Source organism: Vanellus vanellus (genome assembly GCF_965231255.1).
Source record: "Vanellus vanellus genome assembly, chromosome: 21".
NCBI lineage: Eukaryota > Metazoa > Chordata > Aves > Charadriiformes > Charadriidae > Vanellus > Vanellus vanellus.
Genome location: NC_138926.1, coordinates 2,359,487 through 2,431,575, shown reverse-complemented (window position 1 = coordinate 2,431,575; position 72,089 = coordinate 2,359,487). Strand labels below are relative to the sequence as shown.

Sequence of the window (72,089 nt, the reverse complement as noted above, 5' to 3'; positions counted from 1 at the left end):
ACCTATTAACAAAGACACAACACACAATTAATCATTGCCTGGTGCTAATGCAAACATCATTCGCACTAACAATAGGGAGCACAACCAGACTCTAAACCACAGCAAGCAATTTAAAGCAACCACTCTCAGCGCATAACCTACTACTGGTCCCCACAGCACAGGGCATGGACGAATCCTGCCTCAAGAAGGGCACCGCTGCTGAGTACCCTACAGACAAACTAATTAGGCCTCCTCTGAGGCTTAAGACCTCAGAAAGAAGCCAGCTTTCTTTCTGCATACTAAAATAAAGGCAGCATGCAAGTTCCTTCCAGATTTCCTTACCTCCTTTCTCCTCCACAGCTGGTGCTCTTTTTCCTCAAGGAAGCAAGGTAGAAGACAGCACTAAACTCTCCCTCGAAAGCACGCAGCAAGCTGAGCAGCAGAGAAGTCAAGAAGCAGCACACCACATACACCAGTAGACTTCAACACCACAGAACTCCAGCAAAATTAAATTCAGCCCATATTTTTCATCACAGAAAAGGACAACTAAAACAACCCAACTACCTCTACACCATCCCCTGCACTCCCAGCGGCAATCAACAGCTTAAGAGCATCCTCCTAAGCACTTAAGAGGGTAACAAGGTCCACCTGTGAGCAAAGCCAGATTGCTCCTACTCGTCTCTTACTGGTCACTCTATGTTGGGGGGGGAGGGGGGGGTTAGAGCTGAAATCCACCAAAAATAATTCAGTGGGGTTTTTGAGGACTTAAAAAAATACCAACTTAATTCCCAGCACCTCAAAAATAAGTGAGCTTCTACACGTTTCCTGTTTGCCCACAAAAATATGTGTTGAGAATTCATGTTTTCTCTCTTCTTCTATTTTTTCCCTTTTGCAGGATGCCAGGGGAGGAAACAAGCATGTTTTACTTTCGAGTTCTTGTTCAAGAACGTAATGAAAACTTGGAAATTATTTTTTCATGAAAATGTCCACTTAGGAAAAAGGCAATTCTCTTCTCTTTCAGGACAAAATGGTTTCATTAAAAAAGAATAAAAAGGTAAAATCGTCCTTTGTAATGAGAAGCCGGAGTCTTTGCTTAATTTATTGAGTAGCAACCCCACCCATACAAACATACTTCCTTTGTTATTCTCCCCAGTGTCCACGCTTGCAGCAGGCAACATTTCTGACAGTACTTTTGAGTTACCAGCAGTACTTTGGTTAGGAAAAGAAAAAAAATAGCTGTCTGGCACGTAATCTGTATTCCTGATTTACGGTCAGACTTTCAAGACTTAGCCCAGGTCAAAACTCAGCTCTGTCTTTCTGCCTTTATGCAGCGAAGGATGCTGAACTGGGGTCCTGCCGATTGCGCTTCCAGCGGAGCTGTGCCAAAGAGGAATTTGGCGTGGGGAATGTATTTAGCATGTTTCTGTTCTCATGGTAGCTCTGCAGAAGGTAGCCACTATCAGGCCAAGTTTTTTTGTCTAGGCGGATGCTAGGAGACGGTGAGTAAACCATTCACAGTCACATAACTAACAGAATTCCTATGACAAGCTCGTGCCATTACAGCTCGGTCACATTGCCTCCAGACTACGGGATTTGAAAGTGCCAGGATGCTTTACTGTACCCGTTGGCCCCGCAAACAAACTGCAGTATTTATGGGAGAGATGAAGGATGGGAAGGGTCAGGTTAAACATCGGGAAGTGGCTAGTGAATCAGTTCTCGAGCCACAACGGGTGACACATCCAGGGGGGCAAGTGCTGGCTGCCCCTGCTTTTCTCCAGCCGTGAAATCGGTGAGACTAGATCCCTGAAACACCATTGCCATGTAAGTCCTCGCAGTAATAGCCACAGAGGTGGCCTGGGATTGGCAACACAGGGGAGGTAAAGCTGAATGTTAATAAGCAGGCCCTGGAAACAATCCCTCTCTGCAATCTACAGCTCTAGTTCATTACTTCTTTAGCTTCAATTAAAGTCCTTACTTAATGTGGTTGGGCACAAAGCCATTTTACCAGGGTTCTGTCACTAGCGTTGTATTTATAACCGTGATATCAATATGCTCCACCCAAGACTGAAATCCCTTTCTATTTTGAGCCGTGCAAGAAGAGAAGGACAGAGTTCCTGTCCCAAAGAATTTACAATTTAAACAGGCTGCAAGACAGGGAGAAAGGGAGTCCATGGAGCCCAGCATTATACTAGCATCGGAGTCAGGTGGACATAAGAATATGGTCTGCTAATCAAATGCACGTTTGCTCTCTCGGTTGCTGACCAAAAAAAAAGCATTTCCATAAATTTGCAAGTCCAGAACATCGTTCAGAGCCACGTCCCTAAAGCGCTAAAGTCAGGGGCATCTGTAAGCTTTTAATCAGCCGTTCCCTTACCCCTTTGGTTTGTCAGCGCAGAGCTGACAGCGTGATAGTCCTTGCAATGTGCTGCTCTGTCAGCTTCAGAAATGCTGATCTCCCTCACTAGTGATTGAAGTTCTCCCAGCACCTCATTACCAACCCTCCCAGTTGTCTGCCCCACATCAAAGGGGTTTCCTGAGGCTTTGGCAACAATCTCCCCGTTTCCAAGGGAAAGCTGTTGCAAGCTTTATTTTTGTATGAAATGATTTAAGAGAGCTGAAATAGGATTTGCCCATAGATGGAAGAAGCTCCAATTTTGCATCCCACCATGCACAGTAGAAGATGATCCCTACAGTCAACGGGGAAGAGAAGGGGTGGACAAGTCAGCTCTTTCAGCCTAAAGAACTGCCTCTCGGAGGATGCTGCATCAGGATGGTGATGCAGCCACAGGTTCTATCAACACTTCAGAGGTGTGTGGAAACGTAGGGGAGCTCTACTCCTGCTTGCAAAGATGGAAGCGCTGCTGCTGGTGTAAAGCTATGGCCGTTCTTGCTTCGGTGTGGACTGATCAGACGACTATTCGCCCAGGATTTCGAGTGAGATGGAAGTGCGTGCTGCTGCACCTCCTCAGAGCCTGAGCTTGCTGGAAATACCTTCCTTGGCCTCACACACAGACACGGCAATCCCTCCTTCGATGGCGAGACAATCAGAGCCTTACAAAGCAGGTTGAGATGGGGAAAGCTAAGTGCCCAGGCCCAAACTGGACTTCGGGGTGCTTGTGAAACAGTACCAAGCGTGAACGTGCACAGACCTGTCTGCACTGTGACAGCCTTTCATCATTGCTATTCATCTTTGAGCACAAATTTTGAAGGAAAGAAGCGAGCCCTTATTTCCCAGCACCGAAAATGCCTTTAGGCATCACATCCGGAGCGATTTCCCTCACTGGAAGATTTTGGCGTCTAATGTGCCCCTTGTAATAGTCACTCTGGTGCACTGGTGAGGGAGCAGAGGGAAAACGTGCACCAGCACGTGTGCGTGACGGGGTCTGCCTGCGTGCACAAGCAGCTCTGAACACGCTCATCCCCCAAATAGCGTGGCAACAGGAAACTGTGCCCTTCACACTGTGCATTAATGGTCATTCCACACAGCATGTCGCTGCGCAAAACCCAGGAGGGCTGCACACTGCATCTGTCTAACTCCTAGTGAGCGTTGCTTCAGGCAGCTGTTCAAGGGAGATAATTAAAGATCGTCTCCAAATCCATAAATCAAAGAGAGAAAGACCTTGAAAAGGGGGACAAAAGGAAGAAAAAAGGACTTAAATACATGCCCTGTGCTGTAAAATACTCAGATAGGTTCTTTCCAGGCACAATTGCGTTTCAGAAACAGCGTGCTGAGACTCTGCAAGTTACTCGGGAATCCAGGTGGGGGGAGGCGTTTAATCTCTGGGCGTTTGTGTGGCTTTGAGTGCTTTGCTCTGCTGTTATATCGTAGCCCTTCTTTCCTGCATGGCCTGCCAGGGAAAAAAGCAGACGATGGTAGTTCCCCAAGGAAAAGCTGTCGAGCTGAGGGGACGTGACTGGCTATGAAAAAATACCAAGGGAGAGCAGCAGGGAGATTTTTCTCCACAGTCCAGATACGCAAGGAGAAAGCTTAACCAATAACGAAGCTCCATTAATGCCTCCCTTATGAGCATTAGCGTTTTATCAGCATCAGTAAAGTCACAGACTAGTCAAGAGGGAGATACCTCATTTCATAGCAAAGCAGAAACCGAGGCACAAGAGGGCGAAGGCCCAAATATATGAAGATGTTTCCCAACAAACATCACAAGTGGACACCTACCTGCTACGAAGCCGTACTATATGAGGGACCTGGACAGGCTGGAGAGGTGGGTCCATGCAAACCTCATGAAGTTCAACAAGGCCAAGTGCAGGGTCCTGTACCTGGGTGGGGGCAATCCCGTGCACAAATCCAGGCTGGGCGGAGAATGGATGGAGAGCAGATGGTAGAGGGGGAAAGGCTTTAAACTGGAAGAGGGTAGACTTAGATGAGATATCAAGAACTTCTTTCCTGTGAGGGTGGTGAGCCCCTGGGGCAGGTTGCCCCGAGCAGCTGTGGCTGCCCCATCCCTGGAGGTGTTCAAGGCCAGGTTGGACGGGGCTGGGAGCAACCTGGGCTGGAGGGAGGTGTCCCTGCCCAGGGCAGGGGGGTGGAACGAGATGGTCTTTAAGGTCCCTTCCAACCTAAACCATTCTGTGATTCTATGACTCTATATTGTTTTAAGTGGCATCTTTCTGGCTGCAGCACAGGCCTGTGGCCTCTCTGCTACTTTTCAACCCCATGCACCAACTGCTTGCTTGGTGGATCACGGCTCAGACTGACAAGCTGCATCAGGCAGGGGGAAACCCCTGATTTTGCAGGAATCTCAGATTAAATTAGGGTGGCCTGGGCTCCAAACAGTCCTGGAATTAATCACATTTAAAATGGGGAGACACAGAGGTGTCTTTGAGTCCTCCAGATGGACGAATGCTTTTGCAAGCTTTAGACCAAATTGTCTCCCAAAGTCAGTTGGAGCTGCTCGGGCAAGGACACAGTGAGAGTGCGAGAAAGGTCCGTGCAGCCCTCAGCACCGCTATGAGGCTCTGGAGAGCAGACAGTGAAACAGATCGACCCAGGAACATGCTCTGCCAGAAGGTTTGGAGAACACTGTCCTTGCCTGCTTCTGAGAATGATGTTCTTACTTTTTTCTTTCCTCCAGACCTCTTAACCTGCTCTCTCACACTGCAGAGCTGGGGAGCTTTTCATTAACTATTTCCTACTCTGGTTTCCATGGAAAACAGAAAGTCACATGTACCATCTCCCAAGAGATGACAAAAGTGCCTCTGGTCTAACAATCCTACTCGCCCTTAACAAATGAGGCCAGAAAGAAAAATTATCAAGATGCAAAACAGGGATTTCAAGTCCATCTGCTCAAGTGACATAAAATCTCAGCCTTTTAAAATAATAAAGTGCTAAAAAAAATTCTGTGTGTTAAGACAGGTCCACGCTGAGGTATATTTTAACAAAAAAGGGCAAAAAGAGGCATTAAGACTGTATATTACTAGAACGCTTTTGGGAAGGATAATATATCATGATTTAAAGCATTTGATCTCACTTTTCCTATGTGCGAGCCCTAGAATGACGCACTTCTCTTATTTCCATTATTTCTAAGGTTTGGGCCAAGGTCCCTGCTGTGACACTAGTACCTGTCTTTTCTAATGGTTAATCTCGTTTCCCCCAGAGGCTTCTGCTGGCTCTCGTATAGCATACGATCCACCAGAATGACACTTGAGAGCATCTGAAGTCCTGGAAGTTGGATGCTCAGTGCCTAAAAATGGGGCGCGGTGGCTCAGAAGTAGGATTCCTGTTTTGCATTCTTAACAGTACTCTTTAATTGAAGACTGTGATTTTCAGCATCTTTGCACCTTAGCTTCCCCATTTATGAGAAACACGTGAATGCGTCCAACTGCTCGCTCAAAGATGGCAGGGAAGGGAAATTCAGACATAAGTAATGTTTGGAAACAACCATGTGTTTCTTTTCTGTGTAGACACCCATACAAGGCTTCATAATTCTGCTTTGGCTAAAATCAGCTCTCTTTTTAGTGGTTTCAGCCGAGCAACATTTGCCCCATGACATGTAAAGTACAGAGGGTAGCAGAGGTTCAAGTTCCAAGAATGAGGATGAATGCAGAAAAGACACCAAGTTCTGAGCAGCTGCAGGTTAGATGAGGCCGTTTTAAAAATAAAAGATCCTGCTATGCTGTGCATCAGGCAGAATGGCGCGTGGGTCTTTTTTGGGGACAGATTCTGTGGAGTCTATCTGGAACTAAAGTAGAATTCTTAATGAAACAGAAATGCAGCGCTCTAAATTTAGAGGCACTATTAATGCTTTTAAAAAGCTTGTGCATCTATAGCCATGGAGTGCCTGAAATTTCATTCACAGCGTTTGCTCCCATCAGGCCAAATCTGCAACCCACTGAAGCCAGAGGCAAAAATCCCCTTGATTTCAAGAGACCCAGTGCTCGGCTCACTTTTCCTGTTCCTCTCCATTTTCGGTTGCCCATTGGGTAGATTGTTATGTGTCCCTACATGAGACAGTCTGCAGTTGTTGATACTGGTAATTGTGTTTTACGCTGTAGCCTTTCTGGCAGCAGAGAGGAAAGGTGAGAGCTTGCACAGGAGCTGGTTGAGTGAGACAGCAAAATAAACAGCAGGCCAAATAACTGAAATCCAAAGGAGATATCTATCTTTTCAATATCAGATCAGTTAGTCTAATACTCTTTGTTTGTGTTGCAAAACAGGCTTCTCTATTGCACTCCAGCTACGTTTACATCAGATGTGCCATATATCAAATAATAATACAGACAGGAACTGTGACTTGTCTGGTAAATTGCTTTCTGCTTGTAATATGCTGATCTCTATGGGATGTGAATGTATGAGATCTGTGGATTGAAGGCAGTATTGCTGCTGTAGTACGACGGTTATACATGAGGGATGTTCATAACAAACCCATACTGCAATTTATTGTTTGGTCAAAAAAACCCACCCTTGATTTATAAATATTTCACCTGAGAAGAACCAAGCACACAGACAAGCTTTCCGATGCCAAAGGATGGTCAAAGAGGATTGTCTGGATGGATGCTAGGGGCTCAAGAGCTGCAGCTCCTCCACAATAAAGCTCAGCAAAATCAAACAGGAATAGAGGTCATGCTTTTTTGCGGAAGCATTAATAGTCGATAATCCATTTATTCTCTATTCCAATTAAGCACATTATGTGTTGAGCAGAGGTTAAAAACTGGTATTGGCTGTTCTGTATAGAATCAGCATTTCTTTCAGTGTTAAAGAACAAACTCACCTGTCCTGCCAAATTCTCCTTCCTCATAAGGTCAACGAACTCAGACTGAGGCATTAATAAAACAAAACCCCAACTCCTGTCAATCACTGCTGGGCTTATCTGTTAGGGACACCTCTTTCTGCCAACAGCCTAGTTCTATTTTTACTGAGCAAATGCTTTCACACCTCAGCTTCCATGTGCATGCCCACTTCATGCGTTGTTCACACCTAGTTTACTCTTAACACCTCTCAAGGACCTTGCAGATAGGCGTGTAAGGATTCCTCCTTTGGACAGCCATGTGCTCTGATAGGAAGGGGGAAAACAAATAGGAACCAGAGTTGCTGTCAGCACTTTGGGCTATGGAGGGGGGACAGGAGAGAAAAGGGGCAAAGGAGTGTATCCACTCCTTCTCAACTGCTCTCCAGTTTCTCCCTTCTGTTTGTGAAGAGTTTGGAGTTAAAGCCATATAAGAAGAACATCCTCTAAGCATCTTTTGGGCTTTTTCATCAAAGCTCTAACTCTCCTGCAATGTTCCATGTGCAATAACAGTGGGAGCACAACCTTCCAGGAAGGGGTCAGTGTGACCACTGATACATGACCAACCATCTGAGGAAGTTTAAGGCTCACTGTCTCAAACTAGTAATGAAATTACTGAACAAACTCTCCTGCATTGCCAGATATGCTGAAGATTCACTGTGTAATCACCAAGAGCAGAGGGGGCCGGGCTGTGTCAGGTCATCCTAGAGTCTTTAGGATTGCCATACAGGACATCACATCACTCCTCTCCTTCACCAGTTGCTATGACTTCAGTAAGATGTGTTCAAAGCGTGACTACTAACCCAAGTGTACTCTTGGAAATATTCCCAAAGCATCCATCTCAGTGACAATTAGGGAAGAAATATGAATCCCCTTGATATCAGTTTAGAGTTTTTCCAGTAACTTCCTACTTAATCTTTGGAACGTGCGCTATTTAAAGGAAGAAGTCCACAAATTTAATTGGGATGGAAATAAATGTATACGCCAAATATAATTTGACTTTAAAGAATGATCCTAGTATTTAAAACCTATCACTTTTCCCCTCCCACCTCAGTTATTAATAGCATAGGCGCAAAAGAAATCAGACGTTTTCCCTGGGATGAACCAAGCTAATGGAGGGTTGGCCAACCCGGACCCTGTGTGTTGGGCTCTTGAAGGGTATCTGGACGCCTGCATATCAGAACACTGCGTACAAATGCTTTGCTGAATCCAGCCTGGCTGTGATGTACCACTGCTAAGAATAAATGTTTCCTAAAAATAAACCTGTACTTTCCTGGCTTCCCTCCTTTCTTTGTTTTCTTTCTCTCTTTTCTTCTATCTAGCTATCTTCTTTTCTGCGCTTTACGCAGATTCAATATTCAGAAAGACCTCTCCTTTTCAGCATTATCAGGCTAGGGGCCTCCCAGCACATAAGACTGCCTACAGTAAAGTTAAGTTCACTTACTAAAATTACTGATACAAGAATAAAACATTTATGAGCCAGGCCTCAGCTTCACAAGCATTCCACAAAGACTATCATTTCATCCTTGTAGCAATCAGTAGGCTATGTACAAATTGAATCACTGAATTGATTGGGATCAGGAAAAGGATGATTCTTTATGTCAGAATTAACAACAGCATTAATTTAGAACCTATTTTCAATTGAAAAACAAATAAAAAATCCAATGGCACAGAGACTACAGGATACTCGCAGGTAGATGACGGACAACTACCATAACAGCATAAAGTTCAGCAGCATAAAGTGCTTTCCTTATTGTTACTTCAAGTCAGACGCCTCTACATCCCTCACTCTCCCTGAAAAGAATAGTAAGATTGGATCAAAAGGCATGAGAAATTTAGAAGACTATTGTTTCTTGAACTCCCCCTTCCCATTCTTCCTAAGGGAAAGTAACGAACCAAGCCCACACCTGTCAAAAACAAGGGTTACTAATTCTTTTCTCTGTCATGGAGAGTGGGGTCAAAATTTTCAGCTGTGACTGACGGGTCATTTTGGAAATCCAATTTGGCATGCCTCAAGAGAACCCGATTTTCATAAGGCATCAGAGCAGTCTTTCCTAGTTCACTAGAGCATGAATCGCACTCATAATTATTGAGTCCATTTTGTATTCAGATTCTACCCTCCCTCACGCAGAGCGACATCAGCTTGAGTGTTCTCATCTCTTTTTTTTTTTTCCCCACAATTCAACTCTCTCACATTAGCAGTGATGGGGGGGAACCCTCTCTGAAATGTATTATTTCATTGAATGTTTCCAACCAGGCTACATTTTTCATGGTCTTTATTTGGATCAATCATGTTAAAAGCTGATGTTGCATTATTTAATCTTTGACAGGCATAGAATTAAGATGCAGGTTTGTTCACTTGCAGAAAATGTCAGACTAGAATAAGATGATCGCTTTTGGGATTCAACCTAACTACTAAGATAGCTGCTTTTTCAAGCAGAAAATGTTAATATTCTTGCCATATTTTTTTCCCTGGGTTCTAGTGGCACGAGAATGCGATTTATTAGAACCTGGAGTAAGTTTGTGGAAAAATTGTCCCGTTCTTTTCTTCATCATTCATATTCGGTACAGAATTGTACTATACCAGGTTTGGTACTAACATAATAGAAAGCACCCTAGATAGTGTACACTGCACAGGAATTTTAAGGACTAATGCCTGGGGGCAAGTCAGATTGTCTGCTGCAGACTACCGTCTTGTCTGGCTTCAGACAGTTCTATAAAGCTACGCTGATTTACAATAGCCCAGACATTCCCTCCTGCCACTTAAGTTTTCCACATACAAAGCCCGGCGCTCTTAAAGCTCAGTTACCAAAACAATGCATACTCCAGGAGAGCCCAGGATATCAACGAAACTTTCCTCCTCCTGATACACTCACCTGGGTCATGCAGTCCACTCCGCTGTAAGTATTAGGCCATATCCTCAAATACCATTTAAACATCTCGATAATGATAAAAGCAACTATCTATCTCATGGCCCCGCAGCGTGCCGAATTTCCACTTTACTGGATGAAATACCCAGCCAGTGAAACTCATTACCTCATGCATTGCATAGCAGATTATTAACCTGTCCAAGAAGCACAACACCCCTCAAAGAGAGGGACCTGTGATGGGAATGACAACAGCTCTTCAAGGGTCCCATCACTTCATTTTTAATTGGGCCTGAGCAACCTGGCTGCTGCTTACCTATTCTCACAGAGAGGTGGGGGTTGGAAGGGACCTCTGGAGATCATCCGGTCCAACCTTCCTGCCAGAGCAGGGTCACCTACAGCAGGTTGGACAGGACGGTGTCCAGGCAGGTTTGGAATAACTCCAGAGAAGGACACTCCACAGCTCTCTGGGCAGCCTGTGCCAGTGCTCTGCCACCCTCACAGGAAAGAAGTTTTCCCCCATGTTGAGACAGAATTTCCCCTGTTCCAGTTTGTGCCTGGTGCCCCTTGTCCTGTCGCTGGGCACCACTGGAAAGAGTCTGGCCCCATCCTCTTGCCACCCGACCTTTAGATATTGATCAGCATTGATGAGATCCCCTCTCAGCCTTCTCTTCTCCAGGCTGAACAGCCCCGGGGCTCTCAGCCTTCCCTCAGCAGAGAGATGCTCCGGTCCCTGATCATCTTTGTAGCCTCTGCTGGACTCTCTCCCGCAGTTCCCTGTCCTTCTTGAGCTGGGGGACCCAGAACTGGACACAGCGCTCCAGATGTGGCCTCCCCAGGGCAGAGCAGAAGGGGAGGATGACCTCCCTCCACCTGCGACCACGCTCTCTATTCTCCTGAAGATGCATTTTATAAGGACCGATGTGCACTGGTAACGAGCGGGTTAACAAGCAGCTATACAAATTTTTCTCTTCTGTAGCTGAGTTACCCCACAATCAAAGCAACAGCCTGTTTTTCAGCATGGATCTTATCTTCCTACTCAAGAGGTCACAGATTGCCAGCCTTGTTTTAATGAGCTGTGTCCTGTGAATTTCACAGTCACTTCAAGTCTAATAAGGGAACCCACAGGGGTAGTGTTTTCAATTTGCTCCTCTTTCCTGGAGAGTTTGTACCATACATCACACGTAGCAGCTCACAGCTGGTGAAAAAGAAAAGAATTAGCTGGTATTCCCTATACAGGGCTTTTATAATTCAATATTTATTAAGATTGGGGTCCTCTCATTTGAAAGGCCAAACAGTTTGTTTTACTATGTGTGGGATATATTATGTTAATATAGTGAACAACTGCTTCCAAGAACTAATTTAGGGACAGTGTTGAAAAGTCCTGCGCACTATAGAAATATTATGAACAACTAAGAATCCTTAATACTTTGTCTAACCAAGCCTCGTGCATACAAATTAAACATAATTGGAATCCCTGCTCCCACCATCAGAACTAAGGGCTACTTTACAACTGAAATGACACCTAAACGTCTAATTTTAATTTCAAATTCACTCTATAAAAGCACAGCCTGATTGTTTTCCTCCCTTCTAAGGAAGTCTTATGAAAAATGAGCAAATCTAAGCTTTACTTAAATGTATATGAATGAACGCAGCTAGCAGCTGAAGATCATTGCAAAACAGTGCTCCTTGAATATTCATTAATTCTCCCAGACATCTCGTACTCCCTTGTACACACAGTAGCAAAATTCTATTGCTCAGTAAATAACACCACTGTCCCATGAGAAATTCAGAGATCTGCTTCAACTTTTCACCTAAAAGCGATGTGCAATATGCCATTATTTTGGAATATAGAATATATCGATCTTCATGTTCATAGAGGAAATTTTTATTTGCGATGCTTTCTCTTGGCATTTGGAGATTAATTGGCTGCATTGAACAGAATTAACATCTTTCATTTTAGTGAGATTTGGCATTAGCTTATGCTTCTCTACCATCCACTAGTGTCAGAAATTACCTATATATATATTTCCAATAAATGTTTGTAGAAATATGCTTGTATACAGATTAATATAGAGTATAAATTCAGTGTAAGACACTTCACAGTGAAACGTGCACAGTGAGTCACCAAAAAGATGGAGAGAATTTTACCTTTTTTGAGGCAAGGATTTGTTAATTAGCCAGTAAAGCACAGGAGACAACACATGATTTAAGAGTGAAAGGCTTCTGTTAATTGGTAGGAACCTCCCAAATAAAGAGGAGACAATGGAAGTGTTTTTTCATCTGTCTCTCACAAATATTCCTAAGTGTTTTGGATGTGGTAGTGGATAGTTCCTTACTTGCTTCTCTGCTTAAACTGTTTGAGTTAATGCAATTTTTCAGTTAAATGAGTAACAACAAGAGATTCCTCATCAAAGGGTGTGGCAAATATGTTAAGCACGGCTGGAAAACTTCAACGCGTGTCTCTCCATCATACCCAAAGGTTAATCACGCGCTCCCCCTTTTTGCACAAAATGGAAAGAGTGCCAGCCACACAAGAAGTAGGAGGTACAGAAGGGTTTTCCAGGACCAGTGGATACCTTCTGCTGTGCCCCAAGATACTGAGGAACACGCTTGGACCCTGCAGGTCAATAACGAGGCTCATTTTCATGTATCCACTCTATAATGCCCATCAGCTCGAAGAGACATTACTAACCTTAAACCCGGTTTTAATTTTCTATGTCCTGCTGGAAAATCTCACAATGTCAAGAAAGAAGAGTCTCCCTCATGTTTCTGGAATGACAGTTTCTATTGTCTAGAGAGCAGGAGAAGAACCCATTGCGGAAAACAAAGAAAAACAGCTTTGCCTATGCTATAGTTAATAAAAATTAAATGTCAAACAGGACAAGAAGAACTGATGTGGTAACATACAGAGGACAGGATCCAGGAGAGACTCTGAGTAATGAAAAGGTCAGGGGAGCCTATAAATAAAACCTGACATAGACAAGATCTAGGGAGGCAGAAAGCTCATCAGAAGAGTACAACTGCTCCGGCAATTTAATGAATGTGTTTTATGTAAACGGAACTATTACTATTCCAGATACAGAAACTGTCCTTACTCTGAACACCACATACAGCCCATGTCAACCACCAAAACAAGGCGTAAGCTGATCACATTCCGTGTGCGGACTGCACAGTGCAGGGACACCGCTCGGTCGCGGGGATGAAGAGTGATTTCCCCTTCTGTCAGGCTGCCCCATGGAAACTCGTGGCTTTCTTGGGGATTTGGTTTGCAGACCCCACCTGCTCCACGTAAAAGCATGTGGGTCTGCAGGGTTTGATGGTCAGAAATGTCCCATCTTAGAGTTTGCAGGATTGCATGGTCTGATGTTCGGCTTCACTTTCCTCTGTTCAAGTCTCCCCCTCCAATTCGGTCCCCCCTTTCTGGCCACAGTTTTTCCCAGACAAGCCTGGTTCTTATCCACAGCAGTGACCACGCTGCTCAGAGGGAAATCACAGGGGGGGTGACCTACCCTTCTTTTAAGCACTATATGATGCCCTGTGACAGTGTCCCACTTCACTGTTTGTTGCACAAACCCAGAATCAGAAACACCTCCTGCCTTGATGAAATTGCAGCCATAAAGCCCCAACTCAAAAAATCAACCAGCTTAAAATTCAGGCCATGTTCATGGGCCTTCCTGAACCGGAGCCTAAACAGATACGACAAACAAAGCAACATGTGTAAGCACTGACTCGGGCAGAATTGTACGGGGGGTCAGTGGAAGGCAGGGATGAAACGCAAGCTCTGAGTCACAGCCCATTGCCTTAGCCATCAATTATGCCGCCTTCTTCAATATTGTATATAACGAAGCGCAGCACTTTGTTGGGGGCTAGCTGTTCATTTACACCAGCTAGGACCAGTTATTCATTCAGTTCATTATGATGATTGTGGAGTAGGTGTGCTGCGGGAATAACTGCAAGACTCAGCCCCGCTGTGCAGACACAACAGAGGCAGTCCCGCACCCGGCAGCTTGCGGTCTCGCCACGAGAAGGCTGAAAGCAGATCGGTAGGAAAAAAAAAAAAACAACCAGGCAGGGGAAGCACAGGGCACAAGACAGCTATGATTCAATAAAACCTGACATTGTGAAATCAAATGTGAAAAAAAGGTCTTTTCTCTGCTGTTGAAAGATACTCGGAGAGTTGTTCCGACTGCCCCACAGGATCTGGGGTCCTGGTCCTACTCCCTCTCCCTTTCCAATTGCTGTTTCAGCCACGCGGTCTGTCTCTTTATTCAGCTTGGCAGCGGAGAGGAGTTTCGTTCTGGGAAGGACAAACCCCTCATGGCCTTCCTTCAAGGGTCCATCAGGCGATGACTCTCTCTGCCTGCACCTGGCATCTGTCTCTCCTCTTTCTATTCTGGGATGAAGAGAAACAGCTGAGCTCTGCTACCGTATGCGAGGGAGGCAGATGGGGCGTGAATTCAGTAGTGATTGTACTACTCATTTGTTTGGCATAAAAATGACGGACACATGATAGAACAACCCGGAATAAACATGGGGGGGGGGGCAATGAATACTGAATAGCTTTTACCGTCATTAATTTTCCTGTTACTGTGAGTTTTTCTTCTCATTCAGTGATAAATCTGCATAAACATGGAGGGTTATAGTTGTCATCCTGCTCCTCGTCAGGTATTTTATCTGACAGGCTGCTCGATTTCTATGATTTCCTACAGTGCATTTCTCAGACTTTTGGGCAATGGGAACAGACATTTCAGTTTCACTGCTTAGTTAGCTGCACACCAGGATATGTATGCACTGCTGGGTATTTGGGTAACAAAGGTAGAAGCGTTTGCTTCTTCTCTGGGATAGAAACACAGATTCACAGAATTTTCTATTAACCTTTGGCTTTATCTGCATTTAGTTTTGTGAGCTCTAAATCCATGCAGGGCTTGAGAACCACAGTAAAATTAAAAAAAAAAAAAAAAAAAAAAAGAACCTATTAACCTATTTTAAGATTAGGTTTTTCTCACAGGAACCCCAAAAGCTTTCACTGAGGAGGACAATGGGTTCGGTGGTTTCTCAACCTAGCCCAAAGCTGCTGTTTGTGCCTACTACAAAAATGCAATTTCATCCAATCTGATGAAAAGTCCCTTAAGGGAAAATATATTAAAGAGCGACGGGTCAAAAATATGATGCATTTGCACTCAGAAAATGCAGGCTAGTGTTGCTGAATTTGCACATTGTAACTGCAAAAAGCGTGCAATCCTTAAAATATTCCTGCAACGGTCTTACGCCGAATGAGGAGCTTTATGAATATTTCAATTGCAAGATGAGGCTTGAAAGAATAGAGTTGTTTCAATTTTGAATCACCCTTCCTTAAATAACTCGCCCTATTTGGTATTAAATTAGCCTCAGTACAATCCAACAGCCCTTCCACATGCCCTGGGTAATGATGGGACCTCAGGAGCTGGAACCACCTCACTGTCCCTCCTGCTATTGCTTTGAATAGACCAACCGTGGCTTCATTCAGGAGGCGCTGAGCTCTTGCCATCCTCTTTGGCAAACAAAACCCTATTTGGATGGCTCAGCCAAAGCGTTTCCCCTCCTTCTTGCCCACTGTTATTTACAGTATTTGAGTGTTAATTTAAAGGCTCAGCTTTTTGCTGTGGAGTGCTGCTACACCTGCCCCCCTCTCTGTAGCAGAAGCAGCAATAGTGGCTCTCTGTCAGACGTGCACAAAGCCAGGCTTGTTCTTGCAGGGTCGGAGATACCTGGAGAGTAGGAAGTAATATTATCCTGCACTGATCATCTCATTTCTACTCCCAGGTAAGGAAAGCTCCGTGGTTTTCTTCTCTGTCCCTATTTAGAGATGGACTATCATTCAAACACTTTGGGAATAAAAGCAAAGCTTTACCACCTTTTTACCACTTCATCTCCTGGTTCTGATCTCACTAAACCAACCAAAATATAGCATTAGTTCTGAGGAGTTACTCCTGATTTTACTGGAGTTAATTAAAACAGGCTATTTTTTCACTCATTCAGCTCACCTCACTGAGCTAAATTCCGTATTTGCTCACACCAGTGACCTTCAGTGCTTGCCGAACCACTGGCATCACTGAAGTCACTCGGGAATTGTGGTCGTATCAGCCCGTGAAACACAGACTTCACTGGGACTTCAGTGAGGTTTCATGCTTCTTGGGAAAGTAGTTGCACGTTCGTGCTACCTGGTTCTAGGTTAAGCAGGATGCCTAGACAGTCCTGTAAGGCAAAACCCAAAAACTTCCTCCAGCAAAACTGCAGAATTAGGCTTTACTTTCAGCACTTATCAGTACTTTCAGTGGTTATCGCTGTTTCACTAGCCTTGAAATGGAAACTGCTGCCACTTTTATGCGCAGACCGAAAGCTTGCCTAGTTTCCCTGTAACTTAATTAAGTATCCTCTCCATCATCCACCAAACTGCTGCTTAACGCATTCTGGCACCATGCCTCTCATATATTGCCGCAGATACGGCTGGCAATGCACGGAGCTTATCATGGGGTATTAATTACTTGAGCATAAATAACATTCCCTCTTATCACAGCTTCATGATCCACTATTTCTGATGGAAATATATTCATAATAACATGTGAGAGAAAACAACGAAGGGGTAAAATCAAGTCTAAAAAATGAGTGACAGGTCTGGAAATGAGTGAAAGTTAAAGCTAGGCAAATTAAAATGGAAAGTAAAGGTACAGTTCTAACAGTCACGTTGATTTAGGGCACATAGTGATAGGATGAGGGGAAATGGCTTCAAACTGAAAGAAGGTAGTTTTAGATTAGATATCAGGAAGAAATTTTTCACTGTGAGGGCGGTGAGCCCCTGGCGCAGGGTGCCCAGAGCAGCTGTGGCTGCCCCATCCCTGGAGGTGCTCAAGGCCAGGTTGGACGGGGCTGGGAGCAACCTGGGCTGGGGGGAGGTGGCCCTGCCCAGGGCAGGGGGGTGGAACGAGATGGTCTTCAAGGTCCCTTCCAACCCAAACCATTCTGTGATTCTATGATTAACCCCTGGAACCAACTACCAAGGAAAGAGCTGGATTTTTCATCTCTAGATATCTTCCAATCAGTCTAAGAAACATACTGTAGTCCAAAGGAATAGTCTTAATAAGCCTAAGTAAGGAAACTCGTATTGGGGATGGATGCTGTTGTGAATTTTGCCTCTCAGCGATACATTTATAAGGCAGATGTAATTATTCAGTGTTTTGAATATGTATTTTTAGCTTGTTTACTGGGTCCATTATATAAATATGAATGGTTATTTGTGCATGAATAGTGTGTTTACAGGTTATAAATGTTTCTTGTGGAGTATTAGTTAATATTTTTGAAAGGACGGAGGCTGATGAGTGTATAGTATATATTGGATATTTATGTGGGTGGATATATCTATGTGAACTATTTCAACTCGCATAAGAGATGCAGACTTGTATTTAAATGTTATTTACAGCATGAAGTGGGTCTGTTATGCTTTTATTCCCATGGTTTATTGTCCTGCATGTGCTTGCAGAACAGCAGGGAAACTGCTATAATTTTCAGAGATGACAATTCTGGAAGAGGTTCTCTCCCTTACTTTCAGAACATTCAATACACTCAACTCAATGAAATCTCTCTTTGGGATACATTTCAGGAAAAGGAGAACACGGGACCATCCTGGGGCCTGCCTGAAATGCTTTGGGAAGGGTATGGCTTGGTTGCATCACCAAAACCCACACAGCTGACTGCCATGCTGCACAACTTGAAAATACGATTCCCCACCTATCAAATGCAAGGTGCGTTCGGCTCTGGAGGATATCCTCCTCCAGATGCACTCTGCTTATTAAAAAACACAGGAGGATGTTTCTCCTGTTCGAGAGAAGTCAGGGAAGTTCTTTTGCTACTGCTCACCCTGGCGCCGTTTGAAGCATCGCTTCAACAAGGTACTTAGGCATATTTGCAAATTTCAAACACAGCAACAGTCCATGAAGCCAACCGAGTACACAGCTGCTTAAGGGCTTCGCTCAAGCCGGGAAAAATACCGTTCTTGTCTTACTTCCTGTGCATTCTGAGAGCTTTGCACCCCGCCGCACTACGCGCCGTACAGCAATTCTTCTGCTAGCGATACCTGACCTGCAACAACAAAAATGCCTAACAGGTAGGGTGTACGGCTGCTCAGACTTGACAGTATTAGGAAAGAGCGGGTTTGTGTGATGGAATCTCGAGGGCAATGAGCAGCTGAAATAACTCTGGGGCCATGTGGAAATGGGTAGCTTCTCTCTGGAAGCCAGGACGGAGCAGAAAGGTGCAGAGGCAATCTAATGCCATTTTCCAAGCTCTCTATCTCTGCGTCACGGAAGGGACCCAGCAAGCCCTCTCATGTTGAATTGAGCTGGACAAGTCAGCTCCTTGGGCAGAGCTTATCTAACGTCTCTCTGAGTGGCTGAAATTGCCTGCCTTGCACAGCTCAGTTAGAGTTTTACTTTCCATTACTGTTGCCTGCATTAGGGATTCACTTCAGCTACAGAATAAAAATATTCTGAAAAAGAATTTTGACACGTAATTATTTTGCAGAGGTAGGGTGAGAAGTGAGGGTCTCAGAAAAAGAACAAACCCTTCTAAGAAGCCTCTCCCATTTTTCTCCCCATTTTCTTCCCTCTGTTCCTCGGAGGCTTAGAGGAACTGAGCACAAAAACTGAAATGAGACCTTTTTGGAAAATACTACTCTCTCCAAGTTTGCAAGATGCTTTCTAGAACTGATGAGCACTTCAAATGAAGTTACTTCACTTTGAAACTTACTGTAAAACATAATAGTAATTCCTATCTCCTTGAGGCCAAGCTGACTGCTGAATCTTAACATGGTATTAAGTACACCAAAGTCAAGTCATGTTCATTTTTCCACCCCCCTCAGAAAAAAAATACAATTTTCTCTTTCACCTATATTATAGTATCAGGTCTCTAATTAAAAGGTATCTCTGACCCCTATAGAGAGTATTCTCCTCTTTGTTTACATGTCAATAAGACCATTGCTTTCTATTTCCAGTTTATTTTGTCTTTGTACTAATATCAAGAGGCAAACCCATGCTTAAGATCCCGAGTGTGCAGCTCAGTCCATCCCTACTAAAATGTATATTTATTTCATAGATATACATACAGTCCTTCCTATATGGAAAATAACTCTCGCATATTATATATTCTTCATTCTATTTTGATAAAGAAGTAATTCTGCAGGTATCTTATTTTTTCCACCAAATTTGGGGGAAAAGAAAAGATATTTTCCCCAAGAAGGCCATTTTTTTTCTGTGTTGTTCAAATTTCTGGAGATTTTTCATCTCACAGACTAGTTTTCTTCACCCTTTTTCTGGACATGACAATCCTCTTCGGGGAAGTACGGTTCTATGCTTACCTCTTTGTAAAGACCAAAATTGTTAACTCAATCTGGAGCTTCACAGGAACAGCAATCTTAATGGAGCTGCAGGACAATGCATGCCTAAAACACTTGAGGAAGTTATGGCAGGTTAGCGTTACGCCTCCGGAGATGTCACTGCTTACCACTGACAGAAGGGGGGAACTGATCCTGATTTTGGACACCAACTAATGTGCTTGCACCAGCCTGACCAGATGGCTCCAGTTATGTCAGTGCACATTCCCATTAGCTATAGGAACATCAGCATCTAAACCTTTACTTTAAATTACGTACTTTACAGAAGAGCAGAGAATGTTGCAAATTGTTACTTACCCACTCTACCTGCTCCAGGGACTCCGTCTGAAATTCCAGCACATTTCAAACTCCCACGTTACTACTTAATTTGTTCTAAATCATCAACCGGAACTGAAATTGGGCCATCCAGGCCAGGAAAATGCCTTCACTGGGGCAAGATGTAAACTTTCTCTGACCATGGACAGCCTAATAATTTATCAGAGATTCCATGAAAAGAATACACAAAGATAGAACTTCAGTTTGAGAAGAAAGTAAAAAATAGAGGATAAACATGCTAAAGGTTTGCAGGGAAAGTTGTCCTGTTTATATCAGACGTTTTGCATGATTGTGATCCTGGAGGAAAACGCTAAAATCTATTTGTAAAATTCATGAAGGCAAAACACTTCACTACATACCAGAGAGGTTTTTTTCCTCTTCTTTTAATTTAGCAGTAACAATGTCTACAATACATTGATTCACAAATTAAGTGAAGGTATGAAACCACATTCTTCATACTGAGATGGGACATTCTGGACTTTTACTTTTTAAACACCCTCTCAAGGAGGAAGAGTTCTGAGCCTCCAATGAACATTTTTTGACACAACCAGTGGTGGGAATTTCAATTTTAACAGTGATTGTATTTAGTGAGCCTTGTCCATAGAGATGAAAATGCTTTGCAAACGAGTGCAACGCTCGGAACCTCACTGTACAGATAAAAGGGGAGGGAAACTGAGGCACAGTGCTGTGCAGTGACTGCCAGGATCAAGCAGCAGGCAGCAGAGATCTGGAGATAAATCTCAGCTCTCTGACTCCCAGTCAATTCCCGACTCGCCAGGCCACAGCCTCCCAGTAAGTGTATGTGGGTATCTACTGTCCAGCAGTTCATGTGTTATACAGGCATATCTTCTTTCACCTCTCCCGCCGTCCCATTGGCTCCGTTCAATCCTGCTGGCTCCCTGCCTTCCTCCTCTTCTTCTTCTTCTTCTCCTTTTGCTGTCTCTGCTTCTCTGCCTCCGCTCAGGAGGGTGGCACTGGAGAGGTGGCTGAGGAGTTGGCCTTCCCGGCGAGACTCGGCCAGCTCCTTGGCACAGCACACAGGAGTGTTGGTCTCGTACGTGCTGTGGAAGCTGTTATAGTCGACTTCGTAAAAATCCTTCTCCAGGGTGAGGACAGGAGTGAAGCGATGTCCCCACAGCACCTCAGTGTCCATGTAGGAGCTGCGAGCCTGGCAAGTCATCCCTGGGTAGAAACAGAGGGATGTTAAATGCAAAGCTTCCTTACGTGCTCACCCAACCACTTCTTTCATTTAAAAGCACTTTCATGTTATCTCCATACCTGATTGCTCTGGGACACAGAAAAGGTCTTCGCTTAATAAGCCTCACAAAAGCCTCTATCATGAAAAAGCTGAGCGCTCACAGGCAAAGGGACGGATTCATCGCCGCATCTTCAGACTGTTTCCTGACCCTTGTGCTTAATGGGTTTGAAGTCTGGTACCACTAAGCAACTTCTCTCTGTCCTCACATTGCTCTGTTGAGGTGTTGCTTGCGTGGCTGATACTAACAGCCCTTCTGGTGAAGCGTGCTAGAATGACATCTGACCCTGTCGGTGCACCTCAAATCCTGACCCACACAGCCCCTAAGCAGAGTGAACCACTGCCCTGTGCTCCCACGGTGCCTGACCCCATCCCTCTTTATCTACAGCAGTATCAGCAGTTCCCTCCTGCACTTAGGTTAAGACACCCAGACATATAGCCGGAAAGGTGGAGAGGGCCACAACTCCTAGTGATTGATATGGCAACCTCACTTTTAAATACCCCTGGAGGGGTCAATCCAACTGTATGAGGTTGGCAGAACCAAAACCCACGACGACACACGGTCAAGCTCATAAGCACGTTGAATTCCATGTCCTAATGGATTGTGGATTGAATGAACAGTGGGAAATATGGAACTGATATTTGTCAAGCTGCTTCTCAGCCCCAAGGATCAGAGTTTATTTATTTACTTTGAAAAAGTTTAAAGAGCTTTGCAGGGCTGGGATAAGCATTCAGCATTTGCCTAACTGTGAAGACATTCTCTTGGAATTACCTGCCAATGTCAAGGCTGACTTCTCTTCCAAATATTTGTCTTCTGCTTGTCCTCATTATGTTATGATTTTGGAATTAATTCTGGTGAAATTGGGAAAACCTGACCTCACAAAGTCCTCCCACTGTTCTCTTTCGGAGGGTGAGAGATAGGCTGGATGGGAATACAGTCAAAGCGTGCACTTGATCCGGTTCCTGGCCACCACTTCCAAGTCTAAGTCCTGCAGCCCAAAGTACGCAAACAGTAATCTAAAGCCTTGCATAGGGGGGAAAATATCAGTGTCGGCTGCTTCAGGGAAGAGCATATCAGGTATTCTCACCACCTGAGCTCAGGGTAATCAGAAAACTCCTTTCCTTAAAAAAAAATAAAAAGCACCTTTGTGAAAAGACGAATATTTTGTTCTCTTAATTGCTACAGTCCATTAAAAGACACCCACGCGAGCAAGCTCTCTGGAAAGCTTTACTTGTCTCTTATTGCTTTCCTTAGTTTAAAGCTATCAGGCCAGGAGTATATTAGTTGCTTTGGGTTCTTGAAAGGGGAAAAGAGGGACAGTGACACATGCAACACTGAGAAATTTCCAGTTCTGTATCGCAGCCTGCAAAGCCAATTTCCCCCCCCCCAAGAAGATTTGCAGGAGTATTTGCTTCTGGGCAGGAACAACAAGTACCGAGTTAGTCATAGCGTGCTGCTTCCTGGGCCGGAAGGAACCGGGAAGTGCAGAGGCTGCTGTGAAAAATACAATAATGGAAGAAGAAAATTACCCCAAGTGGTTTTGCCTTTCGGAGAAGCTCTATTGAGGTACATCGTCTTTTCAGGAAACTATCAGTTTTTGCTTGACGAGTAAATACCAGCGTGGAGACCGCTCCCGACTATACGGTGACACTACAATGTGCAGCATCACCTGCTCGGAGTCCTCAGTCCTCGAGGTGAAGACTGGTTAATCTTCACTCCCTTTTATCAGCTAGCAAAGAGCAGCTCATGGAGTCCTGCTTATTTTTGGAGTCCTGCTAATTTTGGAGTCCTGCTACAGTTCTTCTCAGGAGAGCTGTGTCACTGACGCTTATCATACAGTTGACCTCCCTGGGCAAGGGCTTTTACTGCGGGCTGTTCTGAGGTCAGTAATGCAGGGCTGCATGGCTAATCCCATTTTCCGATGCTCCCTCATGCTGGGAGGCCGGAATGCTGGACAACCAGCAGCCTGTGTGGGTACGCTAAGGAGACAGTTAAAATAAACCAGCTGGTTTTCCTTCAGACAGAGCTGGTTTTGCACTAGAAATCAGGAAGGCTTCAAGTGCCTCCTCCAAGCTCTGAGGGCTTTGAGAGCGCAGTGTGGAGAGCAGGAGAGGAGACGGTCCAGGCTCACAGGACTGGGTCCTGTGAACGAACCGGCTGATTCTTATCCTGACCTTCCAAGTGCTGCATAAAGGCATCACGTACAAGTCCCCAAGGCCGAGATGGGGTGTCCCTGCTGAATGTGAGGGGCTGAGGCATCCTAAGGGAACTCTATAATCAGGGCCTGAAATAGCTCCTTCCCTGGGGAGAGTACCTGACAGTGAACCTGCGCTCCAGAGACACAATCCTAGTTATCTCCTGCTGTAAGTATTCAATTAAGGAAGGAACAATAGAAAGCTTTCAGCAACCAAATTCTGCACACTGCCAGCTTCCTGCAGTAGCTGCTTGCTGTAACCCCAGGGGTACACAGATCCAGCACAATAAGACAACTTGTAATTGCTCCATAATCCCATTCAAATATTCCTTTTTAGCACATGTGCAGTGGTGTTTTAATTGCGTGGGGACCTACTGCTTGGCAACTCCTACATTACCCAGTAAACAACAGCATTGTCTCTGCTTCAAATTCCATTAAGTGCCCGCTTTGCCGGCTGCCCTGTGCTCTCCAGCCTGGTTAATTAATGCATCTGTAATGTCCCTAGCTAATTATTGCCTCTGTAACTGCAAAAAGATGACAGAAGAGGTGTGGAAACAATAAACCTTACTTTTATTAAGAGCACATGGATGCAGCTGCTTTCCACTCGCACACAATGTGCGCGGTGCCCTCTGCGCTCGGAATTTGGGAGCTTCAGCTTGCCGCGGGGCGGAGGAACTCGCTAGGCTAAGATCTATCACACACGGCCGTGGGCTCTCTGCGAAAACCAGCGGCTTTATTTCATGAGCCTTGCTTATCCGAGCCCGTGGGCCATCCCGGGTGTTGGTTCTGTCCCATGCTCACACCCGTAAGAACCGCACCGGCTTTGCCTCTGCCCTTCAGCGCAGGAGCACTGTCTCGTGCAACCCCGAAGCACCGACATTTCGGAGAGCACAAGAAATTGAGGGAGAGTTCAAACTCTCGGAATTTCTTGCCAAAAAACCCATAGTATTTATGGCCCTGGTGAAGGCTGTTAATCCTTCTCTTAAAGTAGATACATTTTGGGTTTAAGTGGTACAGATATGTGGTATAGTTATAAGGAAGTGGTGTTTGGTGACTTGGGCATTTCATTTCAATAAGCTTCATACCAAAGGATTATGCTCATTCCCCCTTTGTCAGTCTAAGTAGATGTGCTTCAAAACTTAGTTAAAAATAAACTGATAGAGCTTTCTATTTTTCAAGTGTATTGCATTTTCCGGATAGTAAGACCATTAGAAGTTTAATTTTCTCCTAAACAATCTGGTTTAAAAATGAAAAAATATGTTTAATATAAATTTGTGCAATCTGTCAGTTGTGGAAAATGTGAAATGATATGTCAAATCTTCAGCTTTCAAGGTTTAGTTACAGCTTTCTCATCTGTTAATTCAGCAGCTTAGCTTTCAGTTGCAAACAAAACTCGATTTTAATTGAAACCAGAAAAAAGTTCGTACAAAGTTATAAGCAGATGCACCAAATTTTCAATAAAGCTGGAACCAGTTCCAGGCTTTTCAGAAAGCTGGAGACCAGAGGACTGTCTCCTGGTTTCAAGTTCTGCAATAAACATTTCATAGAGTTTTAACGATAATGTCATTATAGCAGAATCCTAAGAAGTGGATTTTTTTGTCTGTTGGCTGGAGTCACTACATCACAGGATCAATAACAGAGTTTGTGCGTGTTCCCGTTTAAGGCAGCCATAGATGCCTTCCGAAATGGCCCGTTTCTGGTTTCCAGCAGATGAAAAGATGCAAAATATATTGCTATGTGTATAAAACCAGGTGTTTCATTACATTCGAGAAGAGAGAGAGAGTCACTGAGGAAAGACTGGTGGGTAAAATAGGTGTCAGGGAACTCTACCAATAAGGCACTTTTCTGTCATCAAAATCAGTTGGGATCAGGCAGCTTACATTTTATCAAAGACAAAGGAATGTTAATACGTGCTGACAAAAAGCGGTTATTTGATGGCTCGCTCGGTAAGGAGCCTGGGTTTTCTGCAGCGTACTCAATGGGAGTTGCGGATTTCTGAACGTTTCACTGCTTGCAATGCCACCGATTATGCAAGTGGAGCAGACGCGCGCCTGGCTCTGCCGCGCTGCTCGGGAAAACGGTGATTGCTCCTGATTTCCAGGTCTTGCATACCCTCAGGTTACCAGATAAAATCAAACTTCATTATCACAGGCCAAATCTAACTGCATTTGCAGCTGTTTGGTTATCCAGAGATGCACCAGCAGTCTTTCTCCAACTGTTGGAGGACGCGTATTTGCGTCAAACATGCCGTCATAGCCAGTACCTTTACCGGCAGTTTAATGGGAGAGGGCAAGGGCACCACAAAGCATTCTACCAGCCCAAGAAATTGCCACAGGCTTCAATTTGATCACATCCAGAGTATAGCTGAATCTTTCAGTACAGCTACACGGCCTGAACTTTCTCAGTGGGTAGAGATATCCCAACCCCTGGGGCTGTCAAGACAACATTCTCCATCAGCCTAAAATTAACTCTCCTCATTTAAATGCCACAGTGCTCAGTGATTATCTGCTGGCAAAATGTCATGTGGATGCTGACTGTATGTTTGCCATATTTGCGAGGCTCTCCCTGCAGTTCAGACACAGATATTGCTGGAAGTGATTGCACTTCTCTGTCCTTGTTTTCCTACGCTATTGTTTGCAGGGTGACTTTTCCCCTTGTACCGGATGCACTAAAGCTGCACAATACATACTCCGCTCCTTCAGCTGAACTCTACCTACGCCACAAGAATACAGAGAAAGAACTGATGGACTCAGAGGAATAGTGACAGACTGATGTAAGTTAGGATGGCAAGGAGTAGTTATAAAAATTTTAAGTTCTATCACTCTAATTAAGCTATACACGTCTTTAGATTAGCATCAGCATTTGGATAGTTATAAAATTTATTAGTCCCTTCGCATTAATCAGACCGAAGAACACTGTAACCTCCAAAAAGTCAATATTCCTCCAACTTGAAAAGGAATATTAGAAGGTAGGAGCATGGTCCTCCAATTATTTGTGCTTGTCTCCTTTAGAGGAAGACATGTCTGGGCTTGATTCACTTTGATTTTTATGCCAGAGGAGAGTAATAGGATTTTAATTTATCTGAATTCTCTCCAGGCATGCAAAAGCTCCTAGGCACTGGAAATGGAGAGAAAAAAAAAAAAAAAAAAGAAAAAGGAAAGGACCTTATGATTTAAAGATCTTGGATTCAATTGCCATGTCTCTACCAGGCAGAACCTGAGCACCAAGCTCACACCACGTAACTTCAGGCCCCTCACAAAGTTATTCACAGCGACTGCAGAGGCACCCAAGACGACTAGCCGGCCAACATCTACCTCTGGAGGACAATTCAGCTCATGAAAAGAATGACTTGAGACGTCTCTCTCTTCCCTATAATTATATAAGCAGTTTCTGTAACAGTTCTGCAAGGTCCTTCTTGCAGAAAACTTATTTATATGCAAAATGCAAACCAAAACAAGACAACCCAAAGCAGATGATGAATGCATGAAAACTCCATTTAGTAATTTCACCCTTCCTTTGTTCTCCCATGAAAATCATGATTAATTTCAGGATATCTTATGTTGTGACTACTTATTTTGGTCCTATATTTACAGCCAGGAAATTCTACTATGTCAAGGTGGATAAATTGAGGTGCAAAAAAGCTGCTGTTTGCCTACACTCTGACAGGGACAGGATGAGGTAAATTACTTCTAATCATTAAACCGCTTTTTATCACACAGACTCGAACCCAGGAATATATATGCCTATCCTTTCCTAAGAGTTTATTAAAACTTCATTTAGTGACTGGAGTAATCAGGCATCTGGACTGCCTCTTGCGGCTTATTTCATGGAGGTGGGAAAAAGAGGTAATGAAAACCAGGGAGGACCAAGAGTGAAGTAAGAAGCAGTGCTGTCCCTGTGCCCAGCCAACAGCAATGCCGGACACCCGTAGATAGAGAACGAGGTTTGCAGGACAGCTACTGCTAAATCAGGTTTTGGTTAATTGTCAGTAAATAGCAGCGGAAGGGTAAAGTGGAAGAGAAGAGAGCCTCTTCAAATTATCTGCCAGAAAGCCTTGTAGGATATGCAGACCGCCTCATCACATGGAGTGATGGCTTGCAGGAAAATAAGTAAATAAAAAAAACGGACTCTCCAATGTTCTCTTAATTGAATCAGCCAAATTTTTCATCATAACCCAGCTGACTCTGCATGCACATGGAAGGGGGGGTGTGTCTGAATCTTCACTGCTCTTCCCCATTCCAGCAGCCTTGCTCCATAAACTATGCTCAGAGTTCAGGATCAGGAGGGTAAGGGCTAGCGGTTTGGCCAACAGCAGCCCAGACCTAGTCTGTCAACAGGATGGCTCTAATTTTTTGTTGCCACTGTGGAGAGCAGAAAGGCACTAAAAGCAAAAATGTATTCACTTTGCAAACAGATTTTCCGCCTTCACTTTCTTCCCTTTTATTGCAGGTCAAATTTGGGCCAGCTGATCTTGACAAGTGTCCCTTTCAGATAAGGCAAAAGAGAATTAATTCCCTAAAGTAATCTCTGTGACCAATTCATTAAGTAGGCACCGTGAGTGATGCTGCTGCTTTCAAGATGCCCACGAAGCAGCACTGGAAGTCAGAACACTTGTCATCTATATTGATTTTGTCTTTACAGCGCTCATTTCGCTCAGCAATGATCACAACAGATCTGCCGGGAAACTTCGTCTCCCTTTGGCATTTTTAAACCTCTCCTGGAGTCACAGTGCCTCAGCCACACCAAAACACAGACTGGAAAGCCCCGTGTCAGTGGGCTCTCTGCCGCAGCTGGCTTCCTGGGTTAGTCAGTAGAACAGCTGTGGGTCCCTGGAGAGCTCTCACTAGAATAATACAATGTTTATTTTCTTTTTCGGCAAAATAAAAACATTGCATTGGCTGATACGTTTCTTGTGTGTTGCTATTCTTCAGTGTGCTGTTATTTATCCTTTTAAAAATTCAAGTCAACTTGAAAACAAAAACATGGTTTTAAAACACAATGTTTCACTTTGTAAAAAAAAAAACAACTTGAAGCCTTCAGAAAATTCAAGTCAACTGGAAAACAAAAACAATGTTTTAAACCACAATGTTCAAGTCATTGTTTTGTAAAAAAAACAATGACTTGAAGTGTTTCAACTCTTCAGAATTAATTCTACACTTTTCATTTGAAACTATTTACCCTCTTTGCCTTCTGCCGGCTCAGAATTAAACGCAAATGTCAGGAAGCAGAGTTCCTGGTTTGAGAGGAGACAATACATTACGTTTGTAATATGTGTGTGGTTGGTTAAAGCTATTGGAAATAGTTATAAAATTGCTGTCCCAAATTTTCAGTGAAAAATATTCACGCTTTTAGTCAAGACATTACACTTAAATTTCTTTAGTCATTTGTATGTTGGCAATCCCCATTTTGACCAGCTTTCAAAATACCTTATGAAAAAATATAGCTATCTTTTCCCCACCAGTGCAGGATGCATTCACGGTATGATTTGCTGTTGTCTGTAAAGACGGAATAAGTTTCCATTAATTTTTTCCTCCTGACAACAACTGGAGAGCTGAGCCACCTCTGAGGCAGCACGCAGGACTCGCTTCTTGTGCACCATGAACAGAGCTGTGTATGCTGACCAGTTGTACCTCTGAACACTGCGCTGGTGGTTCCTCATTTTTCACAGGGGTTACTGAGGGAACAAATGGTCTGTTACGTTCTTATACTGCCCTGAACCTGACAAGGTTGTAACAGCGTCATGATTTAATAGAAGTCATGCTGTAAGTAAGTTATACCATTCCCAAAAGCAGATGGGACTTGAACAATACGATAGGAAGAAAAGAATCTAAAGAATTTGCTTGGAGCTAATTTTAAGGTATGGCAATAGGGATTAATATCCCCCAAAGTGCTTTATCAGTATTACAAAGTGCGAGGACAGAGCAGGAAAGCACAAACACTGTGTGTCTGCAAGCCACTTTCATTGGGGCAAAATATCCCACCCGCGCAGTGGCCACATGTCATTCAGAAACCCACCTCAGCCTCTGAATCAGATAACGGCATCATCTGAGGTCCACTCTGCTCTAAGTTCAATGCAAACTGGCTGTTCTAGCTCCAGTTTTGGAATTTCCCAGCCCATCTTCTGAGACCAGAATAATTCATTTCCACAGATGCCTGCTCCTTAATAACATTATACACTGGCCTGTACAATCCCTCTGGGAGAGGAGCCCATTTGTAAAGCAATATTATTCCTATGCCATGCTTTTAATTTTGAGGCTGTTATTGATAATGACTTCCTCTCATACATATCTAGCAGCGGCTGAGCTTTCATAAGAGGAAGGCAGTGCAGTAGCTGTTCAAACAGAATTTGATAGTGTCACTGTGTGATGAGGAAAGAGGCTTTGGACAAACAAGGAACTGCATTCCGTGCTCAGATTAGGAGGTTCTAGTATCTAGTAAGTGTTTAGGCTACAAAATAAGCTTCCATTACAAATCTTTGCCTTTGATAGTCTTTTCCACCTACCCCTTCTTTCACCACATCTCTACAATGCTCTGCTGGGAAAGAAAATTTGCCCAGTAATGCCAAATGAATTCCACTTCTACCACACAGTACTCCAACCTAGGTCCGGTGCAACCTATACATAACCTCCCATCAGCTCTGTTTGCAAGAGTCAGCTATTGCTAATAGCTAATGACTAAAGGGAGACACCGGCAAACTGAATTAGCTCTCTAGAGAGCCGTCTTTAAGAGCGAAGGTCTGGGATGCGTGCATCTGAGAGGCTATTTCCCCTTACATCTGGCTGTTAGGAGACTAGCAAGGACAAGTCTCAAGAAGGGGGCAATATTAATGCTAAGCAAGGGCCAGAGCCTGTGAGACAGGGCGTTGATACCACTGGGTACTCATGTCAAGCTGAAAGCCCTTGCTAGCGTTTCAGAGAGAACCCATGCCTCATCTAGACGAAAAAAAAATCCAAATACCACCAACAGAAAAAACTTGGATTCACAGGGCCATCTCATAACTAGAATCCTTAAATACCAAAGGGCAAAACTACTTATGAAACCGTTATCAACTGTGTCTACTTTTGCATCTCTGACTCTTTCTGTGTTTCCACATCTCTAGGTAGCAATTCTCTCCTGAGTGCTGCCCGCAGCCCCATTCCCCTGATCCGACCACGCGTGCTGCCAAGCCCAGGCTTGGGAAGCCTGCCTGAAGGGAGCCTCGGCATCTCAGGGTGCTTAAACACACTTGCTGCGTGCACAGCAGACAGAGGCTGCCAGCTCCTCCTCAAAAGTCTAGAGCCCATGAATTAGCTCCAGGTGGTAAAAGACACGGTGCCGTGTCTTTTAGGTGAGACTGCAGAGTAAAAGCATCCTCCTGCCTAGCCAGACCCCGAGGAGATACACTGCATCCCACCTGCCGAAAGGAGCCAGGAGGTCTCTGTGGCCATCCATTCGCTCAGCTTGAGAGGCACGCTGCCACCTCCCTTTTCTACACTTTGGAAAGCTGAGGCACACAGCTTTTCCAGATTTATTATAAATGGACGCAGACTTCTTTCATCGCCTGCCACAAATACACCCATAGGAGGAAATTGGGAATCAGCTGAGTATATCTCCTAGTCTACCCATTACACAGCATTGTTTTAAGCTGTTAAACAGCTGCTGGGTTGCAAGAGTCACAAAAGCACTTTCTGTATTTTTCCTCTTTGAGCTCCTTTTGAAAATATATGTCCTGCATCATGTGCAAGTCATTCAGTTTCAGCACATGCTGTTTTATGGGATATAGTAATACTTGGGCACTTCCTTCATAGCCTCCATTAAAAAGCAACACTACAGCAATACCTAAAATAGAACTGTTACAGCCAATTTTTAATACAGAGGAGAAATGGGAAAAGATTTGCGCCGTGAATTTTGATCACAGGAACCAGGACCGCAATAGACCTCAGGAATTCTTTCAGTCCATTCTTTTTTTCCCATGGATCAATTCTAAGCGATTATGGGCAGCTTCTCAACCAACCCCTTCGTCTGAACCCTCGACTTATAAAAAGAGTGTGAAACACTACAACATGAGCTGAAGGACCCATCTTTTAATCGCTAGTTATCTCAGACCACAATATCCCACCTGAATCAGTCACTAGAGAAAAACAAATCCCCATGTGTTCTCAATCCAGGTGACACTGACAGTAAAATCTTAGTGCACTTCATTTTTCCCCTTCCCCCCTTAAAATTGTGACTGATTTTTGACAAGTCCTTACCTGTTGCTTCCACCATTCCTTCCAGGATGACCACAATTTCAAACTCCTCCTTCTCCAGTTGGGTGCGGGACATCTCCCAGAAGGGGCTTTTCTCATTGATTTCATGTGAGATGATAAGAGGCGACACCAGGAACAATCTGTCATCTCCGGTGTCAAATCCCACGTTGATGTCCGTTTGGTTCAAGGGGATAAACTCTCCTTCTTTGGTCTGTTTGGACTTAATCAGTTTGGCTCTAATGGAAGCCTCGACAATGTGGGAATTGCGGAGGTCTCCAACCCGGAACATGAGACAGAGCTTCTCATCCCTCATGGAAATCACCGCGTTGTTAGAAAACATGAGGGTTTCAGCCCTCTTCTTTGGTTGGCTGATCTTGACAAACATGCATCCCACCATGAACGCATTGACAATGGAGCCCAGAATAGCCTGGATCAGGAGCAGTACGATGCCCTCTGGGCACTTCTCCGTTATGACCCGATAGCCATACCCAATTGTTGTCTCAGTCTCGATAGAAAACAGAAATGCAGAAACAAATCCACTGAGATTTTCAACACAGGGGATCCAGTTCTCATCTTCAAGATGGTCCAGGTCCCCCCGGATATAGGCAATGAGCCACCATATGAACCCAAAAAACAACCAAGTGATGGTATAGACCATAGTGAAGACAAGAAGATTAAAACGCCACTTGAGGTCCACCAGCGTAGTGAAGAGGTCACTAAGATATCGATAGGTTTCTTGGACGTTTCCGTGGTGCACATTGCACTTGCCACTTTTCTCCATGTAACGCTGACGTGGCTTCTTACCTTCTGCTGCTATGAGGCGGGTTCGGTCAGTGGCAATGGGGACATCATCCCGAGCCTGTTTGGGAATCTTCTTAGGCTCTCTGGAGGTAACTCCGATGTCCATGTCCTGGTTCATGAAGATCCTAGAATCTCCGGCCATGGCTGGGCTGCAGGAGAGCAAAGAAATAGATTTTAAGACATGAGGAAAAGAGCTGAGACAAAAAGCCATTTCGTTTTACTGTCTGAACTGTTACGACAGACCAGGACAACAAAAATTGCAAATATTAATGCTACGCTGACAAACTTTGCCCCATGCTGGTAGAGGGCTGGATACAGGCTGATTCTACATCAGGAAAGCTTTCTGCTGGTCTTTCCTCCTAGTATTGTTTTGGGAAACACTTTGAAAGGCTTCAAGAGCTTCTCTCACAACAGCCGCTTGCTAAATATAATGCTGCGTTGAACTGGATGTTAAATACTGATTCATAATAGACAGTCTCTCCAAACATGAACCAGCTGCCAGTCACTTTGCTTAATGCACTACCAGAACCTCAGAAAATACGGTGATGGGCACAGTCTGGGAGTCATGAAACAGGTAAACCTTGTTACAGTTGCGGGTTTGGGTTGGTTTTTTTTGGCCCTCACGTTTTTTTACACCCAAAATCTGCTTGAGATCACAACTAGCAGCAAAGTAAAGATACAGCGACATATATTTTCAAGAGAGGGTGGAGTTTTTGATGCCTCAGGTTTCGGGTGCATACCAAGAGAAACCTTGGAAATTAATAGAAAACGCTGATCACCACTGTCTACCTAAATCTCACATAGACCTAAATTATGCATGAAGCTTTCCCTTGCAGTCAGCAGAGAAATGCACCTCCAGGGGTAATCCAGATTTCAGGTGAGCTGAATCACCTTCTGGAAGTACCCATCCGCTCCACAAATTATTCTGGGAGCCTGGGCTCCAAATGTGAAATAAGCTTTTAATTTAGCATCTTGAATTGCGTGTCTGAAGGTGTGATGAATCCAGGCCTGCTGTTAATCAGATATATCTGAACCCTCCCCTTTACTTCATCTGACATCAGACAAAAACACCAGACACTTTTTGAAACGTAACAGCTACTAAAAAGCCCACTGTCGACATGCAAAACGATGCTTAACAAGCTACAAATAAATAATACAAAATGATGGCTGCAATGATTTTTGCAGGTTATAATGTAACATCCTGTTTACCGAGATGATTAGATACTCCTGTAAAAAAAAAAAACCACACAAGCTCGATTGAAAAATGAGAGTCTGGACTCCGAATGCAGGGCGTAGACAAAATCTCTGTGAAAAACTACCTAAGAAGCCTTAGGGATATCAAAGATAGAGTAGCAATATTCTCTATGGCGTTCATTCTCTACATTGTCCTCTGCAAATCCTATTAAAACCTAACTAAATCTATTACTGCTCCCTCTATCTTTAATCTTCTTATGCGTCTGTGAATGAGAAAAGGTGTAGCGATACAATTAAGAGTATCTTGGGAAAGACAATTTTAAGATTGAGCAAAGTAGCTTCATCTTTTCGGTATTAAAAAGCACAAAGGGTGGGCGGGAAGGAAGCAGAGGCAGGATGAATAAATGAAGCAACAAATTTCCACTTCCATTCTGCTGTAGCCAAGTCTGGTTACAGCAAAGAATTACTCTTAGCCCTTGTATAAGTCACCATCAATCATTACTCCAATGAAGCAGCCAGAGCCTGTTGCTGGAACCATACCCGCTGGCTCCGTTCACCAGGGAGCCCAGCCATCTGTCCACAGCACAGTCCCAAAGCTTCCTCGTGCTGGCAAATTTGCCTGGTTTGAAGGGTTTGGGCCAGGGCTGAGCCAGTGCAGCCACAGGAAGGGGTAAATAATAGGGATCAATGACGCTGGGATGGTAAGTTCGGAGGAATCAGGCTTGCTGCCCCCACTGCATATGATCCTGGACGTGGGAGAGAGAACCCCAGCACTGTGCTGCTCCCTTCCTCACACAGCCACATCAAGGATTTGGGCAGAATATTAATCCCTACCTCTATTTCTTTCTCTGCTGAAGGTAGGACTCCCGAGAGCTGGCTCATGGTACGTTAAGATAAATATCTTCAGCCATTTTCTACTACTTGTTGCAAATTCAAATCTCGCAGACCACTGGTGTGGCTCTCTGCTGCCTTATGGCGCGCGTCTATTTACATGCACGCAAAGTGTCTGCTAGATGCTGTCAAATTAGAAGGGTACATAGTGACTCTCACTTCACAACATGCGAAAGCATATGCCAAGTGCAAGTCAGAACAATCGCACACTTTTTTTCCCCCCTGTTTAATAGGGAAAGAAGCATCCCATCAGCTGACTTAAAGAGAATTAGGTACAGAGAAGAACCTCTTCACTTTCTTCTTATGAATATTACTTTTGATCTTTGTTTGCATTGTTTGATTAATCTAAAATTACTCCATTTGGACTAAAAAGCTTTTGATCAACCTATGTGTAGAAAGGTAAAAACAGACAAGTGTTGCATGTTTTCAATTTAAAAAGGATCGGTTTAATGACAATTTTGTTATGAAAGTTATCTTTGAAGCTGTTTCACTTACGCTGACACTATGTAAGAGAGAACAATCAATTTCAAGACATTATTCTACAGTGTAAGGTTTCATATTTTAGATTCACACCAAAGAGACCAAAAAGCTCTTGAAACATATTAAAATGTGAACAGAATAGAATAAAAACAATCAAAAAGCCTAAATCCCTAGAAATATCACTCTGGCGAAGCAGGCTGGAGGGACTGTCCGTTAATGAAAGGGAAACCTGCTTTAAGTAAAACACTCGAGGGACTGGCAACATCGCTTTTCTAATGCTATTGATCTTTAACAATAGGTCAAGTGAAATCTTTCGGGAACCTTCAAGAACACCTCACAAGTGGTCCCATTAAAGCAGAAAAATTCCTGCTGTATATGAACTTTACTGACAGCTTCAGTGGCATTACAATTTCTCCTAATATTTAATCTTAAACTCTCCCATTGTAGTATAAGCATAACCTCGGTGCAGAGTTATTGAAAATAATTAAGCAGATGAAGCTTTGCATTAGATTCTTTAAAAGGAATAATATCAGTTAGCAGTTTGAGCACAGGCTTGGATGTCTGAAGACTAGCCAGCTTTCTGTTCCAAACAATTTCAGTACTTTTTCTCTAATTCTGAGCAAATCACCGCTTTTCCCTCTGCCTTAATTCCCCAACTGTAAAATTTGTGATACGGGTATGAATGGGCTGTGAGATCCTAGGCACGAGAATCTTCTAGGAAATTTGCTATCACTCCCTTATTATTTTAACTGCTCTGGGAAACTTTAGCACAAGTGACAAGATACTACAAAAGGCGCGCTGTACCTATGTAAGGATTTGGTTAACTCCTTCATCGTATAATATACTGCCCCTGCTATCAAGCATACACATCTTTTCCAGATAATGGTAATTACATGCAAGCATCTCACAGAGATTTAGACTTCAGTTTGTAAATCACTGCTCCCTCCAGCAAAGAGATCTGTGAGATGAAATTGCCTCTTATAGTCACATGCACCGTCCTGTTTCGTTGGCATTTACCATCTTTGGTTAAACGAGGCCAGGATAATAAAAATGTCACTTTTGTACAAAGCTGTTTTCCTTCTGGACAGGCTACTGCAAAAGGAGATGTGAGTCAGTGTATTATCAACCTTGCAAAGAGGCTTTTTATCAGACTCGCTGTTGCTCAGCTTTTGCCGAGACGACAGACTGGGGACAGGCAGTGACATTTAGGGCTCTTAGATTTGCTGAAGAAGAGTCAAGCTGGGGCTAGCTAAGTATCTTCAGGAGGCATTGTCTTGCAGAGCTGCTACAAGTGCTGCCTCAGAGAGCTGATGTACCTCCTGATAGCTCCAAGTCTTCAAGATAGAAATTTGCTAAAGACATCGCAGAAGGTAAAACAAGAAAAGTCTGCAAAAAACTTTTTTCCCCTGCTGACCATGGTGGCTTTTTCAATTTAAGTAATCGCTGGTCTCACTTAAGTAAATGCAAGTATCAGTGGGGACAGGATTTGCTTCTGGAAAGGTCTAAACTGGCAGGCAGGAGGAGTTTGAAGACATTAATTTGTTGTTAAGTTCGTTTATGTAAAAAAATACTTCTTTCGGTTTGTTTTAAACCTGATGCCCATGTTTTCTTGCACTATGAGAATAAATGAGCAGCTGTTCTTTAGTAAACCCCCCACACCTTCCCAAATGAGGATTCTACTTAATTTTGTTGTTTCTTTTCCCAACAGAGTCCTATACTACTCAACAAGCAATCAATACAGCAGTAAATACTAAACAGTTTATTACTGAAAAACTTGACCTGGTTCTTTTGCTGCCTGTTGGCCCACACCACATCAAACAGAGCCTAGGTTACTGTCCCCAGATTCCTCTGGGACGCTTATTCTCCTTTGGGTTACGCTGCTGCAAGGGATTGAAATTATTAAATGACAGACACTAGCAACATGGGGAAAGTTGGTAGAGGAATAGAGCAAATTGAAGCATAGCACCCAAAGAGAATAAAAGCACCGATCGCTGAACACTGAGTGCTAGTGGAAAGATGAAGAAAAATATTAGGAAAAGATGGCTTTTGACAATCTGAAGATCAATGGCTATTAGATAGGGGATGACTGACAGGTGGGGCTTTGATTTCCCTCAGAAAAGCATCTTTGCCACTATCCTTTTATTTACTGCCTGTGTATGACAGACTTGAACAGTCAACGATGCCAAGACGAGATTACCTTTCGAGGCATACATATGCATGTGGGAAAAAGAAAGGCAGGCAGATTTCGTGCAAGTCACGTCATCTTTCAGTTTTCTGACTTATAAATAGAGATGGTGGTGGCTGCCTCTTTGGAAAGCGCTTGGAGATCCACAGGTGGAGGGAATGATGCAAAAGAGTACCGCTCTTCAAAACCAGGGCAAAACATTTAAGGAAACTGCACAGGAAGGGAAATCCGTGGCGCTTCACTGATAAACATGTGGTTCAAAAGCTCCCTCATCCAAATAATTGCTTTTCAAAGCGTAATCTTGCTCAGCGCTGAAGCAGGAAGATGCCTCTCATTTCCTCTTTGAGTTTTCATTGCGTCGCAGCACCGCTTTTCCAACATGTTGACAGGCGTGATTTTACAACGGAGTTTCTCTGGGGCCAAAGGAGACACCCACCCACCAGTACACAAAACTGGGGGACTGTCGATTAACTAGGCAGCGACTGAAGAAGCAGGCGGACTTTGTGCTCATCACAGAGCTGGGCTGCTGACCGTGCCTGTCTGCTTAGAGTTCAGTAGGCTCAGAAATACCGAAACAGAAGGTGTTCAGCCTTTCAAAAGAGAATACCTTGTAAGAAAATCTCTCTGGGGAGGAAGCTGATATGACACAAAGACAGACAGAGCTTATGGACGTTTGCACTTTACTTTTATCTGCTAATTACCTCCCAATCTATCCTTCTCCCCAGCAATGCTGGGTAATCACAGTTCTAATATCCCTGAGCCCTTTCGTTGTCAGTTGTGAGGTAGCAACGTGGCTCCCCCATTCCCAGAGCATCCAAATGTTTCACAGTGTTCAGCACAGGTATAACACGCTTTAAATTGTTATTTATTTATTTACTAAGATCTGTGGAACAAGGAAGTGCTCTATTGCCCATATTTCAAGATGGGGAAGTGAGTCACAAAGACACTTGCTTCTTCCACACTCACACTGGCTGTCTGTGGCAGGGCTGGGGATTAAACCTTGACTTTCCAAAATCCTACACAAGTGTCTGCAATCACTGCACCATTCTTCTTCCCTTCCACCAATGCAGCAGCAGTGAATACAGTCCCTATCTGCTTCAGGGGTGCCTAAAGATTACCCTGCAAAGCCCACACAGCCTGATCTATCAGCATGAATAACCTAGCAAGATTATTTCTAATGCCAGGAAATAATGTTACTGTTCTCTCTAGCAGCTACAGGTTTCAAATAGATTTTTTTCTCCCCAACTATGGATTAAAGGATAAAAAATGCCATACATAACACAAGTTTGCAGTTGTGTTAAATATATTGACTTCAGGCCAATGCAGAAAAGAGTGGAGAAACTAAACTGCAATGAGAATAGAGACTGGTGTGGGGTTTTGTTTTTGTTTTCAGAAAAGAGATGAAAACTAGAAAATGCCTTATGAGACATCATAATGACACCAGTGTACAGGCTATCACAATTTCTTACAGAACAAGGACTGGAAAACATGGAGTTTCGACAACATAAGGGGTATCTACTACTTGATATATCACAGTTCAAATGCATAGGGTGGATGGGAGGATATAATCCACATAACTTTCAGTCAATTGCCATATACTTCACTGAATTAAAGAAGTTGAGCATGAAAAGCCCGTGTTCAAAGGATGCAATCACAGTATTATGCTCTTAGGTGTTTTTATTAATATCAAACAGTATTTTCTTTACCAACTAATAAAGCCTGAAAATAAACCAATTTGATCCTTCCACCTCCAAGGAAGTGACTCTGCCTGAGGCACTCTGCAGCCTCTCTGTCTCTGTCCTTTTACCCCAGACTCTATTTTTAGGGGGACCTTTTGGCGTCATTGCAAATTGGACCGGTGTCTTTCAACCAACACAACTGAACAAAGAAAAAGAGACACTTTTGTCCTGATAAGATATTCCTGTTTCTCCTGCTACTGGCTGTTTATACATGGCATACGCTGAATATTGGGGAAAGCAGAACCTCAATTCTACGAGAAAATCCTGCCCCAAGAGCACTAACGTTCCTGTTCTCCATTGCTTTGGTATTTCACCATTACAGCAACTGAGAATCACTGTGCGATCTGCAGCTGACTTAAAAAAATAAAATAAAATTGGAGGATGTTTATATCAGTTCACACTTCTCCAACAACTTGCATCCCAGCAGTTCAAAGATGAGCTGATCAAATGCAGGCTTCTTCTGCCCCAAGAAGTTCAACAGTGCTATTGAACCCACTGTGCAGACAAGAAATGAGTCATGGAGAGACAAGCTGACCTACCTCATACCAACTGCCGGTTAAGTACCAACACTCACCCCAAGTGTCCGAGTGGCTCTCCTGAACTTGAACTGAATAGAAAGTGGGTGATTCTTATATAAAAGAGTGCAGAGATTTGTCTCAGAACATGACTCCAGAACTCTGTTTGCCTTTTTCAGAGTCTGTAAATAACTGGGCTGGAATCTTCCAGAGATGGATAATTTTCTCTCATGGGAACCAGAAATTATCCTGATCCTTTATCTCCAACTGAGTAGGAACAGTGGGGGAAAGAACTGAACCCCAGAACCGAAATAACTCCCCCAACACAAACACAGCCAGATACACTTCCCACATACTATAGAAGGTACTGGTTGCTTGGATTGGTCAGAGAACTAGTGAGAGAAGCCAGTTTTGTTTCCTTCCAAGATACTCTACTATAAATCCAAGATAGTTGCCTACTTAAAAGGATGAGAGAAAGGACCTGCTTGATTACAGAATCCCCAAAAGTCAGATGGTAAGCTTTTTGGGACAGGAACAGTTTCTGCCAATTCTCCATCGGTTCTTAAAACTCTCTGGTCAAAACTAAATGAGAGATGTACAGTATAAGAGTTAGTGTGTTACTCCCAACCAGCAGGTGCTAATACAAAAAGGAGGACTCCAGGCACTTTCTGACCAATGCAGTAGGATATCGGTAAGAAAATGAGTTACACTTTTACCTCCCAGAGCCATAAACACCCCTAGGGATTCCCAATGCATTAAAAACTGCCTGTCCCCTTCAAGGGCTGAACATGCCACTTTATCGTCTGGAGACTACACTGCATGAGCTGAACATGCCACTTCATCGTCTGGAGACTACACTGCATGGACTCTTTAAACACTAAGCTGACTAGTAAGTATCCTAATCATAAAAGAATTTAATCTTTGACTCTAAGTGAGGATTATGGAATCACTCCATGCATTTCAGGGCTGCTTAATGATCGGTCTCTCCCTGCCCATTGTACTCCAATGATCTCCACTAATCCGGTATCTGAGCAGTTCATCATTTTTAATGTCTTTTCCTGCATAACACCTTTACTAGATCTGACAGTGTTTTTGCCCAAGATCAACATCTAATCCCTGGCTTCCCAAAGAGTTCCCCAGCGGCTGGTGAGTTAGTCAACAGCACATCTCTAACTGTCACCCTGGCAGGTTTGGCTATGGAAACCCGGTGTTCAGCTGACCTAATACCTCAGCCGCTTGTTCTTCTGCCTTCTGGGCTCCTGATCCTTTGCAACCAGAGAAGAGAAGAAAATAAATGAACTAGGAAAACAAACAAAATCAGGCAACTTACTTGCTGAGAGCGGCTCTGCATCAGTCTTGTGCTGTGGCACTTGGGGGGTACTGGACGGTGACAGGACTGAGAGGTAGGTAAAACAGCTGCTGGAAAAGCGTCCGATCCATGCCATCACCAGAGAGCCGGGGTCGTCTCCTGATCCCTGGGCTGTCTCCTGCCTTCTTCCCTCTGCCTGTTATTAGAAAACATTTATGTGGCGCTGAAGATTTCAACGCACAACGCTCCTGTCCCTAGGTATCCCCGATCCCCCTCCCTCTGCCAGTGCTGACACGGGGTGCTCCAAACCCTCGCCCTCCGCCGCTGCAGTGCTACTTTTGCCTGTCAAATGCCTTGTCCCTGCTCTCTCCCCCACGGATGACTTCTTGGTGGTACGGAGCCCGTTAAAGGGCTGGGGCAGCGGGGAGGGAGAGGAGAGGAGTGCGTGTGATGGGGAGCATCACCCGTTCTGAATGAGCAGGGGAGGGAAAGGTGGCAGGAGCGAACGCGAAGAGGGGAGGGGTTTAAGCCGCCGCTCCGCACAGAGAGGGCTGTCTGGGGAGGGGGGAGAGGCGTGTTCCCCGCCCTGGGAAAACACGGGGGTCCCCTCTCACCCCACGGTCTCTGCCCTCCCTGCCCCTTCCCCCAAGCGCTGGGTGTTTATTTCTCCTCCCTCCCCCCCCCCCCCCCCCGCCTTCTCCTTCCCCCCATCACTGGGTGGGCTTTCGTGGTTTTTTTTTGGGGGGGTGGGGGCTGTGTTCTTGTTTTAAAATCACTCAAACAGAAAGCAGTTCCTAAAAAAAGGAGGATGGGGAGAATGCAGCAGCTGCACATTTAACAGGGAGCGCATGTGTACATGTTCATCGGCATTGTGGAAACCCTCTTCCAAGCTGGACCAAGAAATTTGGGAAAAGTGGGGAGAAGGAGGGAGGAACACGATTCCTCCGATGCTCTTCCAACCATCAAGCTGCTGAAATGGTGTTTGCCGACTGAGTCGTGCTGTTTGCCTGTGATCCAGCTAGTCCCAGGGAACGCTCTCAAAGCTCTTCAGTGGTTTGCTGTATTTTTTGTCTTTTTTCCTTTTTTTTCCTTTAGTCATTGATAATACCACACTGTCTCCCTAGCTTACTAAAATATTTCCTCTTCTGAAAAGCAAATGTCAGGCCAGCTGCATATATGAGAGAGATCTGCCTGGAGAGTACAGGTTACCTTCAGGCTTTGTTGTCCTCTTTCCCTAATCCTGTCCCCTGTCCCCCCTAATTCTCTATTTCAGGACCACATACATTACAGCCCATCAGAAATGCTTTCACAGAAGATTTTCTGGTCAGAAAAAGAGAACTTGTCAAAGCCAAAGCACTGTACAGGAATGTGTCAGGATTGCTGGAAACTGTAAGCTATTTTTTCCATGTTCTGCTTTGAATGACTTTCAAATTTTTTTTTTTTATTTTTTTGAAGTTACATTATTGCTAATGAAATACATCAGCATTGGAATGACATTTTTATTTTACTGTACGCACATTTTGCAACTTATTTGCATTCTTGTTTTGGAACAGGAAAAAAATATTGAACTAGTGGAACTTCCCGGAGATTGGAAAATCTGATTCCTAACCATCTTAAATCTAGGATACGTAACACCTTATTATGGAAGCTAGACTGGAAAAATTCAAAGACAGATGCACTAAAGAAGGGGAAATAACCACAGCTTTGAATATCATTAATAGTCACATTGCACAGGGGACTGGGTTAAGAAAGCGCATCTCTATACACACAGCAGTTTTTAGCAGCGTTCCTGTTCTCTGATCTGTACGTGGAGGTTGGATCTGGCCAGATGGGATAGGAATAGGAATCCGGAGCCAGACCAAGGACTTAGGCCATTAAAAATGAGTTTGGCAGATATAATTTTGCTTTTCCACTTGTTGTTAGTTTATATTTCCCACGTCATCACAGTGTGGGCAACGAGATCAAAGTAGCCAGTTTGGCTCCTGTTTCGCGTGCATTAGAGCAGTGCTTCCCCATCTAGGCTGCAAACAGCACAGAGGACTAAATTCAAATCAGCAGTGAAACTATTTTCAAGGAAAGTAAAAGGCATGGTAATAAACTGTTGATTAAATCCTATGAAATTATGTTAGATCATCTGCCTGCTCATAATTGTTAGGAATGCTCTTTTCAGCAATATCTATTTTACCTTTTAGGAGTACATCTACGATACGTGAAGTATCCTTATAAAGTGCTATTTGGGGAATACATTAACAGTTTTGGGTTTGGTGGTGATTTTTTTTTTTTTAATAAGCATTCAAACTTACTTTAAAAGTACTAAACAGTAATTCATACAATATGAGAGTCAGTCCCCCCTAAAATCATAACGTGGGCTTTCAGAGCAGGTTAAGTCCCTGGATGCTGCTTCACCAACACTAAGGACAGTGTCACCTTCATAAAGGCATCAGCTCCACTTCTTCTTTCATTTAATCTCTTTTAATAAGATTTAGAATGAATTTTTGTGCTAGGAAAAGCCATCCAGCCAGCAGCCCTAGAGGAACAGAGTCTCTGCCATGTCTGCAAAGCCAGTGTGACATGGTCAATGTCAGGAGAAGTCTTCTTTCCCACCTCCCTCACCCTCCTCCCGTGCATCTCAGCTCTGACCCCAGCCCGTAAGCGGGCAGGGGTCTCCCAGCCGCGCAGAGGAGCGGGCTCACAGCACGGTCACTTTTTTGCCCACCTTGAGCTACACCATTGCATTGCTCACACGGGAGAAATGGCACTGTGGTTCATGCAGTGTAAATCCAAACATTTTCACCTTTTGAGCAGACTCCTGTTTCTCCTGACAGGAGTGGAACTGTGCTAACAGGCACTGCCATCTGCTGGCACCACGTCCTTCCACCGGTTTCCCCACAAACAGGGACAAAAGTGGGGCACATTGAGGGTTTGAAGCAACGTTTGGATTTTCACAGCGCCCACTGATCTCTCAGGCTGCAGGCAGGCCTGTTTCCCCAAATTCTCACATGTATTATTCAGCTGGAAAACAAAAAAGAGACCTCTCCCCTAACAAGATTTGTCAGTTGATCAGCAGATGTAATTTTGACGCTCTTCTCTCTTTGCCACCACTCTGCCAATGCCTTATGCGATGACACAGCGCTGTGCTCCATCCGGGTGCCCTCTCCGAGGAGAGCGTGGGATCGCAGCACCGAGCTGCACACGCCACCCAGCACACAGCGTAAGCGCCTTGGTGTGCCGCAGTGGCTGGTTGTCACGGGACCTGTCACCGGACACGTTACAAAGCACAGCAAAGGCCACAGAAAAGAGCACTGGAGAGGTACGCACTTCCATCAACATTCAAAGCCTTTTAGGAGCTATTTATTTAATTGCCAGACAGGTAGTACCTTTTGGGGTGGGTCTGTATGAGTACTTGCATCTTGGTAGACCTTTGCTTCCTTATTCCTACACTGTAAACTAGTGCATTGTCGCACGTATTACTTCAATCGACATCTTCCAATTTTTACTGATTAAAGACAAGCCAGACCTGAAAACAGTTTTTCAGCTGGAAACTACACGTCAGGAATCAGTGACATCAATGTGCCCCTGCTAAGGTGGCTAAAACGTTGTCAATGGCCTCACAAGTTTGAAATATGTTCAAGAACTCCAGGTTTCAGCTCGCTGCAGAAGGGCAGATTTAACACAAAACAGCAGTACCGTTCAGGTATACTCTTGGGCTAGTATTTAAACAAGGAAATGCAGAAGGATCGCTTCTCTGAGTCAATAATAACACAGAATTCTTTCAGTGTTTGGGATGGGATTCACCTTAGGTAATACCATTTCGGATGCTATTTCCCTTCTAACTGATGCAGAGAGACAGGTAGTATCGGAAGGCACCTAGATCAGACCTTTATGTGTTCGAACGGATTAACGATCTAATTCTATGAGTGCAGAGATACGAATTTCACTTCAGTGCAACATCTTGATTTTCCTGGGGGGTGCTCACAAGCTCTAACAGCTGTGCTTCCCTGTTCAAAGGACGTACGGGGCTTTTTACAGGGGTGAAATTATGACAACTGCGGAGTGCTTAGCTCCTGGATTCGCAAACAGAACAACAAGATGTGGAAGAACAAACTTTAATCTCATTTTGGTATAACTAAATAGCTCTCTGAGGACGTTGTGTATATAAAAAGCTTTCCTAAAACAAAGTTTGGATTTTTACTGGTTCCTATGGAACTCAGCAGGGCAAGCCAATTTTTGAGCTGTCATGAACCAAACGGGGAGTAACCTCCATTCCCCTGAGGTTTCACTGCACATGAATGAGCCACCCTCCCGATGAGCACAGGCTGGCTCATGACATTTATTACCCAAAGGGACAGCCTTCAATCCGAGCACTGCTGACAGAATCTGTAGCTTGCTCTGAAATCGGTGGAGGCTGTCTTCAGCTTTACATGTATTGAGAGGAGAGGAAGCAACAGTGCCTTCAGGGAGCATTTTAATTTGTTGTGCAATTTGATCTCTGGAACGAGAGATGTCTCTTCCCGTTTGTCAACCGTTAACCTACCATCCCACTAGAAGAAAACAGAGTTGTAAGAGCCAGTGCTGGAAACAGCTTCTAAGATTGTCTCATCCACCTCCACTCTTCCCTGGTGCCCTCGACTGAACGGGAGCCAAGTTTTCAAGTTTCTAGATGTGACAGTCACCCACTCCGTCTCGACTTCCTTTTGTGTTGCGGGGCTGATTCAAACCCCAAGCTCAAAATGAAACTTGGGAAGTAGGAACAGAGGCAGACAAGGGGAAGGAAAAGTTTCTGCAATAAACCCAGACTCCCCCGCCTCTGTGAAGCAAGCGTGGAGGAGTCTGCATGCCATTTCCTTTGATATGATAATGAGGAGCTAATGCGAACCTAGGGAGAGAGGCAGCTCTTCTCACAGCTATTTGGGGCTACTGCCTAGCGCCAATTTGAGCCAACCAACATACGTCCCAAGTCATTGCTATCTTATAACTTCTGGATTGCCCGCAAGTGCGTTAGTTCAGTTCTTAGTGAACTGCTGTTATAATGAACGCTAATTAAGCCCTGTTTTGCAGGTGTAGCACCTAAGGCTGAAGAGCACCCAGAGACTTAACTTCCCACTGCAGCCCATGGTAGCCGCTGGGCTGGAAAACACTGGTGAGAGGCATTGGTTGAGTGCGTGTGACCCAGCACACACGTGACATCTCCTCTATGAGGAAACTACCACTCCAGCTTCCAGAGCGCCCGGCTGCTCGCTGCCTGGCAGCTCAGGAACAACAGAAATGCAGCAGTCAGAGCACACTGCTAATAATGGCAAATTTATGAAAACAGTTTCCTTGCTAGGCTGTCAGAATTCGAAAAGATTTCTGACAAAAGCAAACGCCTGCGTTCTTTCAAGTGGGAATCTCGTTGCATTAACTTCCCTCCTAAAAACATACAGCCTTCCCTTTGCAGAGAGGGATGCGCACACACAGGATGCGACCAGAAGGTACAGTCTGTTTCTCAAACTCAGCCAGTAAGTAGCCCCTTCACTCAACAAGATCTCTCCTCTAACTTACGTTTTTCTCAGCAATGGTAAGAGACAGACAAGAGGTAGAGCCAGCAACTCCTTCATTTAACCATGAGGAATCTATCGGGGTATTCAGTTGATTCCAAAGGATTCCACAAATATCTTTACATGGGAGTGTAATAGACTAAATTTTGCCTTTGGGCACAGTAGGAGCTCAACCAAAGCCGAGTGTGCACACTTGAAGTCCTGGATTGTTGCATCTGTGAAACAACGATCCACTGAACATCACAGGTCAGCGCCACATAAACCAGTCACTTCCAGCATAATCTGCAGAAAGCACAGTCTTCAGGGCAAAAATAATGTCCTAAAGATAGATTTTAGGCAGTGCAATCGGCATGTCTAGTTTATCTAACTGGCATATTTTAATACTATTTGCAATCCACTCTCAGGAATTAAAAGCAACTCAGCATTTGTTATAGCAGGTCTCACGTCATTGCTCCGAGTTCACTTCAGGATTCTTTTCAGCACTACTTTGGCATCAGAAAATGTGACCCCCACTGACTCTAATGAAGTCCTTTTATTACTGTTTAATCTCATGTGTGTGTGTGCCTGGCAGCAAACTAGCAGCCCTGGGGACAAAAGGCCTCTATTTAGCCACAAATGGGTACTGTATGGACAGCCTTTCCCCAGCGCTGCCCTCTCATTGTACCCCAAGTGTGTTCAGGTGACGGGACAGAGCAGCTCTGGAGCCAGAAGGGGTCTGTTAGAGAGGCCAACCAGCACGATAATACCCAGGCAATTAACCCTTGGCTTCTCTATTTCAATTAGTGCCGGCTGTGGTGGAGCTCAGAGCCTTGTCCCTCAGGATCTGACCGACGCCACTAGGGATTTAAAGCTTCAGTTATGGTTAAACTGGGCAAGATTTGAACTAGAGGTCTAAAGGTGAAAAATCTTCAAACCCCATTTTGAATTCACAATATACACAGCTCTGAGTTTTAGTAAAAGACTAAACTGTACCTTGCACTGGGATCCTTTTGGTGTGAGAAAGGTAGAGGGAGGGTCCATAATAGAACCAAGACGTGAATTCCTGCTGCCGTAATAGAGTAGCCAAGTGGCTGCTGGCCATACACGGCTACAGCAGATGCTGCCTGCGCACTCGTTTCCCTTGCAAGGGCTGGAAGTGCTCTACCAGAGGGATTTTTTGCTTTGTCGAAACTCCAGCACTTAATCTGGGCAGTGGATCACCTCGACCATTAAGTTTTATTCTTTTAGATGCAACAGACCTTCAGGCCAATTTTTGAGATGCATTTTACTACAACAACTTCTGTTGTTCCGTTCTTCCCCAAAGTGTCTATGTGCAGTAAGTAATCTGCGTGGACTGGTTAAATTCAAGAACTTTGACTGTTTGTCAGAAAATCCCAGTAACAGTTAGGTAACTTCTGTGCTCTCGGATTTCCACATAACTTACTAACATTAGCAAGATTTTCAGCAGTTTTTTTCAGTCATTTGGGAGCTTAAGAGAACCATTTCTAGATATTTTTTTTTTCCAGACCTTGCAGCAGCATTCAATATTTATAAGGAATTCCCTGCCTTGGTAGCAACAACTGACAGTTACGAAAAATAAGTACACTATAAAATGCATTAATATTTTAAGTCTGCCAAAGACTGCTAGATGAAGATATTTCCAGCTTTTGCCTGACTGGCTGATATTTAGTTCAAGCAAATAACTGACAAAAGGAAACATATCTAGGAGGGAAAGGAGAGGGTGTATGGGAACTCACAACAGCTACAGTAAAATATTTTTCTATGTTTATAGAATAAATCAGCAGCCGAATCAGGAAAAGAACCAGTCTACTGGTTTCTACTCCAGCCACTTATTCAGGGAACCGCACTGTCTATCGCGTGCTCAGATATTGCTATAGGATTCTGTAGTACATGAATAAAACCTTTCCCCATCCTCCAAATAAAATGTTGAGATTGTGCTGAATCTAGGCTTTTCCACAATAATGCAAATAACTCATGTTTAATGATGCAACGGAGAGAGAAGATAAATCTCGATATCGCTGTAATAAAGTGCCTTTTTATGAACACCCCTGTATGCTTGCTGCCTGACAATACTGGACATGATCCAGCTCTGTTTACAGTGCCAGTATGTCTGTGTCCCTGACTCCTGGCGCATCTGTACATTTTGTTCTTGGCATATTTGTATCTATGGAGCCAGCTGACCTTGAAACTCTCATCAGAGGGGGAAAAAAAATAATAAAATATCAGCAGCCAGAAAGCCTACCGCCCCCCATATATTTCACAGTTATTATCAGAATATTTTTCCTCTGCTCAATTTGCACAGAGATGACATTCAATAACACTGAAAATATTCTTACTGTCCCTAGAGAGGCCTGCTCAGAGTAAAACCAAAGGAAATTAAAGACCTATCAAGCAATCCCCTGATACAGGTTCATAAATATAAAACTGCAGGCAGTGACTGGCTGGAGCACTAAGGACAAAATGTGCTAAAACTCTGTGACTCGGGTCCCTCCGTTCCTGCCTCCCCCGTATTCCCTGCTCGGCGAGGAAACGGGGTAGGTTCCCCGCCGCTCGTTATGACTGCATATTCACATAAAACAGAGAGGATGAAGCATTTGCGGTGGGACTAACGTGCCATCCTGCACCGCTTCTGTGACAGCAAGGCTTTGCAGCCATCTCTACTAACACACACCTCTCTCAGCCTGCAGCCCACTGCTGCTGTAACTACTCCCTTCCCTCAGGCAGTGGGTTGGTGTGTGATGGGACACACTTGGGCAGCACACTAGTGTGCCTAAGGCAGGTGATGCTGCAGACTATGGGATCTGAATTCCCCAGAAAAATTGGGGATGCAGATGCCTGCTATTCAGTCCCTCTCCCTTCACACAGTCTGCAAGTGGGCTGTTGTGTCTGGAACACAAACTGCAGGATTACTTTTAGGGAACCCTTAATTTGGAGACCTTCCTTAAAGTGTTTCCCACCCTCCTGAAGAACAAATAGATGAGTTTTGCCGTGACCTGCTTTACAACTGTATGAAACCACGATGCAGATCAGTGACAAGGAACTTTTAGGCTCTGAGAAAGAGACTGCGCTGCTGAGAGACAAACTGTCCCCTCTGCAATCTTCAAACTTCTCTGGAAGTATGCTGAATTCAATTACAGTACCGTGCTCACTAGAGTGCTCCCTTACATGCTGTAAATTTGTGCAGCAACAGCTCACTGAAGTTGCAGCAAAACTGTTGGATTTACCCTGCAGTCACTCAGCGAAGCTTTCCTTTCTGCTTGGGTTTGCCTGGGGCTTGTTCCTTTGCCACTCCATACACCAACACAAAGTACCAGATGTTCCTAGTGCTAAAATTGTACAAGAAAAGGTGCTTCAGCCAAATAGATGAGATTTACTTTACTTTTCTGTTAGTCATGAAATTTGTCCGCTGTTTGATAGATCTGAGCCCAAGCTTCAGGAGATCAGTGTAATCTCAGGCCATTATAGAACTTCCTCAGCGTGCAACACAACCGTAGGAATAACTCGGATGACTCTACGAGTCACGCTGCTCTCTGTTGTGAGAGCCGACACGAGGAATTATTGACTAGATTTCCCAGAATGTACCAGTGTAAATGAGGCATAGCACCAGAATTGTAGACACGTCAAAAAGCGTAAAAATAAGTTTTCCCAGGAAATACGATGCCATATGGACATGGCCTTTGTTCGGGTGAGGCTTATTTAGTTCCCCAGGCTTTTCTATGTCATAACATTTTCTAGCAAGATGACTGGGTTATGTCATCCCAGCACTTAAATTGCCTTGGGCTGTGGTGTTTCCACGCTAACGATACCACTGGAACTTGCAGATTCAGTCCTGTCCCATTCACAGAGAATTGATTCATTTGCGCTGACAGCTTGCATACACCTTGTCATACAATAAAGTTATTGAAATTGAATTGCCAGAAAGGCTACGATCATTGCTTTGGGTGATTTATCAGGGACTTATTCAGCACTCTGAGCCAATGCCAAGAAAATTCCCCCATGTACCTAGACCAGATGTTGTTCTCATCCGAGCTATGTTAAATCTGAGATAAATCTAGTAAAGCCAACAGACATGTACTGCTACTATCACCCTTGCTTCAACTCAGAACTATACTCCCCTCTGTGCTCTCCCCATCTCAAAACAAATCAGCAAAACAACCACGGCTGGACAAAAAGTTCAGCCTCTCTGATTTCACCCGTTTGCTGTGCAAAATGATTTTGGCCTATAAGAACAGGTTGATTAATTGATGACACTGGCCCTAATTTAAAAAGGAAGCTGGAGCTTTGTGATACTCGGGCAGGTACGGCACAAAAATGCTAACAGAAATGCTTTCTGCCAAAGCTTCACCTTCTCCCACCTTTCTTTCAACGTTCCCAGTCATTTTCCCACCGCACACAGAGCCAGTGTTACCTCCAGCAGTCCCTGCACAGGCCAGTAGAGGGTGGTGGGCAGCCGCACTGGTTTTTTCACTTTCCTGACCATTCTCGGGGGTAAAGGCACACATCTCTCTGAGACGTTATCTAACTATGCATCCTATTTGCAAGGAAGCACAAAAGGTTAAGCACGAAGGAGAAGCTTTACTGAAATAAGGTGTTTCCCCATAGCTTTTTCATGGAGATGGTACATGCCAATTTTTAGCACTTTACCCATCTATGAGGACTATATATGAGTTTACAGTTTTAGAGAGTATTTATGAGTTACTGTGCAGGACAAGCATGTTTTGGCACGTGTACCATTTGCAGAAAGGGCCGTGCAATGCTGAGGTTCTCCTCAGTGTGGGCGATGGAGACCTACAGAAAATCTTGCTACAAGAGATGAAGGTACCTGCCTGGGCCTAAATCAAGCTCCTCTTCAGAAAGCACCTCATGGCTCTGTGGAACCAGACATGACAAAACACATTGTATAGGGGAAACTTCAGCACAAAGACTTCAGTATATGGACGCATTGTGAGAGGAAGGACAGAGGACTGCCTTCAGCTACCTAGCCTAGTCACTGAAGCTGTTATGGCATTTTCAGGTCAAGAGAGATAAGGAGCCAACCTCATTCAGAGTTGGCTAAATTCCTCCTTCCTATTCCAGCGCTAAGGTAGAGGCTCTAAAGCCAGCTACCTCTTGAAGGAAGCTGTGTATCACCCAGAGCAACTTGTCCAAAACTTAACTAGGAACAGCCCAGCCGGAGCTGTGCCCACTGCGTCACTGCCCCTTAGAGACATGTTTTTTCCAGCCTGCATATTAAGCCTTACATACATGAAGACACACCATTGACCGTTTTCATCGCTCACGCAAAACTAGCAGGCCATAGCTGACACTTTAGGCTGCTTTCTATTACCAAACGCGGTAACAGCTCTGTGCTATCAAGCCTGTTCTTATTGCCCTCCCGAGTGAGTCGTTTTGATGGGTTCACTCATCTGTAAAACAGTCATTCTTTACATGGCTATTTCTAATGTCCTGACCTTCAAAAGCAAGGCCCAGGGTCTTTGCATGATCATCTACTAAATGCACTTCTGTAAAGACAGCATATAGCTGAAGTACCTGCAGTTCTTTGCTGGGGGAAAAAAAAAAAACAGGATGCTTCACATTTTTTTCTTTTCGTAACAGCAACCATACACAAAATCAATGGCAACTTTTATGGGTCCAGCGTGAGACTGTCAGCCCACTCTGCTGCCCTTAGAAACAAGGATAAAGTTACCACCCAGCTCTGTTATTACTAGAGGTAAAGGGTCAGCTGTGGATCTACCAGAGGCAGGGCAGGAACTACAGAAGCTATAGTTCCCATTAGCACTGCCTACCCGGCATATGTACTCCCAGTCACGCTTCCAGCTGCTCAGATGTACAAACTTGGCTCCTGGATCCAGCTCTCCCTGTAGAGGCATTGCCTAAATTTCACAAGGCCGGGCTCCACAGGGCTGTGAACTAAACTCAGACAATAATCAATGATAACACTTTTCGCCGTGAAAAAAACAGAACAAAGAGCATAATACGTGTAAAGGGTATGCGCTGATTTCTTCGCTACCCTGTCCTATGTCTGTGTTGCCCCTGGGACCATATTCCTCCTCTTGGGAAATAACTAAATAAACAATCACTCCACACAATTCGCTCACTTCCTTACTCTGCCTAACCCTGTGGGCTCCATCCAACCCATTAGCTGCAAAGGGAATTCAACAGAGCTCTGATTCTTTCAAGCGATATGGTCTCAGCTTTCTTCATGACTCCCATGAGAGATCAATGCCTGACTTCAGTGGGTCAGGATATCAAACCAGGCTTTCTACCTTGCTTTGCCTTTCTCTGCCTTGGTTATCTGTGAAAAATAGGATGATGGCTGTTTGCTGTATCTTTCTCTCCCTCCCCTGCATCCCGAAAGAGAGGGTGAATTTCATTTATTAATGCTGATAGAGTCCATGGAGACTTGCAGATAAAAAGGCTCAATGTGAAGCAGAATATAATGTTCTCCCTTGCAGAAAGCTTATGCTTTTAACGTTTCTTTTCAAAGCACCTACTGACATTGCTAGGCAACTGGGACATTGTCCAAAATAAAACCAGTAATAATAATAATCAAATAAACAAAACCCGAGTCTAACAGTCTATAAAATGCAGCTGAGGGCTGTCAGGTAAACAGACAATGGATGGAATGAATTCCTAAGGCTGGAAGAAAGAGAAGGCTAAAAAGAAAGAGAAGACCCAAAAAAGTAACCTTAGAGATACATTCCAAGGGGGACACGACCACCATCCAGAAGGTCCTGCCTCAGAGGACACCAGAGGCATAGCAATATTTGGGAGATTTTGAGGAACAGCAAGCTCAAGTCATTGGATTGTCAAGAGGCCTTAAAGAAGGGCAGTACAAGGGATGGTCACTGTTGTGCAAAGAATAATGCAGTGTTGTATCTATACAGAACTCTTCCTTTCTTCATCTGTAAAGTACAAAGCGTGGAAAAACTGAGGCACAGATAACAGAATTGCCAATAGATCATATTTGGTTCTCCAGAGCCCTGTTCTAAAGTAAATATAAACTAAAGTTTATATTCTGTTCTCCAGAAACTGAATTTTGCTGGTGAATATTTAACACAGCCCCAGAAAGGCAACTGCAAGGAAGTAGAACGTACCCTATTCTGCTGATCGCTGTTCGTATAGCTGCTGTCTGGCAGACAGGAGACTGTCCCCATGCAGGTGCGCCTGGCTGCGCTGCGTGTGCCACCCCGCTCCTTATCAAGCTATCGGGTTTGCTCCAGCAAGCAGGGTATCACATGCTCCAGAAAAAGCCTTTGGCTAGACACATCTGCGCTCACAGCAGACCTGGACCTGACAGCTTCAGGGGCTCTCAAAGGTTGATGTAGGGACAACCCCTTGAGACCGGCATTTCAGAAACAACTCATGCCCTTGCAAACAACATAAACTTCCGTAAACACCTTTTTAAAGCTTAGAGAAGCGTGTTTATTTGGAAAACAATGACAGAGGAAACACACAGAGGATGAAACAAAGTGTGATCCCATTTCAAGGCTTCATACCATTTGATCAAATGCAGCTCCAAAAACCTCGTTAGAGCAGAGTGTGGACCTGAGACATCTGTGCTCATTCTTCTACCAACTCAATAAACGTAGTCACTGAGTTGCAGCTAGTTACCACTTTTAATGCCATCATATCTAACAGAGGGATGAGAGCTCTAATGTCTAATGCAAAAGCCTGATGCTACTAGACAAACCTAAATGAAGATCTAGGAACAAAAATTCAACAGGTGTTAACTGGTGACACCGGTTGTTCAATGACTTCAAACGCTTTCCAACATAAGGCCTATTAAACTTCTATTTTCCTAGCTTCAAGTAGAAAAAAAAAAAAAAAGATTTCAAACACCCCCGAGCCAGAAGCCGATGTCATTGTTCTGAGCAATCACTAGGTTTGTGGCACGACACGCTCGTATTTTTCATCGCAGGTTGCTTTGCTTAGGAGCGCCAAAGGGGTAAGGTGACAAGGAGACAGCCGCCAATATCAGAATATGGTGCTTTCTATCAATGCAGCTCCTACCTCTTCCTCTGTATGCTGAGCTTAACTTTTTAAAAGGAGGATTCAGTGACTAGAAGAAGGGAAGTGACTCATGACTTAGCCTCCCTCGCTGTACTCTGCACGGGTGATTACACACGCTCTACGTGGCTAAAGGAGTACGCGGAGGTGCTGTTAGCTCACTGATCCAGCCGCCCCGCTCCGTGTCCTGCACTGTGCTGCGCCGGCCGCTCGACAGCCCTGTGCTGAACACCCAGCTTGCTACACCCAGGAAGGAAAGAAGTGCCTTTGTTGCAGTCCACCCATGCCCTACATTTGCAGGGGAAGTAAGGACTTCTCTGGCACAAACCTCCTCTGCCAAGCAGCTGAATTACACGTAAATACAAGTAATGAGCTTTACTCCTTCCAGTGAGAAGCTGGCATCATTTCCTCCAGGAACAGTTTCATAAAACCCATTTTCCCCACATGGCATTACCAGCAGAGGTGTTTTACCTTGCGGGCTTGCCAGGGGGCTGGGGGGATTCTAGGTCACACTGTTCCAGGAAATCTTTATTGCAGCTCTGCTGTTGCAGCATGTCAACTTAAAGACAGTACTAAATTCTTGTCATCGATTCTCTGTGTCTTCTGAAAAGACGCAGAAAGATTGGGTGTGTGAACGTGTCTAAAAGACACAAAAGAACTCGTCAGTGGGCAGCCCAGTTTCTCTCTCATGCTGTGAAGTCCCCGTTTCCCCTCTCCCAAGCCCGTCTGCACTGCTCTGTAAAGCAGAGGGCAGACAATGCGAGGCCTCTGGTGCCGTTCAACCACTGACTATGACTTCAAGGAGTTAACACAGGTCTGCCTGGATTTCCTCATGCATTGCCAAGCCAGCACTATAGCCGGCTTTGTTCTTGAATTTAAATAGCCTATGCATTTAAATTTTGTCATTACAGTTCGCAGAGGAGGCCAAGGGCTTCAACTACCTGCTGTCTAAGAATAAGGAAGGCTGAAGTGATTAGGAACCTTTCACTTTCATTAGTAGCAATGTTTGGAGGTGCTGGAAGGGATGAGGGATATAATCAACTTCATCCGTTACACTGCTCTTCCATTTCAGACTCTTGCTGTCCTAGAGATTTACACTTTCTTCAAGCTTATCTGCATGCCAGCACGCGTGGCTATTTATTTAAAGGAGGGTGTTGATGACACTCCCTGCCAGGAGGAGCAAAAACCCAGTTCTCGTATTTCCTCTCTCAGCTACGATGGTGCTTGTTCACAGAAAAGAAAGTTTTGGGAATGAATCACAACCGACATCAGACTGAATATTCAGTCTCCTGTTACTGCTCTACTCATTGCTACACCGCTACCTAGAATATGCTCAGCATTTTACTCATACAAAATGAGACATAACTGGAAGGACAGAATCATCTCTCCTGGGACTCAGAATAAAATTGCAATGGATTTCAAATCCCTCCCCACAGTAAGCACAAAGTAAATACGTACTGGGAGGCTGCCAGCTTAGCTACACAGAGGTTAATGAATAAACAACCGCCTGCAGTACTGACTTGCCTGCTATACTTAAAATATGTATCTTTGATTACATCTTACGGAGACCTCCTCTTCTATAAATAATCATTCCAAAAGATAAAGGCATTAAATCTTTTTTCCTTTGACAAAACAGAGATTATCAACATTTATGCACAAAATCTGCTATTAGGCAAACAGGCTTTTCATAGAGGACTTGCTTTTTATAGAAAATGTTGACTTTACTGTGGAAAACGGAAGACTGAAAACCAAGAAAAAATTGCAAATATAGCAAGGGACATTCGGAAAATGTTAGCTCAGTCACACCTTGTTTTCCCCATTTCTTCTTTATGGGAGATGCTCTCAAAGCATACATTTCCAGGAAAACAACAAAGCAAGCTCAGAAAAGGGGAGATCGTTGGGAATTAGGAGAGCTGCTCACATACCGAGGTCACTTCTGAAAATGGGATTTAATTGCTCAGTTATGGATGCATTTTTGGAAATGTTAACCTAGGTGAATAAAACATCACTTTAACACACATTATAGCCTAGCCAAGGGTGTCTTGGGTGATTTTGAATGTCCAACATGAGAGACAATAAAGAGAAGCCATTTTGCAGTGTAATTTGTGGGAATCTCTGCCATTTAAGGGGTCTCAGACAGGGCACCTAGGAGTCATTTGTCACTTGTGAAAATCTGGGTCATTTACTCCCCTCCTCCTGCTCTGCCTTTTTCATGCCAAATATAGAAAGAATGTTCTGGCTTCAGACCGAATAAAGTTGTTAATTACACTCTTTCCTAAAAACCTGCAATTGAAATTCACTTGGGGAGTTTCTCAAAGCTGTGGAAAGCTATTCTTTTTTATAATATCCTTTTGACATGTCTTGGAGGAAAAAGGAAGAAAGCCCATTTGCTTTTAATTTCTCTGTTTTGAGGATAATATTTAACAGAAGTAAATCCCTTTAAGGGCTCAACTATGCTCTTTGAAGCTAGTGGAAAAAATCCCATTGAGTTTCATTGCAGGAGAACTAGCTTGCTGCTTTGAAAACCTATGTTAAACAATCTGCAGGATGTTGTGTGATGCAAGAAAATGCATTTGTGCCATTGTGAACTGCCAATAGGTGAAAAGGACAGGATTCCTGCATGTACTAGGCACAGCATAAAAATAACCAGATTATTTCAGAGTATACCACATCAATTAGCTCCTGGTAAAAGTATCTGGAGCAATTCCGTCGTCAATTCCTGGTGCTATAAAAGCCTACATGTGTTGGTGTCCCTAACAGCATACCTGCCTCACAGGAATGTTAAGAGGTGTAACAGATGGATTAACACGCTTTGGAGATGAAAAGTGCTGCTTGAGTATTATCAAATTTATTATTAATGACGAAGCTATTAAAACAATGGGATGGCTAATAACAGAGCTTAATTCCTTATACCAGTGCTTTTTGTCTTCAGAACACTCTGGGGCAAAAACTTGCGTCACTGAGTCACAAAGCTCCTGGTGGCTTCAACTGTGTGAACAGATCTGGCTCTTCCCAGGCGTTAAATAACTTTTTTAAACATACAAATCCTGTTCCCGACCTCCTCTAAGACTCAAGAGGATCCCGCCTGCAGGATGTCCTCCATCTGTCCCTGGTAGGTGGCTAGAAGCGCAGAGTTCTATTGCTGTATAACCAAGGGAAGATCAGCTTCCAGTTTGGGGATTTTAATGTTGAGGGCAGAACTCATTTATTTGCAGTAGCCCTCCAAAAGATAGGGATATAAGCTGCTCCAGCCATCTAAGTCCTCTCTCTATTGATGGAGAAGGATGGGCACCTCTACAAGGCGATGCATCCTTAGATGCCCATCTTAGAGTGAGAAGAAATACCTTCTGAACACGAGAGGGAACCAGAAGAATTAGCTTCGTTAGACACCTAATATCTGTGTGCCTATGAGTGGGATGATTCCAGGCTTGCGTCACTCCATCCCTTATCAACAGGATGCAAAGGCACTCTCAAAGGATTGAGAAATACAAGAGATGAACGTTTCTTTAAGCTCCAAGAGGACAGCAACGCAGAGAGGGCACACAGCAATGAGTTACCTACTGCAGGCACTCCTCTTCAAAGAGTTCAGACGGACTCCGAGTTTCAGCTCAAGCCTAGGAAGGAAAGTCTAAGCAGGAATTTGGGCAAGGGCACACACGTCTAAGATAGCATAGACCAAATAAATCAAACTGCAAAGGGTTCTGCTGAATATGGGAGGTATCAAGAGGCATCTGGTTCTTTCCAAAAGCACACCACCCAGGCAAAGAAAAGGCCTGATCCTCACAAGCAGTCACGACACTTTTGTTGCGCTTGTACTGGAGGGATGGGACAAGAGACCCAGATGTTGGTGACAGTAAGAGTAACATCAGCTTCTTCAGGTAATATTGCACTACTTTCCCTAACTTTGGCACCTCGGCACTCCTGCTGTATTTTTTATCCATCCAGCAGCCATTCCTCTGCCTTTCACATACAATATATAAACCGAGCCGCAATGTTAATGAGCCATTGCATATAGATGAGCTGGCAACCAGTCTGAGCTGACACAGCCACACATAAAAGCCAAAGAGGGCCTTGGGCTCTCTTGCTTTGATGCAGAAGCTGTTGGACCAAAGTACTGGGGAAACTGCATGGTCTAGGGGACACGAAGCTGGGCAGCTTTTTCTCCCACCTCCCTTCTGCAGTCACCTTTACTGCTTAAGACACAAGGTAAGAGGCTCAGTGCCATACTGTTTTCTTGATAGCTGAGAAAATCCACGATATTTCCAGACAGATTGCCCTTTCTGTTCCCTTGCACAAAATTGTCACCTAATGACTACTGCAAGGGAACCAGAGAGTCCTTTTTTGTGGAAAAGGAATGTAGTCTGCTTACTCACTGGCTTATCTTTCCTTAGGCAACCCTCTTGATAGTTCTTGGCTTCAGTTTCTGTCCCCATAACACAGGCTACTGAGGCTCAAGAACACACTGTCAAAGAAAACCTCTGCATCTGCTGTAGTCATCTCAGATACGGAAGGCAAAAGACGGCAGTTCAGGCAGTACTCTTCTCTGGGAACGCCGAGTGGTATTTCTGATAGTGACACAGGGCTGGAAGGGCCTTAAGGTACGGCTATGCAGACAAACAAGGGTGGGATAAGCTGGCACAAGTTTACGGCATATTAGCTGTTGTGTGGTAACTGCCACTACTGTTGGTTTAACCCTGTACTAGTACCAGCCAGCCTGTCTTCACTTCATAGTTACTTGAAGGCTGAGCACGTATACCCGGACAGTTAACAAGCAGCAGCTAACGATTTTCACAGCTATCCCTGAAGTTCAAGGTGTTTCAGTTTCACAGCGGTGAGGTGCCCATAGCAGAAGTTCCCTACATTCAGATGCACTGAGATGTTCAGAGGCTACAGTAATGAGTTTCTCAAAACTACTGTTAAAAAAAAGTAACCACCCTTAAATTATCTTCCATTTTGGGCATGACAACATGTAGTGCACGGTTCAGTTCCTTAATCTCACAGTCAATTACTTTTCTCAACCCATATAAACATCAGCGGTGAAAAAGAAAAATCTGCATATGTGTTAGCAATAAATTTAAAAATCAGGGCATACCACTTAAGGGTTGACTTGACAGAAAATGGTAATTAAAAGTGTTCCAGCTGACAGTGCCCCTTTAATGAATTATTAGTAATGTTCTCTGAGAACATTTGATGAAAGACACCATAAGAGTTCTTACTTGAACAAACCAATTTTCTGCATGATGCAACTTCACTGCACAAGAGGAAGAAAATCTCCATTATTGAATCAAATTACGAAAATAACAACGTAATGGTTTGAATGATCAGGAAGTAACAGGTGCCCCTTCAGTCCTGATTGCCTCTATTTCCTATACCACAGCCTTTTTCCAGAGGCACTCATCTAATAACTGCCACTATTTTCTTAAACTCTGTTAAAAAAGCCCAATAAGGTGTAGCGTAAAAGAGTGTTGGTCAACCAGTTTCTGTTAATGAGCGTTACACGTACATACTACAGTGACTGACCAGCTCAGTTTTAATGCAGATAGCGCAATGCCCAGGGACTGATCCTTTCGGCTAATACCTAATCGCGCCAGAGGCTTCTGAGCAGTGGTACGTGCATTACACAAACTTCAAATAGTCGGCTGGTGCTGGGCAGTGTCAGCAACAACAAGTGCACTCTCCTCCTATGCACAGTCTTATAGATGCCTTTGCATGAAAGCCTCAGCACACACTGATACATCTGATTAGACATAATTTGCCGTGGTACATACCAGCACAGTTCAGGCTGCTGGATCCTGCCCCCGCTTTGCTGTACTCCTGATTGAGGACAGAGGGACTGAACAAGGCGGCACAAAGCCCGTGGGTGAGGAGGCGATGGATGAGCAGAGGGCATTGCACTCTTGGGTTAGGCTCTCAGGTTGAAAAGCAGACAGCAAGCAGCTGGGGGGGCGGCACGTGAGGACTTGGAAACACAGCCCTGTTTAGCGGGAGCAATGCATGGATTGGGGAAGGAGGAGGGCAAAGGGCACTAAGTCTTAATCGTGGATTTGTATTTGGGTGTGAAGGAGAGGGGGGGCTGGAGGCGGTGAGACAGGTGCTGGACAGGGCTCTCATGCCTTATTTCCTTTCTGAGTTCCTTGCTGGTTTCCAGCTCCATCATGATCTGTTGTTTGTCCTTGACTGTTTCAGGAGAAATGTAAGAAAGAGAAGCTCTGGGAATTCCCGTTTCTTGGCAGAAGTTCCGTGGACCCGCCCCTATAGCTGGTAAGCAGTGATATTCTGGGGTAACTGGGTGGATCTTGAAGGGAAGGCGGTCACGGAGAAAGCACTTTCCAGCCATGGAGTTCAGAGCATCCTGCACCTGAAAGCTACTCTTGCCTTTCAACTGTAATCAGCAGCTCACCTTAACACTCAATGACTAAGTTGCATCCTTAAGTCTCTGGACTGCAGTGGGAATGAGGGGAGTTTGACACAGGAATGTAGATTTAAACTTCCAAGCGAAGCTGCTACAGAAAGGCCAGTTGTCTATTCCCTCGGCAGCACAATCCATCAAAAGATGTACTAGCACTATATACCTGAGGCTCTATTTCTTGTCCGTGAAATGGGACTGTAGTTCAGTACTGCAGAAAAGGAGCTTTATAGCCAAGATTCAGAATTTTTTGTTAGCCCACCTTGAATATCTTCATAAGTTTTTTTTCTACAGAACAGATAACCTGGACCACGTTCAGGCTGTTGGTGGCTGATGAGTTTGCACATTCCATACTGAGTGCTCACAGAGGTAAGATGGTTTTACTCGTTTCTTGATTTCACAATGCAGGGTTTTGCCATGTGAACGTGCTTTCTCTGCAGTATGCCATGAAAAATGCAAAGTAGTTTAAGTTGGCTCATACTTTAATAAACTCTTTCAACTACCTTCTGTGCTATATGGAGAAATGTGAACAGAGTAACCGTGCAACAGGTAACAGCAAGATATTGTTCGAAGCCCTAGGAATTTCTGTCCCAAAGAGAAAAACAAGTGACACTTGCACCATAGATACAGCTACTGCGATCTGAATGGCCACACTGTATGTGAATGTTTGCTAATATAAAGAGATAAAACAAGGAAGTTGATCTCTCCTCCTTTATTAATCTAAAATTTGGAAGTTATGTCTAATTTTGTCACCCAGGTTGCTTACACAACCTGGTGGGGGGCAGGTGAGATGAAATGCCGTGAAGAACAGCTCCTCTATTCCTCATACACACTCTAACTCTAGTGTCTCTCTTAATTATCTGTCTGGGCTTTTCGAACATTGAGGGGTAAAGTGAGGTGAGAGTAAATCCTTCATGGGGTTTACACCACTTTACTAGGACTCTAAAAATCTCAAATCGCATCCCGAGGTCTGCCACATAATTGAATTCTGCGTGAACTAGAGCAACTGATACAAGATTTTTAAAAGCTTGTTAATAACTGGCGTAAGAGCCTCACTTCTGGAAGTAACTTAACCCCACATTCAAATTAGGCACTTAACAGAAGCAGAAGCTTAACTCAAAATAGGAATCTTGGTACCTAGAGCTGCTTGTGTGACTGGAGACACCATAAGTTTGAGAGGAGTAGTCGGACGGAAGCAATTCGCCTTGAGATGCCAGATTCTGATGAATCTGAGGCGTCTGAGCTATTAACGTGGGCACTTCAATAAGATCCCTCAGATTGGTGGAATGAATCGACGCCATAGAAAATAATTCCAGCAAGACTTAAGCGCCTGAATAAATGGGAAAGATGCAAGATGCCTGCGCAGGTTAAACTATATTTTCCACTGGAAACGAGACAGAAGGCTATTTGTAAAGGGTATCTAAGAATGCAACATTCTTCTCACTTTTCTGTCTGGTTTTGTCTGGAATATGAGGACCTCCTGCAGGAAAAGCATTAGATACTCAACAATAAGAGGCTGAAAGAGCCACTGGGCCCTTGGTGATAGCGTAATTTAAATACAAAGACTTGCACAGCATGGGAACTCATAATAAACCTGAACTTAAGACTTTCATTTGCAGAAGTATCAGCAAATCGGCTTAATATTTGTCCATCTCAAAAAGCCATAGTCTATTCCCCTCTGTTTCATGCTTTGCTGAGAATATTAAGATATTACGCACACAGAAGCTTTTCTTCTTCTTAGATAATAAACAAGTTTCTGCCGAGGTAGCGATTGGGCATCTGTCATTTATATTCCCCTAAAATCTGAGCTCCATTAAATTTCTGACCACAGCAAGCTGATGCCATGTTTCCAGTCCACAGTAACACATTCAAGAGGTCTCAAAGCTTTTAGTAATCATTGAATTTATCCCCACAACACCCCGATATTGCTCCCACCTCATGAGTAGGTGAGGAAAAAAAGACACCAAGGGGAGAACACTTGTCTCATAGTACATTAAAAAAAAAAAAAAAAAAGAGTGAAAAGTCAGGAACTGAGCTCAGATATTTGGACTCTCCAGGGAATGTTTGACCACTTGACTATACATCCCAAGTCCTGCAGTCCCAAACCTTCTTATTAGGGCAGATTAGTTTGTTTATGGGTTGAGACACAATATACTCACTAAATTTACTCTTTGCTGCAAAATAGCAAGGAATAGAATGTGCTGAATACTGGTCTCTGACCTTGGTAATAAGTTGATTTAATTGGATTTGATTTTTCAAATGTAACATCTCAAGTCAGCCATAAACTCTGGAATTAGCATATCACATCTCGATGCAGGAGAGATTTTAAAGTAGCATAAGGAGATGAAGTCCGTGCCCAATGAATTTCAAATTACACTGAGGATGAACTCAGCCATATGCATGTCAAACTAAAATTGTGCAGGCGCTGAATGCATCAAGCAGCAAAGTTATTAATGGCTTACATTCGCTATTAAGAATGCAAAGTAGCTATTTTGCACCCAGTTTGTTCATATGTCTCTTCACATCAATGACCCATGCGATGGGTCAATAATTCACCCAATGCATACTGAAAGCCAAGAATGTCTTGCAAGTCGATTACACTTATATAAATAATTGGGAACACAAAAGTAACTGAAGGCTTGGAATAGAAAAGGCCCTGCTGGTGAAATACTGCATACCCCAGGGATAGCAGACCGTATTCGTGTCTTGAGATATGCAGCTGGTGTTCCCCAATACCTTCAAAGGGCACTGTGCATGCCCCTGAAAGCAGAAATTAGCCTTAAAGGGGGCAATTTTGAGTTTTGGTATTTCAGGGAATAATCAGGTACCCATGTAACTAAAAGCTATTTGCTTCTTGCAGATGTGAAAAAAAAGTAGGACATTAGGCAAATAGCTGCCAACTGAGATTTGTTCCTTAAGATTTGCCCCTGAAATTTATTTAGCTTTCATGGCATTCAATTGTAATAAAACACAGGAACATTTTAACCAATCCAATAGGCACAAGCAGACTCTAAATCAGAGAGACAGAATTTGCTTCATCAGACCTAGTATGAAGGAGCACCAAATGCCTTTAATACCTCTGACTTCAGCTGGAAATCTCTGAAATCAGGCTTTTTCACAACCCGTGTCTTGGGACCACAAACTGACTTTAAAAGCCATGGCAGGGGCTGCAGGCTATGCTATACATCCCTATAACAGGCACCGGAATGACGGCTGTTACCCACGTCACGATGCAGAAGGGCTGAGGGAAGGAAACTTATTGAGATGAGACTGTAATGGGACAAGATGTATCTGGACAGCTTGGTTGAACATCACAGAAATCAGGCTTCAGGAACCAGAGGTAGGACAAAATCTGCCAAAGTCTGCAGTGCTGCCAGCACTTGTGATCGGGGCGCTATATGATGAAAAGAAATCTTCCAAGCTGCTGGTGTCTGATACTCCTGTTGCCGAACCTTAACTGATTAAACAGGCAGCATCAGCCAGCAAGTGCCAATCTACCTTGCAGCTGCTGTACGACAGACTTGCAGGCCCAGTGAGCAGAAAAAGGAGCACGGAAGATCAACAGGTAGCAGATTATGTGCTTCAACATAAGCTCAGCATGTCAGATGGACAGATACATAAAGGACTTCGTATAGGAGAGAGCCTATATTATCCAAACAGTACAAGAAAATGTGCCTCTGTTCAGGAATGCAGTGAATCCTTTCCCTTCTTAACAATTCTATGGGTATTAGAGCAATCAGGGTGGTTCTTTATACTTCTAAGCTACAAAGCAAGTTCAGGAAAATGAAGTCCAAAATGCCTGTTAATGGAGAGCAAGTCTGGAACGATACTCCTTTCAACACATCTGCTGGAAAACTTCTGAATGACAGACAGGACAGTCATTCAGAGGAACCTAACACATGCTCATGTAGGAAAAGCTCTGGTAATATACATGTTTAAGAGAATCTATGATCTTCAGTACAGAAATTCAAGAAACAAGGACAACTCGATTGCAAAACAATGCCAAATCAAAGCAACTAGCAGAGAACCAGCAAACAGAGGGAAAAGTAGCAAAAGAACTAATACTAGAAAAGACCTCTGAACTATATATGTGGGATTCACTTCTGAGTACTAATTATTAAAGGATAAAAGATATATTAAAGGATGTAAAGGTGCTAAGTATCAAACAGTACAGAACTTATGCTGCATGTAGCATGCCTTTAATCTCTGGCAACTGAGACATACAAAGATGGAAAACTACTTTACATGCAGTTCAGTGATATAAAATACCCAAGGAGAGTGCTACACATGTACACACGCTTTCATCTTGAGAGAAAGCCTTCCTCACTTTGTTCTTTGTTTATCTTAAGAAAGCAATAAAGTACGAAAGAACTGCCTTCTATATGGAAAAAAATAGCAATAATTTGTATTTATAGCACACTGTTGCTCCTGACAGATCTCAAAATACTGTATAATTGGCTGCTGCGTTCAGGGATCATTTCAGTCGCTACTGAAGGCACATGTTACTCTAACAGAGCAGGGCAGCCCAAAAGTTGCTTTGTAATAAAATAACACTCTACATCATGAAAAACCATTATCAACATTACATGTGACTGTGAAGCTATTTTAAAGTAGTGGAATTCTTTTTATTTCCTTTGCAGACGGGGAACACGAGTTAGGAAGCAATGGAAACAGTCTGAGACCACAGAGTCAGGACTACAGCTCAGTAACTGTCTGTTTCCAGACCAATGAATCCAACTCTCTCCTCTTCACATCCTTAACCATTTCGGGTGAAGCTGCAGGCTACTGCCGCTGAACGCAGCTACTATCTATCATGGCATCTGGTACATCTCCAATTCTTTTCTCTCCTGATCCCACTATCTGAGAAACACTCGGAGCCAGGGTTCCCAATGGGAACCTGGCAAAGCAGGGATTCAAATCTGCCTTATCAAGACCAATGCGATAGTCCTATCTACGCTGCTATGCTTGGCTTGTTGGCAACAAACCAGCACAATGTGGTTTTTTGCCAATTTAGAAATCAAAGTCACCTTGATAAGCAGAAAAGCCCGGGATACTGAAATTATAGCCTAGCTGAAGGTAAGGACTGCCACAGGACAATGCTCTTAACACTACATGAAAATATTCCCAAACTGTCGACTAGGATAGCCACCCACTACACTGTTTACCCTGGTGCTATAAGCAGCTGAAAGATTGCAGCAGAGCAATGCTACCGCAGTGTGCAATCCATACCGCGGGTTACAAACACTGGCAAGCTAACTATAGTCTATATCATAAAAACACAGCGGCAGAATTCAAAGGAACTCTTCCTACTGCAGAATCAGCCAGGTTAGGTTCTCCTTGGCCTTTCCCTCCTCTTCCTCAGGTTCACACAGAAGGAGTATTACAGACTTGACAAACAGTACATCAAACCCTGTCTCTAAGGCTGGCTGAGCACGCAGTGCCTGACTGCACAGCAGGGCTGTTGTAGTCTGTTCTGAGTGTTCTCTTACCCCATCTCTCCTCTGGAGCTGGAATTGCCAATTCCCTCTGATGTGAACTACTGCGGGAAGGCTCTATATCACAGCAACATTTGCTTTCTTGCTTTTCTTCCTTTGGCACTGCACAGAGATCAACTTCATGCTTTTCTCATGCATTGAGTAAGAACCTTTTCCCAACCACGCTGAAAGTTGTTGGAACAGTGCTAAGTGTTTTTTTTTTGCCAGCAATCTTCCCCACACCCTGGGGTTGGGTCCTTTTCAGGGTGGTACGAAGCCATCGTCAGTTTAAATCTACCAACGTTTTGGAAAGAAAGAGTGTATGGGACTGGAAGCTTTTATATGACACGGTAATGCTGAGATACCTTGAAATTAGATGCTGAAGCAGGGTCAGAACTGTCAGCGTGTCCACAGGTGGTTTCGCCTTGGGTAATGGCTGTATCCTAGCTGCGTTGCTGATGCCCAAGTCAGCTGCCTCTCAGCATTTTTCACCGCACCACGCTGGGGACTGAGACTTGACATTGCCAACCTGTAGAAACAAATTGTGAGTTAATGATTCAACCCCTTAAATACTTCAGCACAGAACAACAAAATGAGAGAATGCGAATTGTCTCACATGACTCTGTCCATTTTCCCTGTGACTTTTATGGTTGGTGCTTATGCAGTATTGCCTCCCAGCCCACATCTTACTGCAGATCTTTGGTTACAGATAGCTTCTGCTCTCAGTCATACAGATGAGAACTTCTTATAGTCTGCCTTTATTACATGTTTAGAGTGCAATGCCTTTTTCTGGCAACAGAGTACCTGGACAAAACCTACCTTTCTCCTTTAGAAAGTTTCAACAAAAAGCAAAATGTTTTATTGTCAAGTAAATAAAAAATAATTCTCTTAAAGTAGAATACAAAACTAGCATAACACTGTTGGTGAGTTAAATCCCTACCTTTTTTCTCTTGCAACCAAAACAACAGTTCACATGCACTGTCCGCTGCAATGAGAATTTTTCTCTTTTACCAAAAGAATCCTAAAATATATGATTTGCTTGAGAAATAATTTCTCCCAGAGAGCCATTTCCTATTGAAAATTTAATATTTTCAGTGGAAACCTAATTGTCTGAAAATAGAAATAGTTCTGTTGGGAAATCCCGCTGTCGAGTAAAGACAGCTTCGCTCCCAGTTCTCTGTTCCGCAGAGGCAGCATACCCGGCATGACTGCCTATCTCAGGAGGTGCCCTGAAGGTGGAGCGGATCATCTGCTGCATGGGAATTCTCTGTCACAGTAGAAGGTGCTATGGGAGATACAGCCTCGCCGTGGAATTAGTCTGGCACTGCAAAAAATATCAAATAATGAAGTTTTCTGTAGTGCCTATGAAGCGATCGCTGCCAGAGAGCGCTGGCAAATGTTTTTGTCTAGACAGAGCGATTTGACAAGCACCATGTTTCGGGGAAGCGGCAGAAAGGGAGTGACTGTGGGGCAGGACCGGCCTCTTGCCTCCATGGCACATAGGGCAGGAAGAAATGCTACTTCTGTACATTTACCAAAACCTTAACGGTGTTTGCTTATATGAGACACGGCATTTGCTCTCCAGGCAGCTGAAGTCTTTAGACTCTTTCCCCCAGTAAATGCAGTCACGGAATAATTTTCTGTGCAGCACTAATTACAATATTATTAATTGCTAACAATGACAGTAATGGCTTTATTGTTGTAAATACTTCATTTATACACCTGAAGTATTTTAACCTTTGAGGACCCCAAATACTTCTGAGCTTTCAGAAAACACGATTTGCTTCAGTCGCCAGCGCCGCAGTGCCTGTCCTTTCACTTAGTCATTTGCCTTTGTTCTCATGAATGAATTATTTCTTCAAGTCAGCTTTGTGGGCTGCAGCCTGTCTTTTCAAACCACATATACGAGGCACAGTGTGAGCAACATTCCTGGATGCAATTAGCTACCGGTTGTTCTCACTGAAACCTTACTGGAAGCGTGACTCTAAGGTGCACTCAAGTACCACTAGGGCTACTGAGCAGCAAAACACATCAGGCAGCAAACTCTACAAAATGTATACAAAGCAGCAAACTCTACAAAATGTATACAAAGCATAATGAGAAGGGAGATCCAATTTTCAGGCAGAGGTTCAGAAACCTCCTGCTATAGGCTGGCAAGGTATTCCAGCAGTCTTCCTGAAGTAACCAAGAGCTCCTGTAGAGTCCGTACATCCCATATACGTCAGAGCATACACGTTTCCTTCCCTTAAAAACCAGGGCATGGGGGAAGCAAGGGAGGGTGTAGCACATGTCCTTGTTCTATTACTGTCAGGGTGCTGAAACAAGGCTGGTTCACGCAATTTAAAAGACAGAAGGATGAACCCCCCTCCCTTCTAACTATAAAGTTAGGCACTTAAGAGGAATCCTTCATTAGGTACTTACATAAAGCTGGCTAGGTCACACCTATGTGTTTACAGTAATCTGAGATGAAAGATCTCTCTTCTAAAGATATTTCATATTCACAGTGGATATCATAAGTTAATGCACATCCCACAGGTAGGCAGGTACCACTTTGCCTCTCCTGCTGAAAAATGGCCGTCGCTGCAATGGAAAAGGGCAGCTCTAATGTCTCTCAGTAACTCTAGTCAGAAAGAGAGAGGGCAAGGCAGGAGATAAGGTCCTCTGGTGTATCCACTAGAAATCCCAGTTGGACTTAAGGTTAGCAAAATGTAGTCACTTGGACTGAAGCTGTGACAAGACTCCCAGGTTAGCACGCTGAGCCGGACTGAGGGATCATATTTCCCAGATGGAACTGGCATTTCAGTCAACACTGGTGGCATAGCCACTGCATTCAGTGCTCAGATCTGCTGTCAGGAATAAATACTTAATGACGACATTGCCAGGTCCAAGAAGAAAGCTGCCTGTGTCATCTTGCCAGTACCAGCAGGTCTGGTCCCTTCGCTAATGTGTCCATCAAAAAGATAAAGTAGGCATAAAGGATGATGTAAATCAGATTCTTTTTAGACGAACCCCTAGGGCTAACTGGCTACTTTAGGCAAGCTTATGTTCTTGCTATACTTGCAATTGATTCAATACAGGGCTAGCTCCTTTGGTAGTCGTTAATTCCGATATAATTTTGATATAAGCAGCAAGACAGGGAAACAGGATGCTGCAATTGTTATCCCATCACAACAGGCATATTCCTGCTCTACCCAGGGCAGCTAGTGGAGAGCAAACGGGCTATACTCTCCAAAGGTCTCGATAGTAAAGCAGCCAGCAGATAATACACCATGAGACTAAGTGTTATAGTATACTCTTCTAATAAAAAAAGGCTTTTATAAGGTATTAGGAATTGGGTATTTCACATATTTTGTTCAGAGAAAATTCAACAAAAAGAAAAACACAGAAAGGACTGAAAGAAGATCTGAGTTTTGAAAAGACCCGAACAGGACTGAAAAAAAAAAATAATCCTTTAACTCTGTATCCCCCTTTCTTTTACCTAAGCTTCTTAGAACTTCATCTGAATCCCTAACAAAGATGTATTTCTAACAAAAGCTGCGGGTTCAGTGGGCTGCTTTTCATTTATGCTGTCTCCCCCTAATGATTCGGTTCTGCCAACTTTGCTCATAGATCCATTGCTGCAAGGGAAGAAATATGTGTGAAGCCACCGATATCAGAACTTCAGTGAAATAGCAGGTGACAGAACTTTGTTCGTGTCAGGCCCCTATCAAATGTTAAACACCTTCCCCTTCCCTCACTCACTGATCTCCTCAAGTGCTGCACGTGGCTGAGATTAAAGCCATTTCCCTGGATTAATGTGCTCCGCACAAAAGACTTACCCAAAGAACAATTAAAGCGCCTGGTCATTATCCCCCACATTCAAAATTTTCCAAAACAAAACAATTGAAAGCAAGTAAGAGCAAAGAGGACCACTCAGTTACATTTCTGGGTCAGCAGAGGAACTCCAGCTGGTATGTAGCAATCAGGAACTCTAACGATTGTTGTTACCTACTTGCAGGAACGCAGAAAAAGGAAAAGGTAGAAACGTATCTGTTAAGAAATAACTTTCTGGGCATTTATCAAATATTCTGGGTAGATGGACTGATAGGTTAGTTAGGAAAGATCAGGGATTTGAGAACGGAAATCCCAAAGTTTCTGCTTACTCTGGTGATCACTGTGAAATGAGACTGGAACAGGGAAGTGGAAATTCCTTGTTTTCATAGCTAACCTTGACATGTCATCTTTATTCATCGAGTAGTTTTATTGGCAAATGCTCCATTGTTTAAGATTACAAGCAGTGCAGTTCACCTTCTATAAACATATTATGCCTGGGGACAGCAGCAGCTTTGCTACCTCCTGCACCAGGGAATTTCACATGCGAGACAGACAGCAATACTGTGTTTACTTGGACCCAACAGGAAACATATCCTGGTAAATATTAGCTAAGATGTAGCTGGATTACCTTTGCTGATTTAAACTGAAAGGACTTTTGAGTGCTGCACTATATAACTCGCTTCACATAAAGTGAGGTTTTCTTTCTCCTCTAGACAGACCGTCGTATACTCGCAGTATGCTCATACAGGAGGGAATTTTTCTCCTGGTGAAGCAAATCAACACTTCAGTTGTGTGTGGGAGCAAGAAAGATTTGTTGAAGGGAGAATTCCTTTGTCATCCTGCCTGAAGGAGGGTGTAATTCTTCTGCCTCTTTGATCTACTTGGGGGTAGCTTAAGCAGGGCTTGTAAAACAGCCTCCGAAGAGGGCATGTCAGATTTAAAGAGGCAGGAAAAGAATGGTAAAATTTGGGATCTATTTTCAAGGTTCCAGTCTGATGGCCATGCTGATTAGCTTGCTCTCATCTCTTCTGTGATTATCGTCTGTTGAATTGTATGTCCAGACCCTTGGTCAAATTTCCAAAGATTTCTGATGAAGGCTGAATAGCAAAATTGTGGTAACAATTTATCACAACCCCTAGCATAAGAAGATGGGTAAATTAGAAACCAAAATTTTTCCTTCAGATTTCTCCCCTTCATGTCTGTTCACTAGGATAAGGAGTAAGTCTGCTGTCGCTCACCCATACCAAAGGTACACGTGTGCAGCTTACGATGGACAGGCTGAGGCATCCCAGCATTTCACACAGTGTCTGTTCTGGCAACAACAGCCAATATTCACATTATTGCAGAAAAGGACAAAATGAATGCCAATGTCAGCTGAAGCTGCACGTTTCTGCACAATAAACAGGGGTGTTAGAAGTTAAATACTGGAAAACTTCTTTGACTAGCGTGTTGCACAGGAATATTTTATATTTTCTCAAACTACACATTAACACGAACACATTAAAAGTGCATTGAGGATTGTTCAGAAAGTGACCTCATTGCCCCCTTCCTTGGATACGTGCTTAAAGTTTAACCTTCATCAGCTGTATTTGCAACCAATAAATTCAACTGCAAAAGTTTAAAACAGTGAAAAGCTACATGACAACAAAAGTGACCTCCAATTTTTTCATCCTAATTTTAATGAGCAGAAGAGAAAGATGATTTCAGCCTAAGTGCATAAAGAAGGCAACTGTATGAGACAAATTCATTCTCAGGGGTGTTGATACAAACAAGGACATCAAGTCACAGAATTTACCTCTGGCTTTACAAAATGTAATTAATTTGTACTTAGACTCCATCTTTGATAATTTAATATTTTCCCTTTGCTACTGATTATTATATTTAAAGGTTTTCTCTGGCCCCCGTAACTATGTCTAATGGAAGGATTTCTGGTTTAGCCAACTAAAACATTTAGGCAGCTTCTCTAAGCTAATCTGGATGCCTACAGAATAAATAAGAGACTTGGCCAAAGAGCCATTCATTCCTTTGTAAAACAGTTGTGGTGACGACAAGCGGACCCTCAGCAGGTGCATATGCTTCCTTTACTGTCTATTAGGAGTCAGCTGTACAACTGGCACAGGCAATTATCTGCCTTTTAAATGGCTGAAGTTAAATAAGACAAATTTCACACTAAGTAACTCACATCAGTGTATCTAATCCACTGTACGCCTATGGATTATCCCTAT

General features: G+C 43.8%; 1 protein-coding gene across 1 annotated transcript; it reads right to left on the bottom strand.

The window, feature by feature from the left end:
- Positions 1 to 20,664: 20,664 nt before the first annotated feature.
- On the bottom strand, positions 20,665 to 32,453 carry KCNJ5 (potassium inwardly rectifying channel subfamily J member 5; the record flags this gene model as incomplete). The annotated part of the gene is made up of 2 exons (XM_082493864.1): positions 20,665 to 21,014; positions 31,514 to 32,453. The coding sequence occupies 2 exons, from the start codon at positions 32,451 to 32,453 to the stop codon at positions 20,665 to 20,667; spliced, it is 1,290 nt and encodes a 429-aa protein (XP_082349990.1).
- Between the last annotated feature and the right edge of the window lie 39,636 nt (positions 32,454 to 72,089).